This window comes from Felis catus, chromosome X, assembly GCF_018350175.1.
Source record: "Felis catus isolate Fca126 chromosome X, F.catus_Fca126_mat1.0, whole genome shotgun sequence".
Taxonomy (NCBI): Eukaryota; Metazoa; Chordata; class Mammalia; order Carnivora; family Felidae; genus Felis; species Felis catus.
Genome location: NC_058386.1, coordinates 84,070,005 through 84,142,093, shown reverse-complemented (window position 1 = coordinate 84,142,093; position 72,089 = coordinate 84,070,005).

Sequence of the window (72,089 nt, the reverse complement as noted above, 5' to 3'; positions counted from 1 at the left end):
CATGCAGTTATGGAGGCTGCAAAATCCCACAATTTTCTGTCTGAAAGCTGGAGGCCCAGGAGAGCCAGTGGCATAATTCAATCTGAGCCTAAAGGTATAAGAATCAGGGAAACCAATGGTGTAAATCCCACTCTGAGGGAAAATTAAGTGAAATTGAGTCCACCAATTCAAATGTTAATCTCATCTATAAACACACAGACACGCAGAGAAATAATGTTTATTTAGGCACCACCATGGCCAGTCAAGTTGACACATAAAACCAATCATCACAGTAAGCAATATTTAGGCTACAGACAGAAGGAAGTGAATCTTCTGCAGTGGAGGAACAAGGAACATGAAGTCAACAAAGGATTGTGAAAAAGTGATTAGCTGATGTGATGCAACACCAGTAAAGGGAAAGCTACTGAAAATCTATAAAAATGGGCCAAGGGGAGGAAAAGGAACCTGGGCTCCTTGAAATTTGGGTTAAGCAAGTTGATCTTTTGCACCATGTGAGGGGTAGTTCAAATAAGGAGTCTATACTTGAAGGCTGTTCATGCCTATGTTCTTTGGTTCCTTCCATCAATTTTCTATTAAAGGTTCTTTCTGAAAATTCCAAACTTGTTTCTGATTAACTAAGGTAAAGACATTTTTTTCTCCAATTGGAGAAGATAAGTGAGGCAGATGTTCTGTTCTCCAGGCTTAGAGGCCATGGCTTTCTTCAGAGATCAGGAAATGATAGATTTCTTGATCAACAATGGCCAGACGGGCCACACACTACAAATTTAATGATGCCACTCTGCTCAGCAGCTAGGTAAACATTACTCCCAAACTGACAATTTAAGACTTGCATCACAAAGTGCCCCCAGCTCTCTCCCAATATGGTTCTCTCAGCAGATAGTCTATTTCCTGGCCCAGAGTAAACAAAAATCACTGTGTATAAATTTCCCCAACTTCCTGAGCCCCTCCCTGCATACTTTACTATATCTGTACTAATGCCTACCTTCTTATCTAAAAGGGGCCCTCCCCCTAACCCAGGCCAAACCTCCACCTGGGCTCTTAATCCCATCATACATCTCCAATGATGAGCTTTTACCTCTCCCCTATTTTTAACATTTGATTGGCTCATTCTCCTCCACAAATTAAAATCTACAAATCTTGCTCATCTTAAACAAACAAATTCCTGCCTCCCTTGATACTCTATCCCTTCTTTACTGTCCATCACCCCTACTTACATGAACAAGGTTCTAAAGCAAGTAATCTGTACTTGGTATCTCTCCTTCCTCACCACTAACTCTCTCTTCAAACTATAACCTGGCTGATCTACTGAAATTGTTCTCACTGAGGCCACCAATGTCCTCCTTGTTTCCCAAATACATGGAGCCTTCTCAGTTCTTATCTTAACCCTCAGAAGCATGTGATATTTGACAACTCTCTTCATCTTTATGTTTCCCCTTCCTTTAGCTTTTATGATGACATACTGCCCTGGTTTTCCTCCTACCTCTCTGGCTGCTCTTTTTCAGTCTCTTTTTTGGCTTCCTTTACCCATATTTAAATATTGGTGAGCATCAGGATTCCACTCAAGACTCTCATCTTATTCTCCCTGGGAGATTTCATTGACTCCTAAAGTGTCTACTATATGCTATACACTTATGACTCCCAAATATAAATGTCAAGCCCAGATTTCCTATAAAATTCATACTCATGTGTGTAAATACTTGCTAGATACCATCACTTGTAATGTTCCACACTGAAGGGCAAACTAGCCTACTGGTTTATAGTGTGATTCAAATTCTAGCTCTGACATATATAACTATAAGCAAGCAATTTGACCTTATGCCTCAGTTTTCTCACCTGTAAAGTGGAAATGAAAATAGTACCTACCTGTGAGAATTAAATAAGCTACTAAACATAATATGCACATCACAGGACCTGACACAGTAAGCATCCAATAAATTCTAATTATTGTTGCTACTTACTAATATTACTGCTGATTCAACATAACCAAACTGAAAATATAATTTCCAACCTTCTGACTTTTTTCCTCCTCCTTAATTCCCTACAGCTAGTAGCATCATCATCCTCTCAGTCCAAATATAGAATCCCAAGAGTCACCCTAGTCTTCCTCCTCTTCTCCCCTTCTCTCTCTTCCCCTCCCATCCCTTGCCCTCTTCCCTCCTCCTTTCCTCCTGCTCCCCCTCTCCTCCTCTTCCTACCACTTCCCTTTGCCCATCCCCAACGACTCCCTCATTAAAGGTCACCAACTTCTTGTGCTCCTGTGTGCTTAATGTTATTCAGCTCTGCCCTTTCTTCTCTATCCTCTTACCCACTCCCACTACTTAGTTATTATACTCTTCATTTCTCACTCACATTTTCCCAATGACTTCCTGGCTGGTCTACCTCTGCTTTCTTCACCTACTTCCAATCCATCCTCCACTATTTTTCCAGAGTAATCCTCACAACACAAATCTGATAGTTTTACTTCCCTGTTCAAGATCCTTCAATGGGTATTCACCAGCCACAGCACAAAGTCCAAAATCCTTTGGGTGGTATACTAGACCCTTAATAATCTGGTCCCTGCCTAACTGGCCCCTGTCATATCTCCCACCACTTTGTATCTTGTCCATCTCACTCTCTGACTACATACTTTAGCAGTTCTGAGTCAGTGGTTTTCAGTTCTTGGAAAGTCCTCTTTCTCATATATCCATTTGGCAAACTCCTATTAAATCTAAAAGTTTAGTTCAAATACTTCTTACTGCTCTCATGGATCTTACAATTATGTGAGGGAGATAAACACCAAACAACTAAATAGATAAAAATATTAATAATTTCAAAAGTGATGAGTGACATGAAGAAAATAAAATGTAGTAATGAGAAAAGAGAATAGTTAACTGAACAATAGTTAGAATAAATCTCTCTGAAGAGGTGGCATGTAATCTGACACCTAAATGATTTGAAGGAGACAGGCATGAAAATATCTGGAAGAAGAACAATACAAGATACTGAAAGTATCTTAAAGTCTTAAAGACTCTTAAAGACCCTTAAAGTCTTAAAGGGTCTTTTAGTAAAAGTAAGGAGTTACTTTGTTTATTAGTAAAGATTTCTTTCCTTCTTTCTTTTCTTTCTTTCTTTCCTTCTTTCTTTCTTTCTTATAAAAATATTATTTTAGCAAAATACTAAAGAGTATTTATTTTGTTCTTTTTTAAATTTTTTAAATTTATTTTTGAGAGAGCACAAGTGGGGGAGGGGCAAAGAGAGTGGGACAGAGGATCCAAAGTGGGCTTGCTTCTGATGTGGGGCTTGAACTCACGAACTGCAGAACATGATTTCAATGTGGGGCTTGAATTCACGAACCACAGATCATGACCTGAGGTGAAGTTGGACGCTCAACCTACTGAGCCACCCGGGTGCTGCTATTTATTCTATGTGTTATTAAAAACCACTAGAAAAGAGACAAATTGTGATTTACATTTTTAAAAGATCATTCCGGAGGATAAATTGTGACTGAGGCAAGAGTGGAAGAAGGAAGACCAGTTAGGAAGTTATTACAGTGGTCCAGATGAGAGATAATGGAGGAATGAACTAAGGAAGTAGCGGTCAAGGTGGAAAAGTGAGAGAATTTATGACATATATTGGAAACAGATAAGACTGGAAGGTTTTGGAGGGTGAGAGAGAGAAATCAAGGATGACGAATTTTCTGGCTTGAGCAATTGGGTAGATGGTTGTGCCTTATACTAAAATGGAGACTACTAGAGAAGGAATAAATTTGGGATGAGAGAATGGGAATCAAAACATTTACACCTCTATAGGTATTCTAACTAAATTATTTTAGACTTTGGAATTCCAGTCCATATCACACTTTTAGCCAAACCATTCCTTCTACATTCTGTGTCAAAACCCATTTGTCTCCAGCAAACTGTCTGCAGATCATCTAAATGCTCCAGAAACACCTTATTTGGTGCCACTTTGGTCACCACTGAGAGAGAGAACACTGAGAATTTCACTTCTCTCTAACACTGAACCTTATGTCTCTTACTGACATCCTAGATGTAGCTTGAAACCATGGGGAGAACTGGAGACTGTTATGCTAAGTGAAATAAGTCATACAGAAAAAAGACAGATACCATATGTTTTCACTCTTATGTGGATCCTGAGAAACTTAACAGAAGACCATGGGGGAGGGGAAGGAAAAAAAGTTAGAGAGGGAGGGAGCCAAACCATAAGAGTTTCTTAAAAACTGAGAATAAACTGAGTGTTGATGGGGCGGTGGGAGGGAGGGAAAAGTGGGTGATGGGAATTGAGGAGGGCACCTGTTGGGATGAGCACTGGGTGTTGTATGGAAACCAATTTGACAATAAATTTCATATTAAAAAAAGTTGCCCCTGCCCAAGGAAACACAATCACAACATCAAAACACATTACTCCATCTGTCTAGTAGCAACATTGTGGTGGGAGGAAGTTTCTAAATGCCACCCAAATTATCTCTGACTTAGTTTTCTTGAGGGACACCAAAGCTGACTATGGGATGGCTCATCCCCCTACCCTAAAAAAAGGCAGTTATTTTTGCAACACAAATCCTGAAGGGCTCCTAAATTCTTCTGTTACTTTTTGCCTGAAAGTTGCATCAAGAAGTTTAAAAGAGCTACTTAGTTCAATCAAGTTAGTTGTTTCACGCAACGATATAAGATAGAAGATGGCCAAATACCTTTTCAGTTAATGACTTAGATGATGATGGTGATGATAATGATGATGCTATTGCTGGTGCTTTTGCTGACAACAGCTAACAGGCATTGTGTGTGTACTATGTGTCAGGCACTGGCCTAAGCATTTTAGCTAAATATATTCAACTGCCTATTTGACATTGCTACTTATAGGTCTCATAGGTACTTAAACCTTACCATGCCCAAAATAAGACTCTTAAAGACAGAAAAGATTTCCGGGAGCCTATAATCTAACAGAAGAAGACAAATAATAAATAAGGAAATAAATAAATATATAATATCAAGCTGTGATGACCACTACAAAGAAAACAAATTATGGCAATGTGATAATGACTAGATATGAGAAGGTACATGTAGCTATTTCAGATGAGATTGTTAAGACTTTTGAGAAGAGATGACCTTTAAACTTGACACCTATTTTCCCTGTCTCTGAGACAGAGCAACAGTGCAAAGTCCCAGTTGCAGGAAGAAGCTTGATGTGCTTGCAGGAAGAAATTTGATGTGCCTAAGGAAGAGAAAGAGGCCAGTGTAACTAGAACTGAATTAGTAATGGGGGTCAGGGTGGGGAATTAGTACAAGATGAGATGAGAGAGGTAGGCAGGGGCCAGATTATGCAGAGGTGGTAGGCCATCATAAGAAGTTTAGGGTTTATTCTAGATGCAATGGGAAGTTATTAGAGGATTTTAAAGGGAGGGGGCATATGATCTGATTTGATGCCTATTGTGTAAACAGCAGGAGGACTAGAATGGAAAGAAGGATGCCAAATAGTAGGCTGTTGCAGTAGTCAAGACTAGAGATGATGTTGATTTAGAGAAGGGTATTAAATTGCCACAAGTTGTAAGAAGTGTTTGAATTTTGGATATATTGTAGAGACAAAAGAGACAGAACTTAGTGGTTGACCAGATGTGAGAGGTGAGAAAGAGAGGAAAATATAAAAATGATCCCCCATTTATGGCTTAAATAATTGAGTAGATGGTGTTACAATTGTGTAAGATGGGAAAGACTTGGGCAAAGTACAGGTTTTGAAGTAGTATGGAAGCAATGAAGAATTCCATGTGGGGCGACCTAAGATTGAGAAGCTAGTGATACATCCAAGTGGAGATGTCAAGTAGCCAAGCAAATATAAGTATCAGAAGCAATCATAAAGAATAAGAAAGGTGAAGTATCTAAATAAACTAGTGTCAATTACATTTACCCCCAAATAATTATCAATATTTGTCACCCCCACTCAAATGTGAGCTCCATGAGGGCAGAAATCTTGTCTGTGTTATGCTCCTTGTATTTCTAGTACCAACCACATTTCCTGGGAAATAGTAACTATCAAATAACATTTGTGAGAGGCACAGAAATTAATTCTCTGACTAGATCAGATTTTAAATGGAAAAGCATTGAATATCCACTCTCTGCTCTTCTCCAAAAAAAAAAACAAAAACAAAAAACAAAAAACAAAAAACAAAAACAAAAAAAAACTACTGATCTGGTTGGTCCAATGTAAGGACACTTTTAGGGGAGCACATTTTATACAGGCAGAGCTTTCAAAGAAGCCAAAGACTGATTACAATCTCTCCTTCTTTCCACACAGCAGGAATGACAATAGCCAGTGCTAGCCTCCATATGAGAGAAGGACAGCTGTCCCCTTTGCTTGAAAAACCTTCCCAGATAGAGAAGAACTATTATTTAGTCAAGTGAATCTAAGTACTTCTACTCCTTTGCTAGAATCTCCAATTTGCATGCATCATTTCACAGATCAATAAACTATAACACTTGGGTCAAATCTGGTTCCCACTTGTTTTTGTCTGACCAGAGAGCTAAGAATGGCTTTTACATTTTCAAATGATTAAAAAAATCAAAAGAAGAGTACTATTTCATGAAACATAAAAATGATATAACACACCCATGCACATTAATTTGCATATTGTCTATGGCTGCTTCAGTGCCACAATAGCAGATTTGAATAGCTGTGACAAAGACCTTATGGCCTACAAGGCTGAAGATACCACCTGGCTGTTTACAAAAAATAAGTTTAAGAATCATGCATTATTTCATTTCATGCTCATCACAGAAAAAACTATGTATCATTTGGGTGATATATTAATCCCCATTTTACAGAAGATAAAGGTGAGGCTTACAACATCCTGTAAGTAGTAGAACGTGGATGAAACTTCAAAAAACACAATAACAAAAATATAAATAACAATGATATATAATAATTTCAAATGCCACTGAGTGCTCACCAAGTGTCACAATCAGTATCAAGGAATTTCCGTGATTTAATCCCTTATTCACATAATCTTCACCACGGTCCTATACGAAAGATACTGTTATTATGATCCCCATTTCATGGATGAGGAAACTAAGGATCAGAGAGGTTAAGTGACTTGGACAATGTCTCATTTTAAGAGAACCAGGATTCACAGCCAGCTCTGAAGGAGCTGAACTTTAGCATCCATCTTATCAGAAAACAGGAAGTTTACTGTAGGTACTGATGAGGTCACAGTTTAAATGGAAAGGCATTAAATAGCTTCTCTCTGCTCTTCCTCATTCTGCAAACCTGTTGTTCAGGTTTCACCAGGTTGAATGATTTCTACATGAGAATGTTAGAGATTTGCATCTGGAGTTCAGGTGAGAGCCCTGAACTGAAGAGATCAGATTTGAGGGTCATGAGAGTGGATGAAATCAGTCACTGAGAGTATGTAGAGTGAACAGAGAACAGGATCAATGTGAGAATTCAAAGAAACATCAACATTAAGAGAGAGACTTAGAGAAAGGAGTGGCTTGAAAGGAATGAGGGAAATCATGAAAGAATAAGCTCACAAAAGCCAACGAGGGACAAATTCTCCAGAAAGGAGTGATCCACAGAAACAAATGCTGCAAGGGAGGTCAAAGATATATAAGCACAGAAGACTGTTCATCTAATTTAGCAACACGGAGTTCATCAGTAATCTTAGTAAAGTGCCAATGTACTAAAACGATATAAGTGAAACAGACTGTAGTAGGTTCAGCAGGTCAAAGAGGAGAGGAAGCAAAAAGATATAGAGATTCTTTCAAGAATGGTGGCTATGTAACATCATCTTCAATGGGGAAAAACTGAAAGCTTTTCCCCTGAGGTCAGGAACAAGAGAAGGGTGTCCACTCTCACCATTTTTATTCAACTTAGTACTAGTCAGCCATAGAAATCAGATAGCAAAAAGAAATAAAAAAGTATTCAATTGGGCAAGGAAGAAGTAAAATTTTGCAGATGACATGATACTATATTTAGAAAACTCAAAAGATTCCACCCAAAATCTGCTAGAACTGATAAACGAATTCAGTAAAGTCACAGGATACAAAATCAATGTACAGAAATCTGTTGCATTTCTGTACATTAACAATGAAGCAGAAGAAAGATAAGACAACAATCCCATTTCCAATTGCACTAAAAATAATAAGACACCTAGGAACAAACCTAACCAAAGAGGTGAAAGACCTATACTCTGAAAATTAAAACATTGATGAAAGAAACTGAAGATAACACAAAGAAATGGAAAGACATTCCATGCTCATGGATCGGAAGAACAAATATTGTTAAAATGTCTGTATTATCCAAAGCAATCTACATATTTAATGCAATCCTTCTCAAAATACCAACAACATCTTTTTTTTTACAGAACTAGAACAAAAGTCCTAAAATTTGTATAGAACCACAAAATACCCCAAAGAGTCAAAGCAATCTTGAAAAAGAAAAGCAAAGCTGGAAGTACCACAATTCCAGACTTGAAGCTATATTCCAAAAGTGTAGTAATCAAAACAGTATGATACTGGCACAAAAATAGACACATAGATTAATAGAACAGGACATAAAACCTAGAAATAAACCCACAATTATATGCTCAATTAATCTTTGACAAAGCAGAAAAAGAATATCTTATGGGAAAAAGAAGGTCTCTTCAACAAATGGTGTTTAGAAAACTGGACAGCTACATGCGAAAGAATGAAAATGGATCACTATCTTATACCATACACAAAAATAAACTCAAAATTGGGGTGCCTGGGTGGCTCAGCCGGTTGAGCATCCGACTTCAGCTCAGGTCATGATCTCGCGGTTTGTGAGTTTGAGCCCCATGTCGGGCTCTGTGCTGACAGCTCGGAGCTTGGAGCCTGCTTCGGATTCTGTGTCTCCTTCTCTCTCTGCCCATCCCCCACTTGTGTTCTGTCTCTCTCTGTCTCTCAAAAATAAATAAATAAATGTAAAAAAAACCCTCAAAATGAATTAAAGACCTAAATTGTGAACCCTGAAACCATAAAAATCCTAGAAGAGAGCACAGGCAGTAATTTGTCTGACATCAGCCATTGCCACATTTTTCTATTTACAACAAAAGCAATAATAAACTATTGGGACTAGATCCAAATAAAAAGCTTCTGCACAGCAAAGGAAACAATCAACAAAACTAAAAGACAACCTCCTGAATGTGTGAAGATATTTGCAAATGACATATCCCGTAAAGGGCTAGTATCCAAAATATATAAGGAAGTTAATACAACCCAACACCCAAAAAACAAATAGTCCAAGTTAAAAATGGGCATAAGACATTAACAGACATTTCCTAAAGACATGCAATGACCAAGAGATACATGAAGAGATGCTCAACATCACTCATAATCAAGGACATGCAAATCAAAAATATAATGAGGTATCACCTCACACATTTCAAAATGCCTAGTGTCAGCAACACACAAAACAAAGTTGTGGGGGAAAAGGAACTTTCATGCACTGTTGGTTGGAATGCTAACTAGTGCAGCCACTCTGGAAAACAGAATGGAGACTCCTCAAAAAGTTGAAAATAGAATTACTCTACGATCCAGTAATCACACTACTATTTACCCAAAACAATACAAAAACATTAGTTTAAAGGGATACATACACCTCAATGTTTATTGAGCATTATTTACAACAGCCAAATTATGGAAGCAGCCCAAGTGTCCATCAATAGATAAATGGATAAAGAAGATGTGGTATGGGAAGCCTGGGTGGCTCAGTCGATTATGCATCTGACTTCAGCTCAGGTCATGATCTCACGTTTGGTTGGTGAGTTCAAGCCCCATGTCAGGCTCTGTGATGACAGCTCAGAGCCTGGAGTCTGCATTGAATTCTGTGTCTCCCTCTCTCTCTTCCCCTCCCCACTCATGCTCTGTCTCCCTCTATCAAAGAATAAATAAACATTAAAAAAGAAGATGTGGTATATATGTATGTATAAAAATGATATAGATTATAGATATAGATATATAGATATAGATACTGTAATACTATTCAGCTATAAAAAAGAATGAAATCTTGCCATGCAATGGCATGGATGGATCAAGAGAATATAATACTAAGTGAAATAAGCTGGTGAGATAAAGACAAATACCAAATATATGGAATTTAAGATACAAAACAGTAAAGAAAAGGAAAAAAAGAGACTAATCAAGAAACAGGCTTTTAATTATAGAGAAAAAACTGATGGTTTCCAGAGAGGAAGTGGGTGGGGAGATGGGTGAAATGGGTAAAGGGGATTAATAGCACATTTATCTTAATGAGCACTGAAAAATATATGGAATTGTTGAATCACTATATTGTACACCTGAAACTAATATAACACTGTATTTTAACTACACTGGAACTATTTTTAAAAATAATTTAAAATATTTTTTTAAATGTAGCTATGAAAGGAGAGTAGTGGACCTCAGATAAAAAAAATATTTTTTTTAGATGGGAGAGTTGATAACTACAACTTATCATGGTGAGCATTTTGTAACGTACATAAATGTCCAATCACTGTGGTGTACCCCTGAAATTAATATAATACTAAATGTCAACTATACTTCAATTCAAAATAAAATTAATTAAATAAAAATAAATATATGGGAGAGATGTGAATCTGTTTATATGCAAAAAGGTAACAGCCTATAGCAAGAAAGAAGTAATCCTAAATTTTACACAATTCTAAATAAATCAAAATCCAGCTTAAAACTAATTCCACATCTCTCTTGTAGTGTAAACTGCATGGTGGTGTGATTATTGCTCACTTATAGTCACAACTATTCAAAGCAACTCAGATTTCCGGAAGCCTGACTGCCAGGTAAATGTGTTGCTATCCCAAGACCCCCACTTGCCTTGAAGTCTGCATTCTGTCACCTGCAGCAACCAGAAAGGCATGAAATCTGAGGGATTTTTAATTTTTTTTCCTTTTTTAAAGCTGTATCTATTGCGGAAAACAATTGGTGAAGATTGGGTGATGACAAAAGTAGCCAAGAAAACTCCAATAAAGTAAATTTGAAAAACAAAAACTCACAATCAATGAAGAAACAACAAGGAAAAGGACAAGGAAAACAAGCAAGACAAAAATTACAAAAAAAAGAAAAAAAGTGGGGGTGCCTGGGTGGCTTGGTTCGTTAAGCATCTGACTTTGGCTTAAGTCATGATCTCATGGTTTGTGAGTTCAAGCTCTATGTCAGGCTCTGTGCTGACAGCTCAGAGCCTGGAGCCTGCTTCGGATTCTGTGTCTCCCTGTCGCTGTTTCTCTCTCTCTCTCTCAAAAATAAATAAACATTAAAAAGGAAAAAAAAAAGGAAAAGGAAAAAGTGAGTCAAAGAGGGGCAGCATACCCAAGGAGCAAGAGCAACATACAGCAAGGATGAGTGCTGCAAGCAGCAATGATCCCAACTCATGTGCCTGCTTCCTGTGTGCATGTGCAAGTGTTTTTCTAGAGTATATCTCTAGAGGTCAAATTCCTGGATCAGAAGATATTCAGAAGTTCAACTTTAACTGAGTTTCAAAAGTGGCAACTCCAAAAATATCTATAGTGACAAAAAGTAGATCAGTGGTCACCAGGGACTGAGGGTTCAGTGAAGCAGTCAATTGTAAAGAGGTAGTGATTTCACAGGTGTATACATTTGTCCAACTCATTAACATATATACTTTAAATAGGGGCATTTTATGGTGCCTACGCTATACTTCAATAAAATTGGTCTCATTTTGTATGCACTCTTAATTATTATATTTTTATATTATGCTTTGGAGAGAAAAAAACCCCACTCCCACCCATGGCCTCTTGTTCTTTGAGAGTATAAAGGCTATTACTAGCTGTTGGCTATTCCATATGTTTTAGAAGCAGCTTATCAAGTTCCATGGAAAATTCTATTGAGAATTTGAATGGAATAGTGTTGAAACTATAGATAAATTTGGGGAGAGTGGGGAGAATTCACTAATTACTAGTATTGAGTCTCCTTATCTGTAGTATATCTCTCCATTTTTATAATGTTTCCTGTAAAGGGCTTCCACCAAAAAAAAAAAAATTCTGGATTGCCTTATATTTGTGGTTGCTATCAAATGTTTTCTTTTTTATTATACTTTCTAACATTTCTAATATTGTTACTGATGAATAGAAATGTAATCAATTTCTGTGTAATCTGTCAATCTTGCTAAATACTTATTACTTCAAATAATTTATCTTTAGATACTTGAAGCTCTTTACAGTACAAAATCATATAATGTATGAAAACATTGACAGCTTATTTCTTCCTTTCCAATTATATCTTATATTTTTCCCTTGTTTTTTGTACAAAAGCTAGAACTTCTAACATACTACTGAACAGAAGAAATGAGAGTCAGTCAGCATCCTTATCTTCTTTCTTAACTTAAAAGAGCTAATTTCAATATTCCTCCATCAGAGATGATATTTGGTGTTGACTTACAGATTGTGTCAGGTTACAGGTATTCCCTGTTATTTCTAGCTTGCAAAAGCTTTTTCTTTTTTTAATCAATGGACTTTTGCCCAATGTTTTTTCACATTTATTGAGATCATCATATATTATCATCTGTTAATGAGATAAGTTACATTAAATTATTTTCTAATGTTAAATTGACCTTATATTTCTAGGAATACCCCTGCTTGGTTCTGAAATATCTGTCTTATACTTTGTTGAAGTTAATTTTATAATATTTTCCTTAAGATTTTTACATCTGTTTTCATGAAAAACTTTGTCCCATAATTTTACTTTCTTTAATTGTCCTTATCTAATTTTGTTATTGAGGTTTTAGGGCTCCATAGAAAAAGCTGAGGTATATTCTGTTTTACTTTCTCTAGAATAATCTATATAAAATTGAAATTACCTCTTCTTTAAGTGTTTGAACTCTAAACAATCTAAGTCTGGTGTTCTCATTATGGGACAATTTTAAAGTATTTTATAGGACTAGCTAGTTATTCACCATCACATTGAGGGTGTGTCTTTGGAGTCCCAGCTTTATATGAGGATTTCCTGTAAAAACCATCTGTCTTGACTCTAGGCTTTACCTCCTGTTCCCCATTCCAAAAGTAGTCTTTAAGGGAGAAGTTCAAGGTCTCTAGAATTCAAGAAAAGCTTTGAGGGTGAAAAAGTTAGTTTGAAGGCTAGCTTACCTCTCAGGTTCTCCTGTTTTCAACTATTTTTTGGCCTCTGTAAAATTGTTGCTTTTGTGCGAACTCAGCAAAGTCTACCATATGCTGAAAATGGAAGTTCCTACAGACTTCTCAGAAACTAAAGACATATATTCTGTGAAATCTCAAAGTAGAGCTCTGCTATAGAGTTTCCTAAATTTATTAGATCACAAAAATCTTTTCTCTCAGAGAACTTTAACGAATAAATGCTCCATAGATCACAACTTGAGGAACTCTGTGATAAATGATCTATTAGTGCTCTTCCACCTCTAGCATGCTATAGCTCTGTCCTTTTGTACCTTTAGAGAAAAATCATAGGCTTATATGAGAGTAAAATTATTCAGTTATTCACTTTGAGGCAGTTAGATTAGTACTGTCCAGAACAGCTCTGCAACTTTAAGCAGCCAGCGCAGCAAAACATGCCAAAGCTCATACAGTAGACATTCTTGAGACTCTGGCAGTTAGAAAACACACCAGGCCGATGGAACCATTTTTATATGGGAGTAATTCTTAAAATCAAATGCTCAGACTTTTGGCTAAGCATGGAAAACTAAACACACATGTCTATCTCCACTTTCTCCTTAATCCCCACTGAAATGACAATAAATGAATAAAAAGGCATAAATCCTTAAGTACAAAGAGAATGGGAGGGAAGAAATCAGCAGACAAGTAAACATCTTAAAAAATGGAAAGCTGATGACTAAGTAGTAGATGACTTACCAGGCCAGATAAACTTGAAATCTAAACCTGCAATAATAGTAGTCATCAACTAGCAAGACTATCTTGGCCTCAAAAATCCTGGAAAGTCTCAAGAATTAGAGATACAAGATATTACTGAAGAAAGCGGTACAGAATGGGGCCAGTGACAGACAACTACTTCCTACTCCACCCAGATCAGTTTTCAATAAGGTTAAATCACACAGGATCTGGACTTGGGGGATCCCAGGAACAGTCGAAGATGGAAATGAAAGATCTTATTCAAATAAAAGGCAGTAAATGAATGTCCATATGCCAAATAGTGAAACCCTGAGCTCTCTTCCCTCATGCATCTCTCACAATACCAGCAGACATGATTATACTTCTCAGGCAAGAAACTGAAAGATAATTCTTCAGGGGTACTGAGCAGCCTGTGAGAAAAGATCTATAGATAGAAATTAATGGACTCTTAGATAAAAATTTGTGTATTCATGGGGCACCTGGTTGGCTCAGTCGGTTAAGCATCCAACTCTTGATTCCAGCTCAGGTCACAATCTCAGTCTGTGAGTTTGAACTGACAGGACACGGCCTGCTTGGGACTCCCGACACAGGGCTTGAACTCATGAACCATGAAATCATGACCTGAGCCAGAATCAAGAGTCAGATGCTTAACTGACTGAGCCACCCAGACACTTCAACTGTAAAAATTAAAATTTTTTTTTGTCTTCACATCATTTTCCAGTGTGAATTTTACTTGTCAAGTACTACCCACAGATACATATTCACTCATGTCCTTTCATATTTACTAATGCCTCACAATTAAAAATAAAGGACAGCCAGGAATCACTAAACATTTTAGGAAAGGCACTAACAAAAAAGTTAAAAAAAAAAAAACAGGCAATAGAAAATGCTGAGAGTAGTAAAGATTATGATTAATAACCCCAGAGAGATTAAGGATAGTGCATCCATGAACCAAGAACAGAATGCTACAAATAGAAATAACCAGAGAACAAGAAAAAACTCTTAGAAATTAAAAATATGATTGTGTTCATGGGGACAACCTTCTCCCATGCTCTTCTCACCACAACCCAGCTTTACTTTGGACAGTATGAAGCCCAGTATTTTACACTAAATGTAATGGGATTCTTCATCTCATTTTGTACATCAGGGGAAGGCTTCTTAATAGATTCAAATTCCAAAGATTAGTACACTATGTTAAAAGGCCAACAACAACAACAACAACAACAACAACAAAATAGTCGAAGAATGTAACAGGTCACTGAAAAAAAAAATTCTAATGGCTCTTAAACATATGGGAAAATGTGCAACTTCACTAGTAATAAGAGAATTATACAATAAAACTTAAATGTGCCTTTTTATATATTAGATTGACAAAAATAAAAAAAATCTGATAACTCACAATGTGGTGAGGCTACAGAGTTAGGCATTATCCTATATATTGCAAAAATGCAATTCCATAAATAGGGACTAGTTGAAAAACTGGGGCATGGTTATTAAATAGAATACTGTACATCTGTGAAAAGGAATGATGAAGTCCTCTCTATATTGATATCAAAGTATTTCTAAAATTTCTTAAGTGAAAAGAGCAAAGGGCAGATTGATGTGTATGTTATACTATTATTTATGTTAAAAAAGATGGAGATAATCCTATATTCATATTTGCTTCCCTTATATAAAATAAAACTAGAATATTTAGAAAACTAATAACTGTTTTTGGAAGATCCTTCTAAAAATTACTCCCTTTCCCTCAGGAACTCATGCACTCCTGTAAAATCCAATCTTTTCCTAATTCCCTTCATCCACCAACCTTTTAGAGGAAGTCAGTTACCCACATCACTCTACCACCCTTATATATACCTGCCTTGCTCTTCAGCATCCTATTCATCTCCCAAACTTGTGCTGACAAACTATTTTGAGTTCTGTTGATGGCTTTGTGTGGGAAATCTCCTGCTCATAAGATTTGAAGAGGCACTTTCAAAATCTTACAGGCAATAAGTGTTGGTTTAGAGACAATTACATTGTAAAGCTGACTAGAAGACAAGGGCTGAGAAAAATGAAGCCAACTTTCATGTATTTGTGGCTTTGCAAAGGCCTTGCTCATTGCAAAAATTCAAGTAGTAAATGAGAGACCCAATATGGGGTAATGTGGCCAATTAATATCAAGTCCTTGCATCTTTAAAAATAAGGCTCCACAAAGAGCTTCTTTAGAGCCTGAGGCTTTAGAAATTTTAAGCTGTGACAAGAATTTCTGTGAGCTTTAAAGGTCATATGTTGAAAAAGAACATATAGTATTTGGTTTTATACCTTGCTTCCCACGTTCCACCTTTCTTCGAATACCCAGCTCTTTTCAAGGGCCTTAACATCTCCCTTGGATAGGCCTCTATCATTGGAGGAAAAAGGCAGTACCTCCATCCAACCAGAAGGTGAGCTAGATGACGAATGCTTTTACAGGAGGTAAAGACTGAGCAGGGACAAAAGACAAGGAAGCTTGCAGAAGTGAAGAAAGCCACTGCTTCTTTTGTTGAAGATGATGGCATTGGAAAACAATGAGCTGGGACCATTAAAGCGTTTGAAATCCCTGGGCAACCAAAGCTCTGTGGGTCCATTATGGCAGCCTTCTAAGTGAGAGCCTCTGCCAGACTAGGCTAAATGGGTATCTGACTCATTGGAATGTGTTCACTTCTTTTTCAGCAAAGGCTATTAAATGCTGGGTTGATTTTTTTGTTTGTTTTTTGAAACAGGGTGAAAAATAAAGACAATGAAAAGGTTGGTGCTGAAAGAAGGAGAAAAATATCTGCTGACAGATATGAAAACATACAAGTTCACAAACTTTCAATCATTCCCAGCACCTCCTGTACATCATAAGCAACATTTCATTTTCTTATCTCTGGGTACAAATAGCTGTCACCATATTTCTTCAGCATGTTATCTATCTCTCTGACCTCTGTGATCCAGAAACACAAATATCGTGTATGATACACATGTTCAATTGCTAGGCAACACTCTTACCCTCCCCTTTGGTACTTGGTTTAGCACTTTGTATCTATAAGGATTTGTATTTTCAGATCAAATATGAGATATGAACAATTCTTCTCAGCAAGGTAGGGCAATAGCTTTGGCTAGTGCCCATCTAAGCAAGTGCTTCCCAATACTAGTCTTGATAATACCCCACAGTATCTCCCCATATCTCAAAATGGTCTTGTAAAGTCTCAATAGAAAATCAACTCCAAGTTTTGAAAGTCTTATAGAACTTTGAGGAAATTGAACAAGTGGTTACAACTTCAACTAAAATATCAGTTTGCAGGGTTAAAAAAAAACAGGCAGCACCACAGTTACCAAAATATTGGGAAGCACTTCACTTATTTTTTCATTAGGCATATATATGTATATATATATAGCTCCTGCTATGTAACAAATATACTGTCAAGTTCAAGGTACATAAAATAAAATGCATTACTTTCCCTCAAGGGGATTAAATATAAGATAAATATGTAATATAGAGAGAAGATAAATATGTAAACAGATAAATACAACAAAGTGTAATGATGGTAGTCTGCACATGGTACAGTGGAGATTGAAGAAGAAGGAGGTGACCTCCAAGGAATAAATAAATAGGTATTAACCAACTAGATGGTGGTAGAGTGAGGAGACATGGGTAGTGTGGTGTATTTCAAGTAGAGAGAACAGCACAAGCAAAGGCACAGAAACATGAACCAGCATGACACAGCCAGAGAAAAGGAAGCAATCCAGTATGGCTAAGGAACAAACTTTAAAACCTAGTGAGACATGAAATATGAGGTATGTTGTAGACTGTTTTAACAATGGCCTGATCTGTCCACAGATCCCTGTATGCACACCCCTTTGCAACTTTGCCACCCCTACCACCAAAAGGTAGACTGTTTCTCCATCCTTTGAGTCTGAGCTCAGCCGTTTGACTTGCTTTAGCCAATGTGGTAATAGCAAATGTGAGGCCTGAAAAGTGCTGGTGCATTGAGGCTTGCCCTCTTCTGTTGTTGGTAATCCTGCAGCCACCACCATGTGAATGAGGAACAGAACAAGTACCCATGAATATTCTCAGTTAACCAGGAAACACAACTCAGAAGATCCATTTTGTTATTATTATAGGTAATTGAAAATGAGTTCTTCCCTCACTTTATATAAACAAACTGTATTTAATATATGCAAAGTATTTGGTAAGCCCTGTTTGCTTCAGGTAAAGTCACTCTCCCATACAAAGAAGCAATACGGTTTTATGGTTAAAGATGTGGGCTTCTCAATCTGCCTGACTGACCTAAGTCCCAAAATTGACTCTATCCTTTGTTTTTTTAATGTTTATTTATTTTATGAGAGATAAAGAGACAGAGAGAGCATGAGCAGGGAAGTGGCAGAGAGAGAGGGAGACACAGAATCTGAAGCAGGCTCCAGGCTCTGAGCTGTCAGCACAGACCCTGACACAGGGCTCGAACTCATGAACCATGAGATCATGCCCTGAGCCAGTCAGACACTTAACCGAACGAGCCACCCAGGTGTCCCTTGGTTCTAGCCTTTAAATAGTGTGCAAACTTAAGCAAGTTATCTAATTTTCCTGATCCGTGGATTCCTCATCTATATAATAGAAATAATAATGATACCTCATAGGTTTATGTGAGGGCTAAGTGAGTTTTGTTATTTAGCTTTCTCCCTCTGAGACACCAAAAGCAGCATTTACTATAAGCAAGGTATTCAATTGTAACTCTTTCTGCTCACATTTCCCATTTATCTAAATAACCTTAATAAATGAGACTAGTATCCCATTCAACACACAAATGTTATGAATGAGTCACTGAGTAGGTTAAGAACAAGTAGCAATAGGAAGTCACCAGAGAAGCTAGGTCAGGGAATAAGGGGCACTTGCACTCTTTCTTCTTCCATTTAGCCACCTGGTCTCCCTGAAGTGAGAGAATGAGAATAAGGCATTCAGCTGCTTGAAGGAATCCATTACCAATGTATGTCACATCAATTGAAATATTCCCAGCAGTATTTACACGTGTCATACTCATCTTCTCCCATTGAGAACAAACTCAATCCCTAAGACATTATTTGACACCAGCTTCTAAAGTATCTTTCTCTTCTCCCTACTTCTATGTCTTACAAAATTTGCTTTAGTACCATGCAGAGCCCGTCCCTGATCTTCCCAAGGATTGATTTCCCTTCACAGAGCTCTGAAGAACTTCCTGCTTCAATGCAGTTCACTGAAGGAATGCTTCCAAGACATTCTAGGCACCCAAGACTTCATCATTGAAACTGCCATACAAAATTGAAAACTGCCATACCGTATCTTATGAAGAGTACTGACTCATCAGTCAAGAAGACTGACGAATTTTAGCAATCCTGTGAAAATGGTTAACATGTGTATAACTTCTAAAGAATCCAAAAAATTCTGACTCATTTTATCCCAACAAAGATGAAAGTGGCAGTGTAGATTTCAAAGAGCATAACATGTGGCCTATAGGAGGTGCTTCCTATAAGCACCACGACTGAGTGAGGTGAAAGTGATTTATAAAACTTGTCTGACTAGGAGGCTTCTTGCCTCCAGTTGCAAAGCTCCAGGACTCCACCTGCCTCCCATTTCCCCACCAGCTGTATTATGATCTTTCATGGCCAAGGTTCTGAGCTACTTCTGTCTCTGGTGGTAACCTCAATCCACCGTTATGCCTTTTCTTCCAAGACTGAAGTTTAATTACCTCTCACTTTTACCAAACCTCAGTGGAGCCATCCTAAAGAACCTCATTAAGTTAATTGGTAAAAGAGAAAGAGCTATGTTGGTTTCAGACAAGTTCTCAAAGGCAAACATTCAACAGTTCTCCAATTCCCCCAGACCATCTAGGAGAAGCTGACCAAGCAAGCTGCTGTGATTAGCAACCCAAGTGGGTAGCTCAGATGGTTCCAAGAATGGGGAAGATGGCCCAATACTTTTGATTTCTAGGAGAGGCAAAGAGATGACTAATAGATAAGGAATGATTTCCCCCTAGCATACATGGGAAACAAGTTCCCAAGACAACTCTCAACTAAGAAATCATAATTTTTCCTTCTATTTTATGAAAATGCAGAGCTTCTTAATTTGGTGACAATAGGAAGAGAAGATATATGGCAGATGCTGCCTGTTCCTATCTGATAGGAAAATTAACTAGAAAAACCAGCACTTTGTGTAAGGTAGCCCTAGTATCTTTGCCTCGATTGTCACATAAGAGTAAAATAACCTGTAAGCCCTTATCTCCACCTAATTGAAATCACCATCTGATGGTCCTCTCTGGGTTATGCAACCCAGAAAGCAATATAAAAACAGAATAAAACAAAGGACACTTACTCTAGGGATTAGTGGCCACCAACCCTATATATATGCCATTTCTGCTGATTCAGACTTCCTGGACTCTTGATCGCGATTGCCCAGTTGAATGTACTGTAACTACTTTTTCTCCACCTTAGCGATGGGTCACTTGGAATTTGACCTCTTTCTTAATGGCCTATAAAAGCTACTATGTGTCAATTACTAAGTTAAGAGATTTAACTTACCCCACTTAATTATCAAAATAACTCTCTGATGTTGATATTAATAGTCTGATTTTTTAGATGAAGAAGATAAGGTCCAGAATAGTTAGGTCTTGCCCAAGATCCATGGTGTCAGCTCAACCACTCCTGCTCTGCTAAATTCTTATTTTGTACCCACTTTTAAAAAAAATTATTGACATTTAATTCACATGCCATAAAATTTACCCAACATGTACAATTCAGTAGTTTTTACCATATTTACAATCACCATCACCACAATCTAAGTTTAGAAAATTTTCATCACCCCAAAAAGGAAACCCTACATGTATGCAATCACTCCCCATTGCCCCCCCACCCATTCCCTGCCTTAAACCTAGGCAACCAGTTAATTATTAGAACAAATTTGAGGTAATTAGTAGTCTACTTTCTGTCTCTATAGGTTTTCATATCTTGGATATTTCATAAAAATTGAATCATGCATATGTGATCTTTTATGAATGGTTTCTTTCACTTTGAATAACATTTTTGAGGTTCATCTGGATTTATGGAAGTCCTTACTCCACCATTCCAGAAGCTCTGTCTCTCTGTCCCTTCTTAACCAGACATATTCTTTGATACCTATATGATGGTATTACAGCGATCCAAAAAGAATCCTGATACTTATTTGTATAGAGTGAAATCTACTATAAACCGTCCATCACAGATTATAGTAATATCCCAATGAGGTTTGATTAGAGTCCTCTAATGAGCTTAATTATGCCCCCCAATTCATAACCAAACTAATATGGCCAATGGAATTCTATTCTTTGAAGTAACCATTGATATGACCTCTACCACTGCTGCCTATTTACTTCGGAATTTGGGTTTTCTCACTTCCAACTTATCTCCAAAGGCTCTCAGGCCAATAATCTTTGTATTTCCCTACTTGCATACAGAATCTTTTTTAACATCTCCAATTTTCAAATAAGATGAGGTGATACAGTACTTCAAGTTACATTTTTTTCTTCTGAACAAGTTTCCTACTTCAACAATTCAAACAGACAATTGTGTGTGTGTGCTTATGTGTCTGTGTGTGTCTGGCACTGAGTGGGTGGGTCTGAGAATCCAACAACCAAGTTAGAGAATCTTATCAGTTAAAAGATTTCTGGCTACATTTTGTGCTTTAAAATTAGGTCTCTGCTTGAAATCCCAGCCCTTCCCTAGCTCTTTTTAGTTGTAAAGTCTCTTCTAATTAGTAAAGTGTTGACATATTGCTATTCACAAGGGAGACTCCAGGTTCTTCCACAACAGTAATAAAACTCAGGCAGGATGCCTTTGTCAGGATAAAAAGCCCAAAGTGACCTAGGAGGATATGTGCAACTGTGAACATCTGAAGAACACTGGGGGCTAAATGTTGAAAGAGTCTTACCAATTTTCTCATGCTATTTCTTTCCATGTGTTTGCAGTTGTCAAATTGTCCCATCAGGTCAGATAATGAATCAACTAATCCTCAATATGAAGATACAGGTTTTACGTGCAAGCTGTCTCTCTTAGTCTACAGGGCATTTTCAAAATTGAGTTCTAAGGACATATCTTTTAAAAAAAAAATTCAAATAACAGCCATATAATGTTCCTGGATGGTAAGTCCAAATATTATAAAGATATCAATTCTTCTTTCTTTAATCTATAAATGTATCATAATTCTAATCAAAATCACAATTGGATTTTACTTTGGGAAGTGAACAAAATATATCTAAAGGTCATATGAGATAACAAGAAAGAATAGCTAAAATTTTAAATGAGATTATTAAGGAAAACCATATACAATCAGATATTAAATATATTATAAAACTATAATAATTGTAAAGGCACTGGAGCCAGACAGTTCAGAGCAAGAGAATAACAAGTCCAGAAAGAGATATGGGTTTAAGTGAGTGTTCTATATACAACACGTCATTTTAGTATGGCAAAGGAATAGCTCTATTATTCAATAACTTATACTGGACTAATTGGCATATTATTTGGAAAAAAACATTTAGTCCTCTTTCTCACAATATACATCAACTAAATTCCATACATAGTAGAAATTTTAATATTTTTCAATAAAAAGAAAAAATTATGGGTGACTATTTGAACATAAAGTGGGGAAATTCTTTATTCTAAGAATAAAAAAGAAATCATGGGGGCATGCCTGGGTGGCTCAGTCGGTTGAGCATCTGACTTCAGCTCAGCTCATCATCTCATGGTTGACGAGTTCAAGCCCCCCATCGCGCTCTGTGCTGACAGCCCAGAGCCTGGAGCCTGCTTCAGATTTTGTGTGTGTCTCTCTCTGCACCTCCCCTGCTCGCACTCTGTCCTTCGCTTTCTCAAAAATAAAGATTTTTTTTAAAAATTAAAAAAAAGAAATCATGATGCAATGTTATATATTTGACAACCTCAAAATGTATATAAAAATTCCATGAATAAAAAAAAATTAGGGGTGCCTGGGTGGCTTGGTAGGCTGGGCATCCAACTTCAGCTCATGTCATGATCTCACCATCCGTGGGTTCGAGCGCCCCGTTGGGCTCTGTGCTGTCAGCTCAGAGCCTGGAGCCTGCTTCAGATTCTGTGTCTCCCTCTCTTTGCCCCTCCCCCACTCAAGCTCTGTCTGTCTCTCTCAAAAATAAATAATTAATTTTTTAAAAAAAATTTAAATGGGAAAAATTCAATGTAAAGGAGAAATGAATAGTAATATATTGTTATCATATAAATACTTTTTTTAATGTTTATTTATTTTGAAAGAGAGTGAGAGCAGGGGAGGGGGCAGAGAGAGAGGGAGACAGAAAATCCCAAGCGGGCTCCATGGTGTCAGCACAGAGCCCAACATGGGCCCGATGCCACAAACCGTGAGATCATGACCTGAGCAGAAATCAAGAGTGCCATGCTTAACTGACTGAGCCACCCAGGTGCCCCCACATAAACATTTTTAGAAACCAATAATGAATAAAGAGCATGCCAATAACAAATTCAGAAAGAATACACACAAGAAATTCATAAAAGACATAAAAAATGACATGCTGATATAAGAAAAATTGGTAGGGGTGCCTGGGTGACTCGGTTAAGCGTCAGACTTTGACTCAGGTAATGATCTCTCAGTTTGAGGGTTTGAGCCCCTCATTGGGCTCTATACTGACAGCTCAGGGCCTGGAGCCTGTTTCCGATTCTGTGTCTCACTCTCTCTCTCTCTGCCCCTTGCCCGCTTGCACTGTCTCTATCTCTCTCTTTCTCAAAAATAAATAATAAATATTAAAGTTAAAAAAAGAAAAGTTAGTAAAGTTCACTAGTGATCAAATGAATTAGAACAAATAAGATACCAGTTTAACCTATAAAACTTGCAAAAATATGGAGAAACAGGCAGCATTTTTTCAAACATTTGTAACAAGTGGAAGTAACGATAGAGTAACATTTCTAGAAGACAATTTAGCAAAACCTATTAAAGTTCTCAAAAATTTGCAGACCCTTTTTTCTATCCATACTACCTGTAAGAATTCATCAAAGAAGCAAATAATCAGTAAGATACATAAATATTTATGTGGGGGGGCATGATTATCACAGCATTATGTATAATAATGAAAAAAATGAATGTCTAACAAAAAAGGAGAAATAGTGTGCACATAAGATTAATGAAATACTATGCAACTATTAAAGTTTTTGTAAAAGAAAATTTAATAACCTGGAAAAATATTCATTATATATGATTAGGTGGGGAAAAAAGCAGGTTACAAAACAATGTATTTAATATGATACCAACACTATAAAATTCATTGTATGTGGGTTTGAATGTATGTATGTGTATGTGTGTGAGTGTGTGTGTAGAAAAAACTGGAAAGGCTCCAAAATATTACCAATATATTCTTTGAATATCAGAATTATTGGCAATTTAAATTTTCTCCTTTGCACTTTTTTGTACTTTCCACATTTTGAAAATGAACATGTGTTACTTTGAATCAGAAAAAAACACGCAATAAATGTTACTTTAAAAATTGAGTCCTTTGGATTTGGGCTCTTATTTTTTTTAATTTTCATAATTTAAAAATCTTCACATACCCATACAAACAGAAGCCTCAGGGTGTACATGTCAGCTTTGGAAAAATCTAGAGGAAAAAAATGCCATTTCAAGATAAGGTGTTGTTCATACCATCTTTTCCTTTTTAGCCTCAAAGAAAATACATACTCTTTCTTAAATCCTTCCATCCCTCCTCATCCCATCTCATCTCATTTTTGTCCCAAGAACAAATTCAAGGTGAAAGTCCATACTCCATATCAGGACAAGCAGGCCTTTCACAACCTGACCCCACTGCTTTCTCAATCACATTGCACTTCACTCATAAATCCATAGTTAATACTGTACTGCTGAATAGACCATGTTTCTTCACACCTCCTTGCTTTTCATTCGTATTGTTCTCTCTTCCAGGAATTCTCTTTCCTCACCTCTTCCCCAAATAACTCCTAATTCTTCAAGACTTAACTCCAGGTATCATATCCTGTAGGATCCCTACCCAAGACTGGTTTGGGTGCCTTTACTGAGATTCAGAATTACCCAATGAGTACCTCACAAACAGCAGTATGCTTTTAAAAACTTTCTGTATAAGTCTCCCCTGTGAGACTACAAATTCCCCCAAGAACGAGGATGATGTCTTTCATATGCTTGTATTCCCAGAACATAGCATAATGCCCAGCATATAGTAGGTGCTCAAAAACTGTGAAACTGAGAAAAGTGTATGCCCAGCATTCATTCAGACAGTGGTTTCTTTGAACACAAACCCACAATATCGATCTCAGAAAATTAAGTAGATTATTGCTGCTCTGAGAACTTTCTCCAAGATGAGCAAGACACAAAGTTATTGTCCTGCTATGTGTAACATTGGTCAGTTCCTCTTAGAGAAGTCCAACCAGACAGGTCTCTGAACTTTAAGAAAAGCTGGAGAGCTACAGAGAAGTCACAGAAATTATCTAAGGAGTAAAAAGGAAGCACCCTAAGGAAATATTAGAAAATTTTAAAAGACATGGGGTCTTCTAGCTTGCAATCACTTGGCCAAACTCCCTTCCTGGTAGAGAAGGAGAAAACCACAAGGGGTGCATATAAGAAGACCTTGGGCAGAACACAAATGAAGTGTTGCCATTTGAAGAGCTGCTGGAGGAAGGTTTGTCCTTCTTGAGCTCCTCAGGACCTTCATCCTACTGTCACGTCTGGCTAGAAGCCCTCAGCATACAAAAACAAAAGTGCAGTGGGAAAGGAGAGGAATTAAGAAGTGGGCTGGAATTAGGAAATAAACCTGGTAAATACTGTGATGCATAAAATGTTGTCTGATAATTATTACAACAAATACTTGTAAAAACACTTTAAGTTAATGTAAAGATTTTCTTCATTGGAAAGAAAACAGCATGAAGTTAACACCTGGGTCTCATTAATATGTATGACAACCTGTTTCTAAGATAAACAAAAGCATTCATGTAAACCATTTAGTATAAAAGCCATCACACAGAGACATAAGCCATCCAATTCATGCTGAGTTTTTAATTTAAATTTAGTCCATAATTGGGCTGTTTAAGCATCAAAAAATTAAGCATTTCAGTTTACATTAATTTTGGTTGGAACTTATAGAACTGTAAGTAACATTTAGTTGTGAAATTGGGAAGTATCCTAAGTTTAGGGGTAGGGAAAAGCTTATGCACAAAGCTAACACATAATATTCCAACCCAGAAACACAATATGTTGAACCTCAAAGGGTTAAAATATCCAGTCAATCCCCTGTGAGTCAGTTGCATCATGACTAATGTAAATGGTGTTAAACATGACAAAATCTGGCTGACTCATCATTTAGCACATTTTCCCTTATGTAACAGACTACCTCTAGTCATTTCTGCATTGTGTTAGTGAGGCCAGTAATAGCAATGATAGTTCTTTTTAATTAAACTGCATGCCATTCCTCATCCTTTCCAGGCTCTGCTTTGTATCTTTCCAGGGCAGAAAGGAGGAAGACTTCTGCAGGTTGCCTTTTCCACATTCCCACATGAGCTGGTTTACAGCTACATTCATCCCACAGGAGAAATTGGAGGGACACTATGTACTAGGAAGGAAAAAACAGGGTATTTCTCCTTTCCCCTCTCCACCTGGGATGGCATCTCCTATAGCAGCTGAATCTTCCCTATAGATTCAGTTCCTGACAGGCTAAGTTTCAAGCTTACCTCAGATTATTAAGCCTCTGGGCTCTGGTAATACCACCACCTCCTATTCATCCCTCTGAGTCCTAGTTTGCTATTATTGTTAGTCTATGGATTACCTTACCATCCCCTGTTTGATTCCTAGCTCATCCATCCCCTAATTACCAATTCCCTGCATTAAATTCCTTCTATAGTCATTCCTTGAACTGATCTCAATTTCTTAAGCTTGACTGATACAAATCGACCGTGTTTTAGGCGCTATACTAAGTGTTTTGCATGCATAATGCCAGTAAATCCTCTCAATTTGCCCTATAAAATAGGTCACTGTTATTAACTTCATTTTAAATATGAGAAAACTCAGGCACAGAAAAGTTCAGTAATCTGCCCAAAATCACACAGCAAGTGATTAATTTGAACCCAGATCTGCCTATGTGTCCCAGACTAAACTTCCATGCTATGCTATATCTATATAAAATAAAAGGATTGAACTAGATTATCTCAAAGGTTCCTTGCAGCTTTGACAGACTATAAAACCATTTTATCATGCATGTATTCATTCAGTAAATATTTACTGAGCACCTACTATATCTCAGTCATTATTTCTAGGCTCTAGGGATACATCAGTGAATAAAAGAGCCCCCAATTCCTGTACTTATTGACCTTTGTTTGATTCTAGTGTAAGATGACAATACACATCTAAAAAATAATATATTTAGTATATCAGATGGTGGAAAGTACTATGGAGAAAAAAAAATAAGTGCTGAGGAAGGATAAGCCATGCCAAGAGGAACAAGGGTTGAAATTTAAATTTTAATAAAATGGGTCCTCCTATATGCATTTCTTCTTTCACAGACACAGAGGATAAATCAGTAAAAATGGAGGGTGGAAAAGCTTCCTCCTAAAGACTCAGATAAATTCAATTAACCTCAACAAGTATTTACTAGTTAAATTCAATTAAACTCAACTAGTATTTACTAGAACCTTATACACTAAATGTTCTCTTAACTAAATCTCCACTTAACTAACACACCAGATCAACAAAACTTCTCCACACACTCTGTAAAACATACTAACTGATATCTGAGTTTCACTGAGCCATTGCTTTTGGTAGGTTAGTCTCTAATTTTGTCATGTGCTTCTGCTCCCACCCAAAGTGCTTACCAAGAGTCAACTGGGATTGTTTACAAAACTTGTTTCTAATTATTATTTGATTAGGTAGTTTAATAAAATGTTATGCAAATAAATGAAGTATGAAAGAGATTCCTTTCTCTGAAAAATTACATTAAAAGATTTGGAAAGACCTGCTAAAGACAAATAGGTCTTCATGAGAATTTTTAAATTTTATGCATCAAAAGACAATATCAGCATCAAAAGACAATATCAGCAGAGTAAAAAGGCAATAATCCACAGAATGGGAGAAAATACTTACAATTCATATATTTGATAAGGGGTTAATATTCACAATACATAGAGAGCTCCTAAAACTCAACAACAAAAAACTCAATTCAAAAATGGGCAAAGGACTTGAATATATGTTTTTCCAAAATAGAGATAAAAATGACTAATAAGCACATGAAAACATGCTCAACATCATTAATCATTAGCGAAATAATCAAAACTCCAATAAGCTACTATTTCACACCCATTCGGATGGCTACTATCAAAAAATAAATAAATAACAAGTGTTGGAGAGGATGTGAGAAATTGGAACCCTTGTGCATTGCTGATATAAATATAAAAACAGCTGTTGTGGAAAACAGTATGTCTCAAAAAAAATTATAAATAGAATTACCATGTGATCTATCAATCCTACTTCTGGGTATATACTCAAAAGAATTGAAAGCAAACTCTCAAAGAGATATTTACACACCCATGTTCATAGCAGCAGCATGATTCACAATAGCTAAAAAGTGGAAACAACCCACACGTCCAGCAATGGGTGAATGGATAAGCAAAGTGTGGTATATACATATAATGGAGTATTATTCAACCTAAAAAATGAAGAAATTCTGGCACATGCTACAACATAGATGAATCTTGAGGATATTATGCTAAGTGAAATAAGACAGTCACAACAAGACAAATATTGTATGATTCCACTTACACTAGGTACTTAGAGTAGTCAAAATCATAGAGACGAAAAATAAAATGGTGGTTGCCAGGATATGTGGGGAGAGAAGTATATAGGGTTATTGTTTAATAGGTATAAAATTTCATTTTGCAAGATGAAAAGAGTTATGGAGGTAAATGGTGGTGATGGTTGCACAAAATTATGAATGTATTTAAAAACAATGAACTGTATACTTAAAATGGTTAAGATCATAAATTCTTTGTTTTTTTAATTGTAAAAAAATTATAGAATTATTACTTTGCAAGCATCTTTAGTATCTCACTCTACTTTAAAAAACTGCCCTGAAAATCAGAATTAATGCCTTATAAGTGTTGTTTCTGAAAAAAAAAAAAAAAAAGAGTTCATGTGGTACCGGTCAATAAACTCACCCTCAAAGAAAAGGACTTGATAGTTCCTAGATCAAAAGATAAGTGAGCAAATAAATATTTATATATTTTTAGAAAAAATATAATGTGTAAGATAAGTAGGTATCATGTTTACTTGATATTTCCTTTACCTAACTTTTTCAATTGACTGGGTAGGTAGAATCACTTTAGATAAGAGGGCTTCTATGTACATTCAAAAATATGTTGGGAACTTCAGGAAATAGGAAGATGATGCTAAGGAGTTGAGAAAATCCTTTGAAGTTCACAAAATGCTTTGGTTAAGTCCAGAAATGACTAAAATATGGGTAAGATAAGATATACTCTAATTAATGTTTCCATAAGGACAGTTCCAGTTTGTGTCTGTTATCCTGATATAATTATTAGTAGCACACTCTTTCGCTCAGAAAAGTATCCCAATTTGAACAATAAATTATATGGTCACCCCAATCACGACAGAAGAAAAAAACAAGTGTTCAGTATGTTATAAGGAGGGCGAAGTCATATCCACTTCATGGTTGAAGGTACTCTGAAAAGGCTGCCTGAAGAAGTGATATTTGAATACCCTTCACAAAAATTAACTCCAAATGGATCATAGATCTAGTTTGAAGTTTGTAATACCGTATTACTGACTACAATCAATATGTTATATATTAAATCTCCAGAATTTATCTACTAGTTGCAACTTTGTACCTTTAACATCTTCCCAGTCCTTCCACTCCCCTACTCCATTACCTGGTAATCATTATTCAATTCAGGTTTACAGTTCAGCTTTTTTCTATTCCATATATAAATGATATCATGCAGTATTTGTCTTTTTCTTCACCTGACTTACCTCAACTCAAGGTCCATCCAATGGCAGGATTGGTCACAAATGGCAGGATTTCTTTTTTCTCGTGGCTGTATAATACTGTTCTCACCACAAAAAAGAAATTATAATTATGTGATATAATATAGGGGCTAGCTAATACTGTGGTGATAATCATATTGTAATATATAAAAGTACCAAATCAATATGTTGTACACATAATGTTTTATGTCAATTGTATCTCAATAAAAAAAAGTTTAAAGAAGTAATATAAATAAAACTGAGAAGAACTGCTCTGAGCGGGGTAAGCTCTACAATCAGTAAATGAGTTTCCAAACTACTCGTTTCTCTGTCCTTAAGCTATTGTCTGGCAGGACATTATGTCCATATACTTAAAACTAAGGTAAAGCTGTGTGTCAATAAAATAAAATACCTAAATAAAATAAAAATAAAAAAATTATTTTTAATACGTGGTATGTGAGAAGAGCAATAAAGGATGATACAATTTTGACAGATAGAGATTGTTGGGGGGAGCAGGGCATAGAAGGAGCAGAAGGGAAATCATCTTCCAGAGGTGAACAGAAAAAGGAGACAATTTAAGCAAAAGCACAGACACAACAAGCAATTACATAGCATATTTGATGAGCAAGTGACGCAGTTAGTCTGGAGCATAGGTAAATAGTCTAAGATCAAATTGCCAAGTTCTGTTGTGGCCCTTGTATGGCAGACCCTGAACATGAAGATAAGGAATCAGAACTTGGTTCTCTAGGCATTAGGAAAGCATTAAAGCTTTTTGAGTAGAATGATGTACTTTTAGTGTAGATATAATATAGAAAGGTGACTGCCTTGCCCTTTCACCTCTACCCTGTAACAATCAGTGATAATAGCTACTTTACATAAGTTATGTCTTATTTATAGAAACAAGCCTTGGACCAGATCCTACTGTTAGTTAGGTACTTATGGGGCATTTTAAGGTTCTGCTTAAATGTTCTGTTAAATGTTGGTTCCTCAAGTAAGACTGAGTTTAATTCTTTATCTCTACTACTACCTCTGTGCTTTATCTTGGTCTAGTTACTTAAGGGTACTCTATACACGTAATCCTTAAGCAACAGTGCAGTAGTTATAGGAGTTATTTAAAAATCACTAGGCTGAAAATAAAAGTTAGAGAGGGAGGGAGCCAAACCATAGGAGACTCTTAAAAACTGAGAATAAACTGAGGGTTGATGGGGGGTGGGAGGGAGAGGAAAGTGGGTGATGGGCATTGAGGAGAGCACCTGTTGGGATGAGCACTGGGTGGTGTATGGAAACCAATTTGACAATAAATTTCATATTAAAAGAAAAATAAAGACATTGATGATAGGCAAAAAAATAAATTAAAAAATAAAACGCTGAAAATAAATAAATATATACATACATAAATAAATAAATAAGACATAAATAAAGACATAAATAAAATCACTAGGCTCTAGCTGTGTGACATAGATCAATAAATGTAAGCTCTCTGAGCCTATTTCCTCATCTGTAAAGTAATATCAATAATAGTGCACAGTATCACATGATTATTGTGGGTATTACATTAGAAAGTGCTTAAAACATAGTAAGTTCTCAATAAACAGTTTTTGTTACTACAACTTGTATACAGATAGGTCTTAGTGAATTTTTCATACTGGAAGAAATAACACCATTTCTAAATTGTGTATTTGAGAAAATGTTTTCAGAATTCAGGGAGGAACAGAAGAATACAAAAGAACTTCTCATTCATTCATTCATTTATTCAAAGTTGAAGCCTGAAAAAAAATACACTTTACCCTGACATTCTTCAGGCTCAACAAAGAATATATTTTGTTTCTGTGTCTTTGGCAAGCTCACCATGTCTGTGATTCATTAGTGTCACAGGAGCAACTGAAATATTTTGGTTTCTATCTCAGTTGAAAGAAATATTGTCATTTTTCCAGTGTAAAACATTAAATGCATTCTGATATTTCTCTTCTTTTAAAAATCCTGTTCTGGGGCGCCTGGGTGGCGCAGTCGGTTAAGCATCCGACTTCAGCCAGGTCACGATCTCACGGTCCGTGAGTTCGAGCCCCGCGTCAGGCTCTGGGCTGATGGCTCAGAGCCTGGAGCCTGTTTCGGATTCTGTGTCTCCCTCTCTCTCTGCCCCACCCCCGTTCATGCTCTGTCTCTCTCTGTCCCCCCAAAAATAAATAAACGTTGAAAAAAATTTAAAAATCCTGTTCTGATTATAACTAGCATATCCATTAGTATCCATCAGAGGTGCCACACTTGGCTGAAACAATGTATTTATAAACCACATAATTCTATGCTGGAGCCTTAATGTGACTCCATCCTCAAAGCCACTTCCAGGAGAGCATCTTACAGGTATCTGAGCACTATTTAAGACTCAGCAGGATTATTCTCTCACTCCTACAGAGCTCTCACTTCTATCTAGAATCTTTAATACGATCTTCCTTGGCCCACATGAAATGCTGGTGAGAGAGCTCTCTGAGCCCCTCAGCTTATGCAGTACTAAAATCACGTTAAAACCAGTCCTGCTATAAATCACTTGTGCAAACAATCCAAGCATTTCTGGGGTTATAGAATTGTGACCAGGTGTTTCCACATTCACACTTCAGATTTTGCAAAGCCAACATGTGAAATTTATCTCCCTACCAAGAAACATGGGTGAAGAGGTAGAGAATGGAAAGGAATATGGTGCTTGCAGGTGGACATAACAACATATTTTAGTGGAAAGTGCATAGTTTTTGGAGTCCCAGATATCTGCATTTGAATAACAATTCCATCACTTCCTATGTTATCTTGGGCAATTAATGTCACCTCCTGGAGCCCTTAATTTTCTCATCTGGAAAATGAGATAATAGTACCTACCTCATAAGATTGATGTGAAGATTAAATTAAGATAAAAGGAAAACTGTGAAATATAGCACATAGTAAACAGTAAATAAATATTAGTTTATCTTCATGACTTGTAGATTTCATGTCAACTCTTATCAGACAACTCCCTATGTGTAGACCTTCTAGTATTAGGCACCGAGTGTAGAATAATTTTTTTGTTGCATATAAAGTATTTTTGTGTTTTTATTTTTGTGTTCTTTACAAAATCCTGACCTTAAAAACATATAAATGAATCTTGGTGTCCTTGAAAGGTGTTTTTCTCTCAGTCCCATCCCACTCCTATGCAACATGTCACACTTCCAGGCCCTCTCAAAACTGGATAATAGAAAGCTATCAGTTGCCCATCCTAAAACCATACAGTTCTCTCTCACTTTAATGAGAGCTTTATCTCTAAGAAAAAGTAATTTATATTTTTAAGAGTTTGATTAGTATTACATGTTCAGAAAAGGATTCTGAATGGAGTTAGCACTTTTTTTTATTGGTTTGCAATAATCCCTCTTCCCCCAGTCTACTCAGTTTACCCATTCCAACTCCAAACACCCATCCCTGCAAAAGATAATTCTATGAAGATGTAAGCAGTGAGTGGATTATAGCCAATTTATCCTGGTTTGGCTGCCTCTAAGTGATGGGCATTAACCACATCTTAATAAATATTTATAAGGTTGCTGACCACTTACTGTGGATTCATAGTTGCTCAGATCTTTATTATCTATATTCTGTATACTATAGCAATTTATTGAGCTAATCAATTGGAGACAGAGCTTTAGGGAAAACATCAGGGACAGGAAAATGAGGCCAAAGAGTACAATGTATAGTGGTATAGAGCAATTAAGCAGAGGGTCTAGGCAGAAGTCATCAATTCCATCCTTATTTACATCAAATCATTAACAACTTTACACATATCATGGGCATTTTGAAGACATTTCTATTTAGAGAAATATTTTCTGTTATTGTCTAGTATATGAGATTTTTAGGATGCTCTCAAAAAGTGAACTCAGTAGCACCTTGGTGTATAAATAAAAGGTTGGTTTGAGCTTCGTTCTGATATTCTTTGTCTGTATCTAAACCTGCATACCAATTTGGAGGGAAACACATAAGTTCCAGAACTGATTGTGTTAAAATTATTGGTCTATAATCGTTTTTCCTCAACTTGATTTGGTGTACATGAGTCATAGGACATATTAGGGTAGTACATACTCCTACACTTTCTTAAACGGAGACAACTAAATATAGTCTTTTCTAGATGCTCCAGTGTCTTTAAAACTAATGGGAATGACTGCATTATGCTATATAATCTATAATGCAAAATCATAATGCAGTGTAATACTTACAGTCCCAATGCTAAATTACCCCAGAGTATGGTATTTTTTGAGATTTTTGTGGCTTATTTCATTGTTTCCTTCCTCACTTATACAAGTATAAGCTACCATTACTTACCATTGTCAGTTTACCTTTAACAAGGTTTTCATTCTAATTTGCTTCAAGCATTCATTTGTTCAAAAACATTTATTGAGGGGCACCTAGGTGGCTCAGTCAGTTAAGGGTCCTTGAATTCTCTCTCTCTCACTCACTCTCTGCCCCTCCGCCTCAACCCTGTGCTTGCTTTCTTTCTCTATTTCTTTCTCTCTCAAAAATAAATATACTTAAAAAAAAGTAAAAAAAAAAAAAATGAATGCCAATCACATGTCAGACACCATGTTGGGCAATGCAGATGTGACAATAAGAAATACAATCTCTGACATCTACAAGTTCACAGTGCAGTTGAAGAGGCAAATAAAGAGGCTATTATAACACCAAGTGATATATACTATAATAACAATAATTATGGGGCATTATAGGGTCATATAATAGGGGTTAATTAATCTAAATGGGGTGAGGGACAAGTTGGAGATGTCTGTGAAGTCTTCCTGGAAAAAGTTATCTCTGAGCTGAACTCTGAAGAATAAACAGGAGTTACCCAAAACATAGAGGGTAAAAGGTGATTTAAGAAGATGGTATAGCAGCATATGTTTATATGCTAACCCAGGCAAGAAGTAATGTTATCTTGAATGGTAGTAGCAGCTTAGATGAAGAGCAAGAGAGATATCAGAGAGACACTGAGACACGACTTAGTAATCCACTAAACATTGGGGTGATGGAGGGGCAGAGTCTAGGAATAAACTTGGGGCATGGGGTGAACCACTGATAAAGATAAAATATGTAAAAGGAACAAACATGAAGAGGAAGATCACAGAGTTAGCTTTGAACATGTTAGGTTGGGTGAATAATTTCAGTAGGTAGTTTGACATATGGTATCTGTTGCAAAAGAGAGGGAGAGTTCAAGTTTTTACTGTTGTGGTTTAAAAACCTGGAGAACCAAGTTCATTTAATCTGTGAATAAAATAAAAAAAAATACCTCTGACAGAAGACCTAAGGAGCTTCTGTATGAACATGAGCTTTATAGTGATGACTATTGGCAATCATTTCTGTGTCTAATAGGCATCTCAAACTTAACATGTACAAAACAGGACTCTTGATTTCCACTCACATCCCAATATGTTTCTTTTCTATTATTTTCCACCTCAGTTAGTGTCACACCACCACCCACCCAACTGCTTAATCCAAAAACCTAGGAGTTATTATTTAAGAATCTCTTTCTCTTACCTCCCATATGCAATACATCTATAAATTTTATCAACTCCACTACCAAAATATACCCTGAACCCATTCAGTTCTCTCCATTTCCATTGCTCTCTTGCTAGTTCAAGGCCACCATCATCTCATGCCTATACCACTGCAAGAACATCCTAACTGTCCTTCCTACCTCCATTCTTGCCAAACATGCCAACGTGGTTGCCACTTTAGGGACTTTGCCCTTGTTAATCCTTCTGGAAGTCACTGTACTGTGGTCTACACATGGTCCACTCCTTGTTGTTTAAGTCTCAACTCTCAAACATCCCATTCTTAGAATGACCTTCCTTGATTACCTTGTAAACTCTGGCTTAGCCTCATCACACAGGCCCACAGGCACTCTATCACAGAACTCCATTTTCTTTATAGCATTTGTCTCTTTATGAAAATCACCTTGTATGTTGCCTTATTTATTATTGATTGTCTCACACCCCCAATTAACACACATAATAGAACATATGAGAACAGGGATTTCATCTGTTTTGCCCACATGTGTATTTATATCTCCTACAACAGTTCTTAGCATACAATAATTGCTCGATAAATAATTGTTAAAATTTTAATAAATTAAAATATTTTTATTACTGATACCTTTTTGTTTCTTACTGCCTGCTTGTGGATTGTGTTGTGTTATTCTCTGTGTATATGTCATGAGACTACAAAATCATGAGAATAATTTTCTTATGAGGTTCATATACTGGCTCTGAATATATATATATATATATATATATATATATATATATGTGTGTGTGTGTGTGTATATATATATATATATATATATCTTCAAGTAAAATTACATTTTTACAGAATGGACAGACATAAAATACACTCTGTAAAAATAGATTTTCTAGGAATTAGTAATGTGCCTATGAACACTCTGAGAACTCTAATCTATTTAAATAATGATGGAAGAGAAAACTTTCTGACTTTGTTATACTTTTCACAGTAATTGAAGCGCAATAAGAGACAAAGATCCAGAATTATCACTTAAATCTTCACTTAGATTTTGAAAATTTTACTTCTGTCCAAAGAGGGGTCCATCAAAACCTAATTTCCCTTGAGTTTTCAGACAAACTGGGATATAACTATTTCTGTTATAGGCACCCTCTTGCATGCAAGCTTCAGTCTCTAGCTACTACCCTGTAGAGAGGGACACTGACAGAAATAAAAAGAACTTCTCTAGCTCTCACCTCAAAGAAAGGGCCAAATGTCATCCCTGCAAAGGAGGGATCTCAACCAAACTGCATCTGCTTGCTGTCCCTGGTGACAGGATTCCTGGAGATTGCTGTCAGACACTACCACCGACCCTGGAGTGAAGGTAGATTATATTTTTCAATCAAGTTAGGTTCAATCATGAAACTACAAGTCTTCTGAGGGATTCAGGTCCCCTTAACATCACTTCCCTTGCTGCTTGTATGCCTAATTATGTTATAGTAATAAACGGGAAGGGGCACTATTCTGAGAGGTGCTAATGAATTAAGGAGTTTAATTCCAATCCAAGTGACATACATCAACATACAAATCAGAGGCTTACATATTCATTAATATGCTTTCAGAACAGGTGTTACACAATCCTATAAAACCATCTGGGTAATCAGTAGAAGAAGTTCAGCAATGAAAATTTTACCCAGGGATTAAAGTATCACTTGTTATTCTAACCAAGACTCTGTCTTCTCATATCAGGACCAGAGAGACTTTCACTTAAAACACATGAAGCTGAATGTGTGTACATGGGTGGATATGTGGGTTTCATGAACCCATATCTGATCAAATTGTTTTCTTAGCGTATTTACCTCACTAGGTAAAAGCTTTTCCTGCAAGCAGTATATACCCTGAAATAATTCTATTCCCCATATGAGGAGTGACAGGTCCACAGCCGGAAATCCTCTCAAGTAAGATAAAATTATACACGCTGTTCTGTTTGCTACAGATTCAATCAGCAGGAATAGAGGTAATGTAAATACTCCTCTGCTAAAGCTCCTTATAGAAGGTAGCTGGAAAACATGGACTTGAAGGCCTTATATCAGCTGGCAGAAACACACTGATTCCAAGGTAACTTGACATCAAGAAAGTTTTGCTTTACTGGGAAATTAGTTCTGCTTTAACTATTAATATCAATTTCTACTTTATAGTTGGTAGACATCATAGTGTTTTGTTTTGCTTTATTCTGTTTTGTTACACAGAGGAAAGAGATCTAGTATTACACATCATAAAATGCCAACTCTACCTTCAGCATATATGCTGAATCTGACTACTTCTCACAACTTCCACTGCATCTATACGAATCCAAGCCACTCTCACCTCCAGCTTACATTTACTGAAATAGCCTTTTTACTGATGCCTCTGATGCTGTCCTTGCCCTCCCACCTCATTCTACTCCCAAGAATGTAATCAGAGTGATCCTGTTAAAATAAAAGTCAGATCAAGTTATTCTTCTAATCAAACACTGCATCCCAAATTGATCCCCATATTACTTGAAGTAAAAACCAAATTCCTGTAGAAATAAAAAGATTGAGATTTTAGCCCATCCTGTCCCCAGAGCCCACCCCAACCCCCCCCCCCAGCCACAGCTTCCTAAAACCTTTGAACTTTGTGGCTGGCCTTCAATTAGTTACCATATTTACATGTCCACTGTTCCCATGACAGAACTGTACCATCCTGCTGCTCTCTGGTGCTCCAAACTCCTACTATGTCCTTCCATTTAGGTTTGCCTTTTCCTGCATATGCAAAATATGAAGAGCCTTTCCCTACAAATTCCTCACCCTCTAAGCACCATGTACTCATCATGCATTTATTCATCCATTCGAGAAGTATATATGGACCACCTACTACATGCCAGCCACTAGGAATACAGAGATGAACTCTACCCTCAGTCTAGGAGCTCACAGTTTAGTGAAACAGAACTGGGTATTTGCAGACTAATGAAAAGTGTCAGTAGAGAAGAATATCAGAGATCAGAGCTGCAATCTCTCTGAGGTGACAACTAGCTAATGTGCTAGCACATCTGCCCTCACAGATTAAGAATATGCATTTTTAACAGAAACAAGAAAACGACTGAACCTTGGCCCAAAAGAATGATGCTAATGACAGCAACTCCGAGCTCTGTAGCAAGTTGATACATTTGATATATTAGGACAGGGGTTCTTTAAGAAGACTCTCAATTAATGTCAGATAGGTCATTGCTCATTCTGACTACACAAAGGGAATCTCCTTAAAAAATAGTCATTAGAAAGTCAATGTTTTTCAGAAACTAGTAAACAGGGTTAGGACCTGGCTTCAAGAATACCCATTTTGCACCTAAGTATATTTGTGTCAGGGAAGGTGTGATCAAGGGCCTACCTTAATCTATGGAAAAATAAACCAGAATAGAACATGTTGGATCACTATGGAGATTATAAAACAGGAACAGGATTATAAAACAAGAAGATTCAAAATCAGAAGATTCTGAGAGTAAATGGTGATGGTGATGTAAAGTTGGGAGTTACGAAACTACACTGAAATGGTACAGGATTAATGTGGTAATAACCAAAATATGGTACTGAATACTTAGGTTTTCCTTTTTCTTCTCTGGATACTTGAATAAATACTTTTTAAAGTTACTCATCCCATTTCTAGGTACCTACCCAAGAATAATGAAAATTTATGCTCACACAAAAACCTATACACAAATGCTTAGAGCTATTATGCCTTATTCATAACAGTGAAAAAGTAGAAATAATCTAAATACCTTTCAATCGGTTAATGGTTAAACAAATGATGGTGCATCCTACCAGGTCTAAAAAGAAAGGAACTACCAACACATACAACTTGGATGAATCTTAAATGTATTTTGCTAAGTTAAAGAGCCAAATTCAAGTTAAAAAATTATATACATCATATGATTGCATGTATATTACACTCTGGAAAACAGAAATCCATGTGGATAAAAAAAGGTCAGTGGTTGCCAAGCATTAGGGGTGAGGGGAAGGTCTGATCATAATGGGGCATCAGGAGGAACTTTTCAGAGTGATGGAACTGTCCTGTATGGTATTAGTGGAAACCCTACTATCTGCATTTGTCAAAAAACCCCATGGAATAGTTGTATTTAAATTTTAGAACATTCAGCCCAATTGTCAGGGGAGAGGGTGATGAACTGAAGACTGTGACAAATAAATATAATTGTATTACAATCAAGTCACATGGTGAAGGAGAAGGGGAAAAAAAAGAGCTAACCTAAATAACTTTGAAAAACAACGTGATGACTGGATATTATAAGGCTAAAAAACAAAAAAAAAAAAGCTATACAAACACTGCACTCTAGTTCACAAATGTGTTTCTCATAAGGATTCTGAAACTACCTAATTAATATACTAGAGTTAAAAACTAAGTAAATATGTTGTAGATAATGAGAACCAGGTTTCTCAGTGTCAGAGAGAAAAGGTACAAATAAGGAAAAGGAGGAGGCTAAAATGAACCCTGCATACTTGGTTGGAGTCATAGGTATCAATATGCACTCATGGTTTTTTCTTAATGTAATCCAGATACATACAGAAATAAATATAGATGTGTGTACATATAAGTTAGGAAATATATGTATATATGTATATATGTATGTATATATATACATATATTTCCTAGCTATATCCACTGAGAGGGGTTAGAAGCAGAGATACCCCAATAGCAAGCACACTTAAGACACAGATCATGGTTTTAAATATCACCCTCTTGGGACTCCTGGGTATATCAGTCAGTTGAGTGTCCAACTCTTGTTTTCAGCTCAGGTCATGATCTCAGGGTCATGGGATTGAGTCCTGCATCAGGCTCTGCACTGAGTGTGGAGCCTGTTTATGATATTCATTCTCTCTCTCTCTCTCTCTCTCTCTCTCTCTCTCCCTCCTTCCCTCCCTCTCTCTTCCTCTCTCTCCTGCTCACATGCTTGCTCTCTCTTGCTCTAAAATATATATATATATATATATATATATATATATATATATATATCACTCTCCACTAAACAAAGGACTGGCTGATTCCAGGTCTGGAATATGGAAAACAAAAGATAAACTTGATGCATCTGTGGTAATGAAAATAAGGAAGCGATTTTTTTAAAAAAAGATAAAGGGCATGTTGAGCACAGGAGCTCATCTGAAAGAAATTCCAATGGTCAAAGGTTGAGTAATTTGAGCAACAAACTAAATAAAGATAATATAGAATTATAACCCAAAGAATAAGATAATATCTATTAGTTTGTTCTGGTATAAAACATAAGTGAATGAATGAATGAAGAAATGAATGAATGAATGAATGAATGAATGAATAATATAAAAACAACCCTTTGTTATAGAAGAAGTCCAATTTCTAATAATAAATGTACAAAGAATGAGGGAAATAGAAAAACCACCATTAGAACATCATAGTAATAATTGCTGCAGGGAAGATCACCTGATGGATGCTAATACTAGTGGGCAAAGCTTAAGCAGAAATAGGATATTTTCATATTCTCTAAGTATCTTCCCAAAAATATCTAGTAATTTCAAATAGAAAAATAGTAAATTTACAGTAGATACTAACAGACACCACCTTAACCAAGTGATCAAGATTATCATTACCTGTAACATATAATAACATCATGTACCCCCTGAGAGACTGTACAAAAAAGGGAATATCTGTTAGCATTTCCAATAATATGTAGCCTCAATCTAATCATGAGAAAACATCGGAAAAGCCTCAATGGAAGGATATGCTAAAAATAACTATCCACTACTCTTCAATAGTATCAAGGTCATGAAAGACAGGGAAAGACTAAAGAACTGTCACAAATTGGAGGAGAAGAAAATATGACAACTACCTGCCATGTAAGTTCCTGAATTGGATTCTGGAGCATTAGTAGAAACACTGATAAAATCTTAATAAATTCTGTTAGTTAATATTATTGTACCATGATTATTTTCTTAGTTTTGATAATTGTGCCATGGTTGTATAAGATTTAAATATAAAGGGAAGTAGGGTGATGAATATGTAGAAATACTCAGTATTATTTTTACAGTTAATCTAAAGATATCTAAAAATAAAAAAAAAACTTTCAAAAAATGAATTACCTTTTCCTAAAAAACAAAAATAGTAAGTCTAGTAATACAAAGTGTCAGATGTACTCCCACTGGCTAAGAGAATAGTTACCCCTCATACACAATCATTGCAAAGGAGCATCAGAACTTTGAGTGAAGAATAAGAAAGGGGCATATATGTCAACTCTTTCTCTGGCCAATGCCTATCAAAGTTCCTTGTGCCAATTTTTGTCACTGTTTTAGGTAGTTTTATTACCACTTCAGTCAACATATAGGGAAAATCACTATCGTTTACCAGGTGAATATCAGGATGCTGAAAGCAGTGTATCTATAGATTTATACATGAAAAAAATAGGATTTCCTATATTTCTCCCCCCTGGAAAGTTAGTGTGGTTGCCAGCCACCATGGAAGCTAATCTGAAGATTTAGGACAAGCAAATAAGAGGTCAGAACTACCTTGGCTTATTCAAAATAGAAGGTATGTAAGCACTCTTCATGCATCTTTAAACTGTTTTTAACAGGCCTCTAGAGGCATGGGAGTGGAAATTAAAATGATGAGGTAAATGCAGAAGACTACATGGCAGCCTACAATATCTCCAGAATAGACATATTTGAATCTACATGAAAAACTTCATGAATATAAGACCAAATGGTATCTAATACCTTGGGTCCCAATGAGAACTATCAGACTCATGATAAATAATAGTAGTTAACATTTACTAAATGCTTGGCACATTGCTTGAATGAACACTGCTAATCCTCACAACTGCTGTATGAGATAGGTGCTTATACTATCTACATCATTAACAGATGAGGAAACTATTCTCCACTGAGGTTAAAAAAAAGTGTCCCAATCCAATAGTCGGTAAGTGGTAAAGACAGGCTTTAGACCTAAACAAAGTCTAGTACCTATGGTCTTAATTACTGTGGTATGGTGCCTCTTCATGAAGGCCACAGTCGCAGAACTCTCATTCTGAAATACCCAAGAACTGGGGACCATATTAAGGAATGTAGAGTTCTACAATACTGATTTGATATTTTGAGTCTGAGTATTACCAAGACCATGCCTTCTGCTTAGGCATATTATGTATCCAATCTGAAAATTTACAAAAATGCCATGTCTAACAGTTGACAACATGCTCCCAGTGATGTCCCATTTTCTTTTATTTTTTTAAAGTTTATTTATTTTGAGAGAGACAAAGACAGTGCAAGCCAGGAGGGGCAGAGAGGAAGGGAGAGAGGTAGAGAATCCCAAGCACACTCCAAGCTGCCAGCACAGAGACTGATGCAGGTCTTGAACTCACAAAACCATGAACTCATGTCCTGAGCTGGAACCAAGAGTCAAACACTTAACCGACTAAGCCACTCAGGCACCCCTGAAGTCCCATTTTCAAAGCAGGAGGCAGAGCCACAATATGTCCATTCAGTTCATTCTCACAGTTAAGTTTAAAAATGATCCCTGTGTAATTGTGAGAACAGTTAACTGAGAAGCCACCCAAGCAAACCCATGGAGTCCTCAGAATGCCAATCCAACCTTGGATTTAGCTGTCATGAATAAGGTGGCTATTTTCAAGGCTCTACTAAAATACTCATTGGTGGTTTGTTTATATTAAATAGTTATTCTGGAATGATTTAGAATTTCTTAGAAAAGTGTATTCAGATACCAGTCTGTTAAGTGAGAAAGTTTGAATAGTGAAAAAGGACAGATTTCAATCATTAATCAGAAATATTTAACTTAGCAGTTGGTTGAGGGAGGAGCCAAGGTGGCAGAACAGCTTTGAAGATTTTTGTGTCTTGCGTCCACAAAATATAGCCAGACCAACACTAAACCATCCTACACACCTAGAAAACTGATTGGAGGATTAACACAACAATCTGCACAACCTGAACCACAAAATTCAGCAGGTACACAGCACGGAAAGGTGAATTTGGGGAGCAAGATGCTGCAAAAGGTAGCGAACCGCTTTTGCAGGCAGAGAGAGGATGAAGACTGGGGAGGGAGAGAGAATACGGGAAAATCACCCCTCCCCAAAAGCAGCTGGAGAGAAAGTGGAAAATTGGAAATAGCCTCAGGGACTAAACTAAAAAAGGAGAAAGGAGAAAGGAGAGGGTTTAAATTCCATTAAGACTGTAAACAAGGGGAGTGCAAAGGCTGCAAATCTACAGCTCGATACCTGTCAGTGCTCTGGTGGGAAGGGTGAATCCCCAGGAACAGAGTGGGTTCCGGGAGTTTCTCGGGCCACACAGGGAAAAGCGGTTCCACTGCTGGAAGGACATTTGGTAGAGACTGTTAAAACCACCTGGTCCCAGGAGACCCCTGAGAATAGCCACATTCTCTGGTGCTGGAACAAGGTTGTTAAGGGTGAAGCCTGGTGCCAGATGTGTGTTGTGATTTTCCATAATCCCTGAAACGCTGCTGCTACACTGTCTCACGAACTTTTTCTGGGGCGGGCTGGCACCTGGCTGCAGTCTTGGGGAACCAGCAGCAGCAGGGTCCAGCGGGCATTCCTGGGTGCAGCCGATATTCAGCCATTGCTCATTCGGCCATTGCTTGGTGAGACCCTCCCACAGAGGGATGGAATGGGTCAAAGCCCCAGTCCTTCAGAAGTAAGGGGCCAGAGAAAACAGCCGCATCTAAGACAAAACTCGGGAGAGAGGTTTGCTAATTGCTAATCTGGGAGAACAGACTGGTTAGCTGGGTGGCACTATTTTCACCACTCCTGCGCATGCGCATACGCACCTACGAGCCCAGCAACAATCCACCCCAGTAGGCTAGCAGTGCCATCTAGCGGATAGCAGAGCTGTTACATTGAACTCTGCCCAACTGGGCCAACTTCGCTCTTCAAGAACACAAGTCTCACCGCCAGCTTAATTTATAGACTATAAAGCGCTACACAGTCTGACTTCTAGGGGAAAATGAAGCAATTTCAGTCCCACTTCAATCTGTTCACAGGTACATCTATTCAATTTTATTTCTTTCTTTTTTCTTTTTTTATTTCCCTCTTTTACAATTCTTCTCTTTTTCTTGAATACAGAAAGAAAAATTCATTTTTATTTTCAATTTTTATTTAAAATATTTTTCTTTAAATTTATTAGTATATTTTTTACTTTTGTGTAATTTTTTTCAAATTCTACTTTACTTCCACCATTTTATTTTAGTATACTTCAGTGTATTCACCTTTTCAAATTTTCAATTACCTTCTTTTCTTCTCTTTTTATTTTCTTTTCTTTTTCTTGAATGCAGAAAGAGAAAAACTTCATTTTTACTTTCAATTTCTTTTAAAATATTTTTATTTATTTTTATTACTATATTTTTTGCTTTTATGTAATTTTTTTCAAATTCTATTTTACTTCCATCATTTGATGTTAGTCTACTACAGTGTATTCACTTTTTCAAATTTTCAAAAGATTTCTTTTTTCTTTTCTTTTTTATTTTTTTATCTTTTGTCTCTTTTCAGTTATTTTCTTTTTTCTTAAATACAGAAAAAGAAAAATTTCATATTTATTTTTAATTTTATTAAAAATATTTTTCTTGGGGCGCCTGGGTGGTGCAGTCAGTTAAGCGTCTGACTTCAGCCAGGTCACGATCTCGCGGTCCGTGAGTTCGAGCCCTGCATCAGGCTCTGGGCTGATGGCTCAGAGCCTGGAGCCTGTTTCCGATTCTGTGTCTCCCTCTCTCTCTGCCCCTCCCCCGTTCATGCTCTGTCTCTCTCTGTCCCAAAAATAAACAAAAAACGTTGAAAAATATTTTTCTTTAATTTTTCCCACTATATTCTTTACTTTGTATATATTTTTTCAAATACTATTTTACCCCCACCATCTCATTTTAGTCTACTTCAGTGTATTCATTTTTTTCAAATTCTCAAATGATTTCGTTTTTTTCTCCCCCTCTTTTTTTTCTCTAATCTGTCAAACCACCTTCAACACCCAGACCAAAACACACCTAGTATCTAGCATCATCTATTCAATTTGTGTGTGTGTGTAATTTTTAATTTTAATATTTTTGAATTTTATTTTTTTAATTTCAATTTTTTCCACCTCTTTAATTCCTTTTCTGCTTTCAAAATGACAATGAAGGAATTCACCCCAAAAGAAAGAGCACGAAGAAATGACTGCCAGGGATTTAACCAACACAGATAGAAGCAAGATGTCTCAACCAGAATTTAGAACCACTATAATAAGAATACTAGCTGGAATCGAAAATAGATTAGAATCACTTTCTGAAGAGATAAAGAAGTAAAAAATAGCCAGAATGAAATTAAAAATGCCATAACTGAGCTGCAATCACGGATGGATGCAGTGGCGGCAAGGATGGATGAGGCAGAACAGAGAATCAGCGATATAGAGGACAAACTTATAGAGAATAATGAAGCAGAAAAAAGAGAGAGATTCAGGCAAAAAAGCACGATTTAAGAATTAGAGAAATAAGTGACTCATTATAAAGGAACAGCATCAGAATCATAGGGGTCCCAGAAGAGGAAGAGAGAGAAATAGGGATAGAAGAGTTATGTGAGCAAATCATAGTGGAAAACTTTCCTAACCTGGGGAAAGACACAGACATCAAAATCCAGGAAGCACAGAGGACCCCCATTAGATTAAACAAAAACCGACCATCAACAAAGCATATCATAGTCAAATTCACAAAGTACTCAGGAAAGGAGAGAATCATGAAAGCATAAAGGGGAAAAAAGTCCCTAACCTACAAGGGAAGACATATCAGGTTTGCAGCAGACCTATCCACAGAAACTTGGCAGGCCAGAAAGGAGTGTCAGATTATATTCAGTGTGCTGAATCATAAAAATATGCAACCAAGAATTCTTTATCCAGCAAGGCTGTCACTCAAAATAGAAGGAGAGATAAAAAGTTTCCCAGAGAAACAAAAATTAAAGGATTTTGTGACCACTAAACCAACCCTGCAATAAATTTTAAGGGGGACTATCTGAGGGGAGAAAAGATGAAAATATTTATATATAAATAAATAAATAAATACCAAAAGCAACAAAGATTAGAAAGGACCAAAGAACACCACCAGAAACTCCAACTCTACAAGCATCATAATGACAATAAATTCATATCTTTCAGTACTCACTCTAAATGTCAATGGACTCAATGCTCCAATCAAAAGACATAGCGTAACAGAATGGATAAGAAAACAAGATCCATATATATGCTGTTTACAAGAGACACACTTTAGACCTAATGACACCTTCAGATTGAAAATAAGGGGATGGAGAACCATCTATCATGCTAATGGTCAACAAAAGAAAGCCGGAGTAGCCGTACTTATATCAGACAATCTAGACTTTAAAATAAAGACTGTATCAAGAGATGCAGAAGGGTGTTATATCATAATCAAGGGGTCTATAGACCAAGAAGACCTAACAATTGGAAACATTTATGCACCAAAAGTGAGAGAACCCAAATATATAAATCAATCAATAACAAACATAAAGAAACTCATCGATAGTAATAACATAGTAGGAGACTTCAACACCCCACTCACAAAATGAACAGATCATCTAATGAAAAAATCAACAAGGAAACAATGGCTTTGAATGACACACTGGACCAGATGGACTTAACAGACATATTCAGAACATTTCATGCTAAAGCAGCAGAATATACTTTCTTCTCCAGTGCACATGGAATGTTCTCCAGAATACACCATATACTGGGACACAAATCATCCCTAAGTAAGTACAAAAAGATCGAGATCATACCGTGCATATTTTCAGACCTCAATGTTATGAAACTCAAAATCAACCAAAAAAAAAAATTTGGAAAGGTAACAAATACTTGGAGACTGAACAACATCCTACTAAAGAATGAATGGGCTAAACAAGCAGTTAAAGAGAAAATTAAAAAGTATATGGAAGTCAATGAAAATGATAACACCACAACCCAAAACCACTGAGACACAGCAAAGGCGGTCATAAGAAGAAAGTATATAGAAATCCAGGCCTTCCTAAGAAGGAAGAAAGATCTCAGACACACGACCTCAACTTATGCCTTAAGTAGCTGAAAAAAGAATACCAAATAAAACCCCAAAACAGCAGAAGACAGGAAATGATAAAGATTAGAGAAGAAATCAATGCTATTGAAACCAAAACAAAAAACAAAAAAACAAAAAAACAAAAAAACAAAAAAAATAGTACAACAGGTCAATGAAACCAGAAGCTGGTTTTTTGAAAGAATTAGCAAAATTGATAAACCACAAGCCAGTTTGATCAAAAAAAAAAAATAGGAAAGGACCCAAATAAATAAAATCAAGAATGAAAGAGGAGAGATCACAACAAACACAACAAAAATAAAAACAATAATAAGAGAATATTATGAGCAATTATATGCCAATAAAATGGGTAATCTGGAAGAAATGGACAAATTCCTAGAAACATATACACTACCAAAACTGAAACAGGAATAAATAGAAAATTTGAACAGACCCATAACCAGTAAGGAAATCGAATTAGTAATCAAAAATCTGCCAAAAAACAAGTGTCCAGGGCCAAATGGCTTTCCAGGGGAATTCACCCAAACCTTTAAGAAAGAGTTAACACCTACTCTCTTGAAGCTGTTCCAAAAAATAGAAATGGAAGGAAAACTTCCAAACTCTTTCTATGAAGCCAGCATCACTTTGATTCCAAAACCAGACAGGGACCCCACTAAAAAAGAGAACTATAGATTAATTTCCCTAATGAACATGGATGCAAAAATCCTCAACAAGATATTAGCCAAACACATCCAACAATACATTAAAAACTTATTCACCACGACCAAGCGGGATTTATATCTGGGAGGCAGGGCTGGTTCAATATCCACAAAACAATTAACATGATTCCTCACATCCATAAAAGGACAAGAACCATATGATCCTGTCAATAGATGCAGAGAAAGCATTTGACAAAATACAGCATCCTTTCTTTATATAAAAAAAAAAAACCTCAGGAAAGTAGGGATGGAAGGAGCATACCTCGAGATCATAAAAGCCATATAAAAACTACCCAATGCTAATATCATCCTCAATGGGGAAAAACTGAGAGCTTTCCCCTAAGGCCAGGAACAAGACAGGGATGTCCACTCTCACCACTGTTATTCAACATGGTATTGGAAGTCTAGCCTCTGCAACCAGACAACACAAAGAAATAAAAGGCATCCAAATGTGCCAGGAGGTGGTCAAACTTTCACTCTTCACAGATGACATGATACTCTATATGGAAAACCCAAAAGATTCCACCAAAAAACTGCTAGAATTGATTCATGAATTCAGCAAAGTTGCAGGATGTAAAATCAATGCACAGAAACTGGTTGCATTCCTATTCACCAACAATGAAGCAACAGAAAGAGAAATCAAGGAATTGATACCATTTAGAGTTGCACAAAAAAAAAAAAAAACATAAAATACGTAGTAATAAATCTAACCAAAGAGGTGAAAAATCTATACACTGAAAACTATAGAAAGCTTATGAAAGAAATTGAAGAAGACATAAAAAACGGAAAAAGATTCCATGCTCCGGATAGGAAGAACAAATATTGTTAAAATGTTGATACTACCCAAAGCAATCTACATATTCAATGCAATCCCTATCAAAGTAACACCAGCATTCTTCACAGAGCTAGAACAAATAATCCTAAAATTTGTATGCAACCAGAAAAGACCCCAAATAGCCAAAGCAATCTTGAAAAAGAAAACCAAAGCAGGAGGCATCACAATCCCAGACTTCAAGCTATATTACAAAGCTGTAATAATCAAGACAACATGGTACTGGCACAAGAACAGACACTCAGATCAATGGAACAGAATAGAGAACCCAGAAATGGACCCACAAATGTATGGCCAACTAATCTTTGACAAAGCAGGAAAGAATATTCAGTGGAATAAAGACAGTCTATTCACCAAGTGGTGCTGGGAAAAATGGACAGCAACATGCAGAAGAATGAACCTGGGCCACTTTCTTACACCATACACAAAAATAAACTCAACATGGATGAAAGACCTCAATGTAAGACAGGAAGCCATCAACATCCTCGAGGAAAAAGCAGGCAAAAACCTCTTTGATCTTGGCTGCAGCAACTTCTTACTCAACACGTCTTCGGAGGAAAGGGAAACAAAAGCAAAACTGAACTATTGAGACCTCATGAAAATAAAAACTTCTGCACAGCAAAGGAAACAATCAGCAAAACTAAAAGGCAACGGATGGAATGGGAGAAGATATTTGCAAATTGCATATCAGATAAACGGTTAGTATACAAAATCTATCAAGAACTTATCAAACTCAGCACCCAAAAAAAACAAATAATCCAGTGAAGAAATAGGCAAAAGACATGAACAGACACTTCTCCAAAGAAGATATCCAGATGGCCAACCCACACATGAAAAAATGCTCAACATCACCCATCATCAGGGAAATACAAATCAAAAACACAATGAGATACCACCTTACACCTGTCAGAATGGCTAACATTAACAACTCAGGCAACAGCAGATGTTGGTGAGGATGCAAAGAAAGAGGATCTCTTTTGCACCGTTGGTGGTAATGCAAGCTGGTGCAGCCACTCTGGAAAACAGTATGGAGGTTCCTCAAAAAACTAAAAATAGAACTACCCTATGCCCCAGCAATTGCAGTACTAGGCATTCATCTACAGGATACAGGTGTGCTGTTTCTAAGGGACACATGCACCCCATGTTTATAGTAGCACTATCAACAATAGCCAAAGTATGGAAAGAGTGCAAATGTCCATCGATGGATGAATGGATAAAGAAGATGTGGTTTATACATACAATGGAGTATTACTCAGCAATCAAAAAGAATGAAATCTTGCCATTTGCAACTATGTGGATGGAACTGGAGGGTATTATGCTAAGTGAAATTTGTCAGTCAGAGGAAGCAAAAATCATATGTCTTCACTCATACGAGGACCCTAAGAGACAAAACAGATGAACATAAAGGAAGGGAAACAAAAATAATATAAAAACAGGGAGGGGGACAAAACAGAAGAGACATAAATATGGAGAACAAACTGAGGGTTACTGGAGGGGTTGTGGGAGGGGGGATGGGCTAAATGGATAAGGGGCATTAAAGAATCTACTCCTGAAATCATTGTTTCATTATATGCTAATTTGGATGTAAATTTTTAAAAAATGAAAAATAAAAAAAGAAATATTTAATTTAAATCATTTATCCTACAAAAAGTCTGTTCTTAATGCCTGATGACCTGACTACAGTCTCCACAATTCTGAGGTAGCAAAAGGTTCAATTTTACAAAGTTGCTAGCTACTATATATTTGCATGAATATATAAAAAGTTTAATTACTCAAGGGATACAGGAGTGCTGATGCATAGAGGCACTTGTACACCAATGTTTATAGCAGCACTTTCAAAAATAGCCAAATTATGGAAAGAGCCCAAATGTCCATCAACTGATGAATGGATAAAGAAATTGTGGTTTATATACACAATGGAGTACTACGTGGCAATGAGAAAGAATGAAATATGGCCCTTGGTAGCAACGTGGATGGAACTGGAGAGTGTTATGCTAAGTGAAATAAGCCATACAGAGAAAGACAGATACCATATGTTTTCACTCTTATGTGGATCCTGAGAAACTTAACAGAAGACCATGGGGGAAGGGAAGGGGAAAAATGTTAGAGAGGGAGGGAGGCGAACCATAAGAGACTCTTAAAAACTGAGCAAAAACTGAGGGTTGAGGGGGGTGGGGTTGGGTGATGGGCATTGAGGAGGGCACCTGTTGGGATGAATACTGGGTGTTGTATGGAAACCAATTTTGCAATAAATTTCATATTAAAAAGAAAAGAGGATTTAGGGAGAAGATGGCGGCGTAGGAGGACGCTGGGCTCACCGCGCATCCTACTGATCACTTAGATTCCACCTACACCTGCCTAACTAACCCAGAAGATGACAAGAAGACTAGCAGAACGGAGTCTCTGGAGCCGGGGCAGACAAGAGGCCCACGGAAGAGGGTAGGAAGGGCGGAGAGGCTGTGCGTGCTGCACGGACTGGCAGGAAGGAGCCGGGCGGAAGGGCAGCCACCGGCCAAGCAGAGCCCCCGAGTCTGGCTTGCAAAAGCAGAGGGGCCGGAAGGTGTGTGTTCCGACAGCAAGCGGGACTTAGCATCTGGGAGGTCATAAGTTAACAGCTCTGCTCGGAAAGTGGGAAGGCTGGAGGACAAAGGGAAGGAGAGTTGCTGAGCCCCGGGACAACAGAGCTCAGTTTGGTAGGGAACAAAGGCGCTCCCCAGCGCCATCTCCCTCACCCATCCCCCAGCCAAAATCCCAAAGGGAACCATTTCCTGCCAGGGAACTTGCCTGCTCCACGCAAATACCCAACGCTGTGCTTCTGCGTAGCCACCCCTCCGGCAGCGGGTCTGACACCCTTGGGCTGCCACAGGGCCCCTCCTGAAGTGGATCACCTAAGGAGAAGCGAGCTAAGCCTGCCCCTCCTGCCCCGTGCACCATGCCTACCCACCCCAGCTAATACGCCAGATCCCCAGCGTCACAAGCCTGGCAGTGTGCAAGTAGCCCAGACAGGCCACACCACCCCACAGTGAATCCCGCCCCTAGGAGAGGGGAAGAGAAGGCACACACCAGTCTGACTGTGGCCCCAGCAGTGGGCCTGGGGCAGACATCAGGTCTGACTGCGGCTCCGCCCACCAACTCCAGTTATACACCACAGCACAGGGGAAGTGCCCTGCAGGTCCTCACAACTCCAGGGACTATCCAAAATGACCAAACGGAAGAATTCCCCTCAGAAGAATCTCCAGGAAATAACAACAGCTAATGAGCGGATCAAAAAGGATTTAAATAATATAACAGAAAGTGAATTTAGAATAATAGTCATAAAATTAATCACTGGGCTTGAAAACAGTATAGAGGACAGCAGAGAATCTCTTGCTACAGAGATCAAGGGATAAGGAGCAGTCACGAGGAGCTGAAAAACGCTTTAAACGAAATGCATAACAAAATGGAAACCACCACAGCTCAGATTGAAGAGGCAGAGGAGAGAATAGGTGAACTAGAAGATAAAGTTATGGAAAAAGAGGAAGCTGAGAAAAAGAGAGATAAAAAAATCCAGGAGTATGAGGGGAAAATTAGAGAACTAAGTGATGCACTAAAGAGAAATAATCTACACACAATTGGTATCCCAGAGGAGGAAGAGAGAGGGAAAGGTGCTGAAGGGGTACTTGAAGAAATAATAGCTGAGAACTTCCCAGATCTGGAGAAGGAAAAAGGCATTGAAATCCAAGAGGCACAGAGAACTCCCTTCAGATGTAACTTGAATCGATCTTCTGCACGACATATCATAGTGAAACTGGCAAAATACAAGGATAAAGAGAAAATTCTGAAAGCAGCAAGGGATAAACGTGCCCTCACATATAAAGGGAGAACTATAAGATTCGTGACTGATCTCTCTTTTGAAACTTGGCAGGCCAGAAAGGACTGGCACGAGATCTTTAATGTGCTGAACAGGAAAAATATGCAGCCGAGAATCCTTTATCCAGCAAGTCTGTCATTTAGAATAGAAGGAGAGATAAAGGTCTTCCCAAACAAACAAAAACTGAAGGAATTTGTCACCACTAAACCAGCCCTACAAGAGATCCTAAGGGGGATCCTGTGAGACAAAGTACCAGAGACATCACTGCAAGCATACATCATACAGACATCACAATGACTCTAAACCAGTATCTTTCTATAATAACACTGAATGTAAATGGATTAAATGCACCAACCAAAGGACATAGGGTATCAGAATGGATAAAAAAAAACAAGACCCATCTATTTGCTGTCTACAAGAGACTCATTTTAGACCTGAGGACACCTTTAGATTGAGAGTGAGGGGATGGAGAACTATTTATCATGCGACTGGAAGCCAAAGAAAGCTGGAGTAGCCATACTTATATCACACAAACAGGACTTTAAATCAAAGGCTGTACCAAGAAATGAAGAAGGGCATTATATAATAATTACAGGGTCTATCCACCAGGAAGAGCTAACAATTATAAATGTCTATGCGCCGAATACCGGTGCCCCCAAATATATAAAACAATTACTCATAAACATAAGCAACCTTATTGATAAGAATGTGGTAATTGCAGGGGACTTTAACACTCCACTTACAGAAATGGATAGATCATCTAGACACATGGTCAATAAAGAAACAAGGGCCCTGAATGAGACATTGGATCAGATGGACTTGACAGATATATTTAGAACTCTGCATCCCAAAGCAACAGAATAGACTTTCTTCTCGAGTGCACATGGAACATTCTCCAAGATAGATCACATACTGGGTCACAAAACAGCCCTTCATAAGTATACAAGAATTGAAATTATACCATGCATACTTTCAGACCACAATGCTATGAAGCTTGAAATCAACCACAGGAAAAAGTCTGGAAAACCTCCAAAAGCATGGAGGTTAAAGAACACCCTACTAACAAATGAGCGGGTCAACCAGGCAATTAGAGAATAAATTAAAAAATATATGGAAACAAACGAAAATGAAAATACAACAATCCAAACGCTTTGGGACGCAGCGAAGGCAGTCCTGAGAGGAAAATACATTGCAATCCAGGCCTATCTCAAGAAACAAGAAAAATCCCCAATACAAAATCTAACAGCACAGCTAAAGGAAATAGAAGCAGAACAGCAAAGGCAGCCTAAACCCAGCAGAAGAAGAGAAATAATAAAGATCAGAGCAGAAATAAACAATATAGAATCTAAAAAAACTGTAGAGCAGATCAACGACACCAAGAGTTGGTTTTTTGAAAAACTAACAAAATTGACAAACCTCTAGCCAGGCTTCTCAAAAAGAAAAGGGAGATGACCAAAATAGATAAAATCATGAATGAAAATGGAATTATGACAACCAATCCCTCAGAGATACAAACAATTATCAGGGAATACTATGAAAAATTATATGCCAACAAACTAGACAACGTGGAAGAAATGGACAAATTCCTGAACACCCACACTCTTCCAAAACTCAATCAGGAGGAAATAGAAAGCTTGAACAGACCCATAGCCAGTGAAGAAATTGAATCGGTTATCAAAAATCTCCCAACAAATAAGAGTCCAGGACCAGATGGCTTCCCAGGGGAGTTCTACCAGACCTTTGAAGCAGAGATAATACCTATCCTTCTCAAGCTATTCCAAGAAATAGAAAGGGAAGGAAAACTTCCAGACTCATTCTATGAAGCCAGGATTACTTTGATTCCTAAACCAGACAGAGACCCAGTAACAAAAGAGAACTACAGGCCAATATCCCTGATGAATATGGATGCAAAAATTCTCAATAAGATACTAGCAAATCGAATTCAACGACATATAAAAAGAATTATTCACCATGATCAAGTGGGATTCATTCCTGGGATGCAGGGCTGGTTCAACATTCGCAAATCAATTAACGTGATACATCACATTAATAAAAGAAAAGAGAAGAACCATATGATCCTGTCAATCGATGCAGAAAAGGCCTTTGACAAAATCCAGCACCCTTCCTTAATAAAAACCCTTGAGAAAGTCGGGATAGAAGGAACATACTGAAAGATCATAAAAGCCATTTATGAAAAGCCCACAACTAACATCACCCTCAACGGGGAAAAACTGAGAGCTTTTTCCCTGAGATCAGGAACACGACAAGGATGCCCACTCTCACGGCTGCTGTTTAACATAGTGCTGGAATTTCTAGCATCAGCAATCAGACAACAAAAGGAAATCAAAGGCATCCAAATTGGCAAAGATGAAGTCAAGCTTTCGCTTTTTGCAGATGACATGATATTATACATGGAAAATCCGATAGACTCCACCAAAAGTCTACTAGAACTGATACAGGAATTCAGCAAAGTTACAGGATACAAAATCAATGTACAGAAATCAGTTGCATTCTTATACACTAACAATGAAGCAACAGAAAGACAAATAAAGAAACTGATCCCATTCACAATTGCACCAAGAAGCATAAAATACCTAGGAATAAATCTAACCAAAGATGTAAATGATCTGTATGCTGAAAACTATAGAAAGCTTATGAAGGAAATTGAAGAAGATTTAAAGAAATGGAAAGACATTCCCTGCTCATGGATTGGAAAAATAAATATTGTCAAAATGTCAATACTACCCAAAGCTATCTACACATTCAATGCAATCCCAATCAAAATTGCACCAGCATTCTTCTCGAAACTAGAACAAGCAATCCTAAAATTCATATGGAACCACAAAAGGCCCCGAATAGTCAAAGTCATTTTGAAGAAGAAGACCAAAGCAGGAGGCATCACAATCCCAGACTTTAGCCTCTACTACAAAGCTGTCATCATCAAGACAGCATGGTATTGGCACAAAAACAGACACACAGACCAATGGAATAGAATAGAAACCCCAGAACTAGACCCACAAACGTATGGCCAACTCATCTTTGACAAAGCAGGAAAGAACATCCAGTGGAAAAAAGACAGCCTCTTTAACAAATGGTGCTGGGAAAACTGGACAGCAACATGCAGAAGGTTGAAACTAGACCACTTTCTCACACCATTCACAAAAACAAACTCAAAATGGATAAAGGACTTAAATGTGAGACAGGAAACCATCAAAACCTTAGAGGAGAAAGCAGGAAAAGACCTCTCTGACCTCAGCCGTAGCAATCTCTTACTCGACACATCCCCAAAGGCAAGGGAATTAAAAGCAAAAGTGAATTACTGGGACCTTATGAAGATAAAAAGCTTCTGCACAGCAAAGGAAACAACCAACAAAACTAAAAGGCAACCAACGGAATGGGAAAAGATATTTGCAAATGACATATCGGACAAAGGGCTAGTATCCAAAATCTATAAAGAGCTCACCAAACTCCACACCCGAAAAACAAATAACCCAGTGAAGAAATGGGCAGAAAACATGAATAGACACTTCTCTAAAGAAGACATCCGGATGGCCAACAGGCACATGAAAAGATGTTCAGCGTCGCTCCTTATCAGGGAAATACAAATCAAAACCACACTCAGGTATCACCTCACGCCAGTCAGAGTGGCCAAAATGAACAAATCAGGAGACTATAGATGCTGGAGAGGATGTGGAGAAACGGGAACCCTCTTGCACTGTTGGTGGGAATGCAAACTGGTGCAGCCGCTCTGGAAAGCAGTGTGGAGGTTCCTCAGAAAATTAAAAATAGACCTACCCTATGACCCAGCAATAGCACTGCTAGGAATTTACCCAAGGGATACAGGAGTACTGATGCATAGGGCCACTTGTACCCCAATGTTTATAGCAGCACTCTCAACAATAGCCAAATGATGGGAAGAGCCTAAATGTCCATCAACTGATGAATGGATAAAGAAATTGTGGTTTATATACACAATGGAGTACTACGTGGCAATGAGAAAGAACGAAATATGGTCCTTTGTAGCAACGTGGATGGAACTGGAGAGTGTGATGCTAAGTGAAATAAGCCATACAGAGAAAGACAGATACCATATGGTTTCACTCTTATGTGGATCCTGAGAAACTTAACAGAAACCCATGGGGGAGGGGAAGGAAAAAAAAAGAGGTTAGAGTGGGAGAGAGCCAAAGCATAAGAGACTCTTAAAAACTGAGAACAAACTGAGGGTTGATGGGGGGTGGGAGAGAGGGGTGGGTGGGTGATGGGTATTGAGGAGGGCACCTTTTGGGATGAGCACTGGGTGTTGTATGGAAACCAATTTGACAATAAATTTTGTATATTGAAAAAAAAAGAAAAGTTTACTTACCAATTTTGCTGATGAATCAAAGCAGGAAAGGTTAACTAACTCACTGGAGGGTAGAATTCTAATTCAAAATATTATCAGTAGACTAAAACTAACAAAAATTCAATTATATAAGTACAAGACAGGGGAAGCCTGACTTGACAGCAGCAATACGTGTGCAAAGAACTTGGGGACTTTAGCTGACCACAAATGCACTTGAACCAGTAGTGTACCGTCGCCTCTAAAATGACTAATTTCAGAGATTGTAATCTGCATTAACAAAAATTGAGTCTAGTGCTTCTTTCTGTACACTTGGTTTGTCAGTCCACATCTGGAACACTCTTGCCCTGTTCTTGACACCACATCTTGAAAGGCAGTGACAGCTTCAAAATCTCTATATAGAATGGACTTATGATACTAAAGTATATAGGAATGTGGGGTGCCTGGGTGGCTCAGTTGCTTGAGTGTCAGACTTCGGCTCAGGTCATGATCTCGTGGTTTGTGGGTTTGAGAACTGCATCCAGCTCTGTGCTGACAGCTCAGAGCTTAGAGCCTGCTTCGGATTCTGTCTCCCTTTCTCTCTGCCCCTCCCCTGCTTGCGCTCTGTCTCTTTCAAAAATAAATGAAAGTTAAAATTTTTTCAAAAATATATAAAGTATTTAGGAATGAGATGTCATAATGTCTGTAATTTACTTGAAGATATTTTAGTAAAAGAAAAAATAAGTGAAATATGGCCAAAAGTTAACAACTGTTAAATCTAGGTGATGGGGTATGTGGGAGCTCATTATGTGCATCATTTTTCTAATGGTTGAAATTTGCATACTTAAAAGGTAAAAGAAAGGAGCCTCACTCAGTGCGGCAATCTAGTTGGAAGGTGCTTGGGATGGCTAGGGTACTTGTCTTGAAACTGTATTTGCAGTTTACATAACAAGCATACATTTTTTACTTAGATCATGTATTTATTTGTAGTGACTTTGGTAGGATTTAATATATATTTGGAGGACATAAGTTAATTTCCCCCAAGGTACTCTCATTGTTGAAAAGTCCTAATAAGTCCCTTACCCCAGGGTTGGAAAGGACCACAGAAAATTTTAGGGGAGGCAAGGGAATATCAAGTGCTATGGTGTAAGTTTCTCTGCTCTAGCTTCCCTCCACCAGCTTCACCAAAATAAAGTGGCCAAGAGATGAGCCCCCTAAGAAGGTTCTAATTAGCACTGATCATCCACCACCTCCCAATGGCCCAACAGGACTAATCTAGATCATGTCTTTCATCCTTGTTTACTCCAGTAACCTCCACAAGTCCTAGCCTCCCAGCATGCATCATTACCTGGTTTTCTAACCCCTTAAGATTCAACATATTGCCTAATCTGACTCAATACCCTGCTCATCATTGAACCCCCAAGCCCCCTTGCCATGCCCTCTGAAACTCAAAGCCCATCACCAACAAATTCCTCTATATCCTCAACATTTCATTCAGTTTCTTATTCTAAAGAAAGCTCTTGCCTTAGGTGTCTGCTTACATGGAGACTTCTCAGATGGTGGTGGTTTTCTTTCCCACGCCCTTCATATCACTCACTGGATCTGGAAGTAGAGGAGTGTCCTCTTCTTCCTCTTTTCCACTTCCAGGACATTTTTCCTTCCTCTTTCCTGAAAAACTCCAGCCTACTTAAAGTGTATACCATCAGACTATGCCAATTGCCACCCCTCCTTATGGCTGCCCTCTACCAAACTCTCAGTCACTCCCTTTCATTCATTCATTGGAAATGTTGTTAGCACTTGGTTCACCATGTTTTTCTCCCACTTCTCCTGTGATTTCAATATCCACTTGAGGATATAACCAATTCCTTGGTCTCACCATCCCTTGAAGTCACTTCTCATAACTTTTTCTTTCACATCATCCCAGCCCAGCCTTTAGTCATACTCTTGATATCATTACCAATAACTGCTTCACCTCTGTAATTTCAAGTTCAAGCTCCTGGTCTCTCACATAACCTCCACCTGTAATCCATGGATCCTACTACCCTCACTGTCCATCTGCCCTTTAATGCCTTCACTTCTCCACTACCCAGATAAATCCCAAGTTCCATGATTATATCCACTGCCTTGCATAAATATTCATGTGAAGGAGGTGTCCTTGTACTGCATCAGACTTAACCCTCATTAAGAACAACTCCATGCAGTTGTTCTATGCAGCAGAATGGTCCCACTTTAAATTCAACTGGACCGGAAATCTCAAGTGGGCCTTCAGAAATGCCTGACGACCCTACAGGTCACTATCTTTACCTCTAAAACAACTATTTCACACCTTTCTTCCACAATTGAAACTGCAAACACATGCCCTTCATAATTTTCAGCTGATTATTTTACTTATTTCATAGAGAAAATATAAATAATCAGAAGAGAACTACCTCATCTTCAAACCAACAAGTGTACCAACTCACCTGCTTCACTATCTGTATACCCTGCCTTCTTTCCTGTTACTAAGAAGTAACTTTCCACATTTCCATAAGACCAGTCCTATTTGTGCACAGGATCCCTTCCACTCTAAGCTATTCCAGAATTTTTCCCCAGCAGTCAACCCCCCCTCTCTGATACTGCCAATTTTTCTTCCCATCAGCATATAAACATGCTACAAAATCTACCTTCTTAGACAAGCAAAAACTCCTTTGGCCACATATCCACCTCCAGTTACCTCACAATTTCTTTTCTCCTCTTTGTAGCAAGATTGTTAAAAGTAGTTATCTATAGTGTTCTCTCCATTTTCTCAATCTCATTCTTTCCTCAACTCACTCAAACAGGCTTGTGTCCCCATATTATGACAACACTCTTATCAAGGTTTCCAGTGACCTGCATCTTGCCAAATCCAAAAGCAAACTATTATTCATCTTATTAAGCTTCTCAGCAACACTTGATTCAGTTGATCAGTCCTTCCTTTTTGAACAATCTTGGATTTTGTGACCACAGTCTCCTGTTTTATGCTCCTATGTCTCAGGTACATTTTCTCAGCCCCCTTTGCTGGTTCTTCATCATCTTCCCAATCTCTAACTACTGGGGTACTACAGGACTCAATTCTTGAGTGTTATCTCTTCACTATGCACTAACATTCCAAAATGTCAGAGTAAGCTCCAGTCCTGACTCTCCCCTAAGCTCCAGTTCCATATGGATGACTAATAGGCAGCTCAGATTTAACTTCTATCTCAAATGGAATTCTTGATGCTATCTTTCCACCCTGTTTCTCAGCCAGTCTTCCCCTTTTTACTCAATGGAAACACCTCCCATCCAGTTGTTCAGGCCAAAACCCTAGGATATTATCCCTGATTCCTTCTTGGTTTTCATATAACACATTAATCCATCAGTAAACCCTACTGGCTCTGCCTTCTATCCCAGTCAAACTTTCACCACCTTCAAGGCATCATCACCTCTTGTCTGGACTATTTCAAGAGATGCTTAACTGTTCCCTCTACTTCTATTATTGTCCTCTAATGTGTTCTCTACAAAATGGCAAGAGTTAGCTTTTTGAAACATAATAGTAACTACTTTTCCTACCTAAAACCTTTCAATGGATTCTAATCACAATAAGAGTGAAATTCAAACTTTGCAATGACTTTTCCCTCAGCCTGGCTTGCCCCCTCACTTTATTCACGTCTCCACTCAAATATCACTTCCTCAGAGAGGCATTTATGTGATCATCCTATCTAAAATAGCACCCTCCCATCACTCTCTCTTCCCTACTTGGTTTTCCATAGGACTCAGCATCTGTTACTATTCATTTGCTTACTTGCTTTAGATCTGTCTCCTACACTTAAAATGTAAGCTTCAGGAGAGCAGTTATTATCTATTTTTTTCACTACTGGTACATAGTATTTAGGTGCTCAATAAGTATTTGTTGAATGAGAGACTAAGTCCAGAGTGGGTAAAAATGATCAGGATACTCTAGAAATCACAGCATAGATTTTAAGAAAGAATACCTAAAGGCGCTACAACTGCTTTTCTCTAAAACTCAGAGGGCTTTTCCTTATTCTGTACAGAGGAATAAGCACTAAAGTTACAGGGTAGAAATTATAGAGAGGCAGAAGGAGGAAATTTCTAAAAACAAGAGCCCAAATAAGCCACTTCATGAGGCAGTGAACTATTAGGTATTTATTTCAGTGATGGTAGGAATGACATTTATTGGGAGTCTGCTATATGCCAGGTTTTGTACCAGGCCCTTAATATAGGTTGCATATATTGCCTCATTTTGTTTAATCTTCACAACTACATGGAGTAGATTTAATTATTATCATCCCTCATTTTATAGATGAGAAAATTAACCTTATGTGCCCAAAGTGGAGCTTGTTTTCTATACTGTACTCCTTCCAAATGCTTCAGTTGAGCAACTCCTAGCTGACAGGGAGACTGTAAGAGTAGCAATTTGCAAAATGTGGTACACAGACCCCTGTGAGTCCCCCAGTCTCTTTCATGTGTTTAGTGAGGTCAAGACCATTTTTATAATAACACTAAGAGATTGTTTGCTTTTTTCACTCTCATTCCCTTATGAATATAGTGTTTTCCAGAAGCAATGCTGATATAGATGAGTCACTGCTCTGACAGAAAATGGAATGTGTGGCATGCTATATATTCTTTTGTTTTAAATTTTTCTCAGTTTGAATTTTTCATATAGTAAATCCTGATAAATATAAAACACAGACACAAAATCACAATGCAGTCCTTAATACTTTTAAGTGTAAAGTGTACCTAAAAATCAAAAAGTTTGAGAACCATTGCAGAGGAAGAATGGACGGTTTAAAATTCAAAGGCCTTTGAAATCCCTTCCAACTTAAAGATTCAAAAATTTCAATGGAATTGTTTGAAAAACAGAGTTAACTCCAAAACCTGTTTTGGTTCAACTCCCAGGTGTGGAGATTCTTTGTTAGCCTGTGTCCTCTTGACTGCCTTGGTCACTATAATGGAATTTTTCTTTGAAAACCCAGTATCCTGTATGGCTTCAGGGTAATCAGACCCTAGGGCTAGGCATGAAGAAAGCACAAATGATGAAATCTGCTCAGTCCTAACATCCTGTTAATTTTGGTTTGGAGAATTCTTTTTTACTTTGTGTTTTGTTGTGGATGTTTAATTTATACAAATTAAATTAAATTAAAAATCGCTGATGTGGGTTTGTTTTCTTGTTTTTGTCTCTTGTTTGTTTGCTTTGAATTACAGTTTTCCTCCACTAACAAAGCAATGTGGGAAGGAGAGTGGGCAGAAAAGAGAACTTCTCTTAACTAAAGACTTACTGTAGGTCAGGTACAATATAATATGCTTTATCTGTCATTTGCTGAGCACCTATTATACCAGCAGTTCACTCAGCTCTTTTTTATTTTAATATATGAAATTTATTGTCAAATTGGTTTCCATACAACACCCAGTGCTCATCCCAAAAGGTGCCCTCCTCAATACCCATCACCCACCCTCTCCTCCCTCCCACCCCCCATCAACCCTCAGTTTGCTCTCAGTTTTTAAGAGTCTCTTATGCTTTGGCTCTCTCCCACTCTAACCTCCCTTTTTTTTTTCCTTCCCCTTCCCCAATGGGTTCCCGTTAACTTTCTCAGGATCCACATAAGAGTGAAACCATATGGTATCTGTCTTTCTCTGTATGGCTTATTTCACTTAGCATCACACTCTCCAGTTCCATCCAGGTTGCTACAAAAGGCCATATTTCATTTTTTCTCATTGCCACGTAGTATTCCATTGTGTATATAAACCACAATTTCTTTATCCATTCATCAGTTGATGGACATTTAGGCTCTTCCCATCATTTGGCTATTGTTGAGAGTGCTGCTATGAACATTGGGGTACAAGTGCCCCTATGCATCAGTACTCCTGTATCCCTTGGGTAAATTCCTAGCAGTGCTATTGCTGGGTCATAGGGTAGGTCTATTTTTAATTTTCTGAGGAACCTCCACACTGCTTTCCAGAGCGGCTGCACCAGTTTGCATTCCCACCAACAGTGCAAGAGGGTTCCCGTTTCTCCACATCCTCTCCAGCATCTATAGTCTCCTGATTTGTTCATTTTGGCCACTCTGACTGGCGTGAGGTGATACCTGAGTGTGGTTTTGATTTGTATTTCCCTGATAAGGAGCGACGCTGAACATCTTTTCATGTGCCTGTTGGCCATCTGGATGTCTTCTTTAGAGAAGTGTCTATTCATGTTTTCTGCCCATTTCTTCACTGGGTTATTTGTTTTTCGGGTGTGGAGTTTGGTGAGCTCTTTATAGATTTTGGATACTAGCCCTTTGTCCGATATGTCATTTGCAAATATCTTTTCCCATTCCGTTGGTTGCCTTTTAGTTTTGTTGGTTGTTTCCTTTGCTGTGCAGAAGCTTTTTATCTTCATAAGGTCCCAGTAATTCACTTTTGCTTTTAATTCCCTTGCCTTTGGGGATGTGTCGAGTAAGAGATTGCTACGGCTGAGGTCAGAGAGGTCTTTTCCTGCTTTCTCCTCTAAGGTTTTGATGGTTTCCTGTCTCACATTTAAGTCCTTTATCCATTTTGAGTTTGTTTTTGTGAATGGTGTGAGAAAGTGGTCTAGTTTCAACCTTCTGCATGTTGCTGTCCAGTTTTCCCAGCACCATTTGTTAAAGAGGCTGTCTTTTTTCCACTGGATGTTCTTTCCTGCTTTGTCAAAGATGAGTTGGCCATACGTTTGTGGGTCTAGTTCTGGGGTTTCTATTCTATTCCATTGGTCTATGTGTCTGTTTTTGTGCCAATACCATGCTGTCTTGATGATGACAGCTTTGTAGTAGAGGCTAAAGTCTGGGATTGTGATGCCTCCTGCTTTGGTCTTCTTCAAAATGACTTTGGCTATTCGGGGCCTTTTGTGGTTCCATATGAATTTTAGGATTGCTTGTTCTAGTTTCGAGAAGAATGCTGGTGCAATTTTGATTGGGATTGCATTGAATACTCAGCTCTTGATACGTATTATCTCCAACTCTCAGAACAATCCTGGAGAACAGGTAATACCAAGTCTTGATAGATTGTTTGAAAAAAAAAATGACTACAGTAATTGCCTTCCCTACATCCATGCCCTTGGGTAGTTCCTTCCTATACCTACACAGGTCTTGGTCATATGACTTTAACTAATGGAACAATAGCAAATATGAATAAGCAGAGACTTAAAAAGTGTTTATGCACTGGGCCTTGCTCCCTCTTGATGCCCTTAGTAAAACTCATTCACCAGGTGAATGAGGCCAGAAAAGCCACTGGGTAATGAAGGACACATAGCCCAGTTACTTCCATTACCCCCGGTTGACAACCAGCCAACTGCCAGACATAAGAGTTAGCCCAGTTGACATAAGTGGATGAGTGAACCTAACTGACACACAGGAAACAGAGAAAGTCCCCTCTGAGTGCAATCCAAACTCCCCACCCACAGAATCATCAGCAAATAAATGGTGGTTGTTTTAAACCACTACATTTTGAGGTGGTATACTATGCAGCAAATGCTAACTGAAAACAATTCCCGTTTTGCAGAGGAGGAAACTGAGGCTCAAAGAAGTTAAATAAATTTACTGAGGTCATCCTATAGCCGGTATGTGGCAGAATGTGAATTTTAAACCTAGAATTACATATACTTCATTTAATCTCTATTTCTGCTCTATAAGTATACTATTATTGATTTAATTTCAAAGCTGAGGAAACATGTGCAGGGAGGTTAAACAATTTGCCCAGAGTCACACAATAAGCACTAAAATGCTAACTGGACTTATTGCAGTGACCATTTTGCAACATATACAAATATTAAATTATTATGTTGTACACCTGAAACTAAAATAATGTTATGCCAATTATACCTTAATTTTAAAAAAGATACTTGGGGTGCCTGTGTGGCTCAACAGGCTAAGTGTCTGACTCTTGGTTTCATCTCAGGTCATGATCTCAAGATTTGTACATGAGTTTGAGCCCCATCTGCACTGCCGGTGCAGAGCCTGCTTGGGGTTCTTTCTCTCTGCCCTTCCCCTGATTGCTCTGTCTCTCTCTCAAAATAAATAAATAAGCTTTAAAAAGTAAAAAAAAAAATAAATAAGGGGGAGACCAACAGTAAAATTAAGTAATTAATAATTAATAAATAGTAAAGCCAAGATTTAAACTCAACTATGCCTGCTTTCAGGGATTATGCTACTTTCACAACTTCAGGCTGTGGGTTCTGGTTAGTTGAGAATTCCAGTTAGATTATTCTTCCCTATAGAAAAACTGATTGCTCTAGCACTGTATTAGCAGCCAACATGATCGAATTTAAAAATGCACTTCACAACTCCAAGCACACAAACATAAAAAGTACAAAAGCAAAAGAGCAATGGAAAAGGAACAAGACTTGGGAATTTGAGTTATTAAAAAACAACAACAACAAAACATTAGAAAGTAGGTCTGGTTTTATAAATAGGAGATAAGAAAAACTTATTAAAATAACCAAACCACTAAGAGGAATATAATGTAAGACAGGAGCTCATGAAAAGGGTATTTTAAACTAGAACATAAGTAGCTAGCAGGCATCTGCTTAAACCAAGGAAGAAAGTGTTCATTAACACTAAAAAGCACTGCATTGGCTGCCCATCACATTCACAATGTGTCCTTCTACTGACTTTCTGTCAGCTATGTGCTGCCTGGCATTGGAATTATTTAGGCTGAAAAAGAGAACATGGACAAAGGGAGGGAATGTTAACATCTATTGAAGATGGCAATGGGAAGAGCACTGGACTGCAACTAACTTGGGTTAGTTTGACAATAAATTTCATATATTAAAAAATAATAAAAAATAAAAGAATCATTATATTACACACCTGAATCTAAAATAATACTGTACAGGGGCGCCTGGGTGGCGCAGTCGGTTGAGCATCCGACTTCAGCCAGGTCACGATCTCGCGGTCCGTGAGTTCGAGCTCCGCGTCGGGCTCTGGGCTGATGGCTCAGAGCCTGGAGCCTGTTTCCGATTCTGTGTCTCCCTCTCTCTCTGCCCCTCCCCCATTCATGCTCTCTCTCTGTCCCAAAAATAAATAAAAAAAAAAACGTTGAAAAAAAATTAAAAAAATAAAATAAAATAATACTGTACATTAACTGGAATTTAAATAGACACTTAAAAAGGGGAAAAAAATGAAGAAAAAAATAAAAGAGGACCCATCCTTTCTTTTATTGGGCCCAGGCCAGGTAACACTATTTTGCCTCTTCCAAAAAAAAAAAAAAAAAAAAGAATATAGATTCTGGAGTGCAACTGTTTTGTGTCCAAAAGTTGCTTCTATCTATGACTGTTTAATGGTGTGACTTGGTAAGTTAATTAAAATCTGTGTGCCTCAGTTTCTTCTTCTAAAATCAGGAATAATAAAACTTACTTTACAGAATTGTTAAGATGATTAGTAAGACATATGAAGAGCTTAGCACTGTGCTTGGCCAAAAGGTAAGCACTCAGTAATCATTAGCAATTATTATGAGTTGAGTACAGTGTAACACAGTAGTTAAAAGCATGTGCACTGGACCAAAATCACAGCTCCAGAACATACTAGGCATGTGGGCTTGAGCAAGTCATTCACTATTCTTCAGTTTCCTCATCTGTAAAATGGGGATAACAATAGTATCTATCTTGAAACGCTGCTCTCAAAAGACTAAATGAGATAGTGTTTGCACAGTGCATGCCACAGAGTAAACAGTCAATAAATGTCACCTAGAATTATTATTCCAATCTATCAGGAAGTGGAAATTAGCACACAGGACCCTGGTGAGGAAATAACAGAATGCAGGAGCAGCACTGCTGTTCAAGCTCTCCTTGCCTGGCCTTTGACAAGGTAATCAAAACACACACAGAACAGTTGCCTTTTCATTGGGGTGTGACATTCATGCATTAATGGAAATCAAATTTTAATGATCGCAAGATTTGGAAAGAAGAGAAAAGCAGGAGTCTGTCTCTTGCTTCCCAAAAACTGGGATCCTCGGAATGTCACCTACTATTATTATTCCAATCTATCAGGAAGTGGAAATTAGCACACAGGACCCTGGTGAGGAAGATTAAGTAAGAGTCAAGTTAGGTGGTATGTAGACACATGGCACACCCTCTGTCCATGCCGCTGAGCTTCCTACATCTGCAGATGTGTGCCCATGGAATACAAACATTTTAATATCAGTCTGGAAAAAAATACACTTAAGAAAAAGCATACAAAACAAAAATTAATATGGTACCCAAAACCATGTTCAGTTCTAAAAAAATTTCTTTCAGTTTTGTTGATATTTTCCATAGTAATGGTCCATGCATTGTATTACTGAATTTGCATACACTGAGGGAATTGGTTTGTCACAAAATGAAATTTTAATACTAGGCTGTTTTCGACCTTGTTTCTGAGAATGTTCCAAGGCCATGTCTTCCTTAATACTAAGGTGGTGCTCAACTCCGCAAGTGGGAATTTTAACTTTGAAAGAATAAACCAGAACTTGGAAAGTAGATCTGCCACAATCATCAAATGATTCATTCTAGGTCAGGTGCTAATGATCTGTGGATTAGCATAGCTAATGAAAAGCTGGCTGTAACTCACTTTATTAGGTGCTGCTACACTCAGGAAAGGGCAACAGTGGAAATCAGGGAGGAAGGTCAACTTTGAGATAGCAATGGATGGTATTCAGAAGGAAAAAACTGATAAATAATATTAGAATCTGCTCTCCCCTCCCCAGTGCCCGGAAAAGAGAAGCCAGTGCTGGATTTCTAAATTGGTACGTCTCAGACTTTAATGTGCATCACCTGGGGATCTTATTAAAATTCCAATTCCAATTGGGTAGGTCTGTGGTGAGGCCTGAGATGCTGCATTTCTAACAAACTTGCAGATGACAGGCTGCTGGTACATATACCCACACTTTAAGTAGCAAAAGTCTAAACTAGAGATCAGCAACCTATAGTCCCAAATCAAATCTGGCCCACTGCCTGCTGCTGCACAGCCTGTGAGCTAAGAATGATTTTTAGATTTTTTTAAATGGTTGGAGGAAAAAATTAAAGGAATATTTTGTGACATATGAAAAGTATGTTAAATGCAAATTTCAGTGTCCATAAATTAAGTTTTATTGGAACACAGCATGTCCATTCATTTACATATTGTGTATGACAGCTTTCTAACTCAGGTAAGTATTTGCAACAGAGACCCACAAACTTAAAATATCTCAACCTTTACAGTTCTTCAAACTCAGATCTGAACGATTAATAAAGAAAATTATGCTGTATCATTGCATGGAGAGAAGGGTTTTGAGTTGAGAAGAGGGAACCCTCTGAGCCTGAGACAGAAATTGTACTCCCTTCCACTGACACTGGGAGAAGTCATAACTGAGTGACAATGTCAGTGTACTGGGGCATAGTGCCCCAGACATGTCAGCAGTCAAAAGGGAAGACCTCTGCAAACAGTATGTCTGGGCCTACTCGGAGCAGCAGTGCCCAAAGACAGTCAACAGAAACCTGTTGATGGCAACCTCTGGGAGCCAAGGAGCAACAGTAAAACTGAAACCACTAAGAAATAAAAACCTAGCCCTTGCTTGGTCTTCTGGCACAACAAAAGGCCAGGACTCTTCTGTGATCAAACGGGGGAATGTAGGAAACCCCCAAAATAATCAAGGTTTAATTTTCTGCCCATACAACATGTTGGGGACTTGAAGATTACATTTAATTTATACAAATAAAGGCATATTTAATTTATAGAAATAAATTTATAGAATTAAAGAAAAAATATCTTGCCTGTATTCGTTTACTAGGGCTGCTATAACCAAATATCATAGACTAGGTGGCGTAAACAACAGACATTCATTTCTTACAGTTCTAGAGACTGGGAACTTCAAGATCAAGGTGCCAGAAAGGTAGGTTTTACTCTAAGGCCTCTTCTCTTGGCTTGTAGACTAACCTCCATCTCTGTTAGCTCACATGACTGCTTCTTTGGGCACATATGTAAAAAGAGGGGATGGGGAAGAGGGAGAGCGAAGGAGAGGAGGTGGAGAGAAAGAGCATGGCAAGCAAGCACATGAGTGCAAGAGCACTCTCTACTCTTCTTATTAAGGACACTAATCCTATCAAATCAGGGTCCCATCATTATGACCTCATTTAACTTTAATTACTTCCTCATAGGCCCTATCTCCCAAAACAGAGACCTTGAGGGTTAGGACTTCAACATATGAATGGGGGGTGTGGGCACAGTTCAGTCCATAACATTGCCCGTAGTGATGTGGACTACAACCCATACTTACTATACCCATTTATATCCCTGATCTTATGAATAGACAGAAAAGATGATTGATTTCTGGCCTGATCTGATATGAGGACATCAAGAGGTACACTTATCTTAATCAATTTTCTCCACTCACCTGCCACTCATTCCCAAACCCAATATCAGATTATTCCTTTAAATGAAGGTTACCTCACTCAAAGGTCTAGGTTAAACTACAAATCCAATAACACAAGAACTGCACTTTACCCTAATGGCACAGAAAACTCTCCTTGACAGGAAATACAGTACTATAGGTAAGAGCATGGACTCTCAGCCAGACTGCAACTTGCCCAGCTATTTGACCTTGAACAAGTCATTTAACCTCCCCATGCCTCAGTTTTCCCATCCAGAAAACAGGGTTAAATATAGGGGCACCTGAGTGACTCAGTTGGCTAAGCATCTGACTCTCGATATTGGCTCAGGTCGTGATCTCATGGTCATGAGTTGCCCCATGTTGGGCTCTGCACTGAGTGCGGAGCCCGCTTGGGATTCTCTCTCTCCCTTTCTCTGCCCCTCCTCCAAGTGTGTGCATGCTCTCTCTCTCTTGCTCTCCCTCTGTTGTGCACACACGATCTCTCAAAAAAAGTGAATAAACATTTTAAAAAGCTGAAATAAACATAGTAACCTACTTCCCAGGATTGTTGTGAAGATTAATCTAATATGTACCAAGCACGTAGAACAGAGCTTGGTACACAGTAAGCACCTGATGGGCATTACTTATTATTTTATCTTAAAGATATGACAGAGTTTTGCATTATATTACAGAACATATAAATTACTTGCCACCAAGAAAAGTGACAATCCAGGAGGAGGCTATACATACTCACTGGTACACTGCTACGTACACCTAGGGTTTGAAAAGCACAAAGGACAACCTTGGGAAATAGAGGAAAAGACACTGAGGAATAGAAACTCAGGCAAAGGAAGGAGATATGAAAAAAAAATCTGGATCTTGGAGTATTTTCCAGAAAGGCCTAGTGTAGATAAGACAACTGAGGCAGAGTGGAGGCTGTGTACAGGCACTGTGCCTGGAAAGAGAGAATTGGTTAGAGGGTGCTAAAGACCTTTCTTGGGACTCCCAATTTCTGAGTTTCTCTGGGAAGAAAGATCTTTCAACATTCCCAATTCAGGCCTGCTCTGCCCCCAAACAAGAGCACAAGCTTTGCCTAAAATATCGAGAATAATTAAGTTTGCAACAGAAAGTCCATTTTCTCTTCCCAGAACAAAGTGATGCAATGCAGCAACAGCAGGAGAGACACTGTTGTCCTTCATTCAGAAACAACAAAGGAAAGTATCCTTAGGAGACACAAGCCCATGTACAATAGACTAATGGGTAAAATATTTGCCAGGCTGTAGGCCTCTTATTCAGTATGCAAATGAGTTGAATTAAAGGAAAGAAAGAATCAAAAACAGCTGTTCTGTTTTCTTTCTTCCTGTGTTGACCAGGAGGAAACAGTTTTTCAAGTGGTTAAAAAAATAAATGAGTCTACAGCTATATTGCTTCTGCTGCAAAGGCAGCCTCAACACTTAGATTTCTTATTGTTCCATTGTCCTGAATACATGTAATTATTCTAGGTCTGGTATTATCTGTTCTGCACAAGCAGCATAGCATTTTTCTGAACTTTTGTCCTATACCACAAGAACCTACCAAAAATAAAATCCAAAGAGTAGAAGTAAGTGAAAGGATATTTCCATGTCTGGTACAAAATATTCTAAGGGGAATGGTATGTCCCCAACCTCTCTATCCTGCCACTATCTGCACATGCACACACACACACACACACACACACACACACACAGTCCTCAAGAGCCATATACCTCCCTCAGGAATTGAGAAAGGAACATAATTACAGATCCTCAAACTGTTCCTACTGCATCATGCTTGGGCTGTACTGTAGGGATGTAGTCACCACCCACACACAGCCTAGAAAGCGACCGGCTTGCCTTAGAACTGCCTCAAGAGCCATATGTGCACCGGTTGCAAAGCCAACTATAATTTCCTCCTGGGCACATGGTTCAATATATGTTTTTGCACAAGCAGGCATGGACATGAAAGTCATTTTTCAAGAACTGAGATCCTCAGATATACATATTTATACACATGTCAGTGCTACAGAACATTCAGTTGAGAGGGGGACATCTTGTGGATTATCTCGGAACTGAACATTTCTGGAAGGCAAGCCAGTAATAGGAACAACACCACTGATAATAATAGCAGCCACCCTTTCTAAACACTTCTATATGCCAGGCAGGCACAGTACTAGGTACCTTACATTTATTATCTCACTTAATATTCAGAGTAAACCTGGGAAGTAGGGATTTTTTTTTTCATTATGCAGACAGAGAAACTGAGGCTCAGAGAGATTACGTAACTTATCCAAAACCTCACATCTGGCAAGTGGAAGAGCCAGGAATCAAATTGAAACTTTACTGGTTTGAAAGTTAACTTGCTTTCCTTATGTTATAAAACCACCACTATATTTAGCAGAAGTATGAGGATGGACACTGTATACTTCACTGGTTAAGAGTGCGGGATCTGGCACCACACTCCTTGAGTTTGATGCCAAATTGGGGGACAGATGGCGCACACACCACTGCGGGATCTGGCATCAACT